At 43.1% G+C, this 68,149-nt stretch overlaps 8 protein-coding genes and 2 pseudogenes across 8 annotated transcripts; all 10 read right to left on the bottom strand.

Moving 5' to 3' along the window:
* Positions 1–2,720: 2,720 nt before the first annotated feature.
* LOC144466828 (trace amine-associated receptor 13c-like) lies at positions 2,721–4,009 on the bottom strand. Its single transcript, XM_078174237.1, has 2 exons — positions 3,757–4,009; positions 2,721–3,537 (listed from the first exon to the last, which is right to left on the bottom strand). The coding sequence occupies exons 1-2, from the start codon at positions 3,927–3,929 to the stop codon at positions 2,721–2,723; spliced, it is 990 nt and encodes a 329-aa protein (XP_078030363.1). The 5' UTR covers positions 3,930–4,009.
* Positions 4,010–9,479: 5,470 nt separating this feature from the next.
* On the bottom strand, positions 9,480–10,690 carry LOC144466827 (trace amine-associated receptor 1-like). Its single transcript, XM_078174236.1, has 2 exons — positions 10,515–10,690; positions 9,480–10,296 (listed from the first exon to the last, which is right to left on the bottom strand). Exons 1-2 carry the CDS (start codon positions 10,688–10,690, stop codon positions 9,480–9,482), a joined length of 993 nt encoding a protein of 330 aa, XP_078030362.1.
* Positions 10,691–15,700: 5,010 nt separating this feature from the next.
* On the bottom strand, positions 15,701–16,907 carry LOC117249622 (trace amine-associated receptor 13c-like). Its single transcript, XM_033615369.2, has 2 exons — positions 16,732–16,907; positions 15,701–16,526 (listed from the first exon to the last, which is right to left on the bottom strand). Exons 1-2 carry the CDS (start codon positions 16,905–16,907, stop codon positions 15,701–15,703), a joined length of 1,002 nt encoding a protein of 333 aa, XP_033471260.2.
* Positions 16,908–21,667: 4,760 nt separating this feature from the next.
* Positions 21,668–22,956, bottom strand: LOC144466826 (trace amine-associated receptor 8a-like). The gene is made up of 2 exons (XM_078174235.1): positions 22,704–22,956; positions 21,668–22,484 (listed from the first exon to the last, which is right to left on the bottom strand). The coding sequence occupies exons 1-2, from the start codon at positions 22,874–22,876 to the stop codon at positions 21,668–21,670; spliced, it is 990 nt and encodes a 329-aa protein (XP_078030361.1). The 5' UTR covers positions 22,877–22,956.
* A 5,446-nt stretch (positions 22,957–28,402) lies between these two features.
* LOC144466791 (trace amine-associated receptor 13c-like) lies at positions 28,403–30,498 on the bottom strand (annotated as a pseudogene).
* A 3,556-nt stretch (positions 30,499–34,054) lies between these two features.
* On the bottom strand, positions 34,055–35,343 carry LOC144466825 (trace amine-associated receptor 8c-like). The gene is made up of 2 exons (XM_078174234.1): positions 35,091–35,343; positions 34,055–34,871 (listed from the first exon to the last, which is right to left on the bottom strand). The coding sequence occupies exons 1-2, from the start codon at positions 35,261–35,263 to the stop codon at positions 34,055–34,057; spliced, it is 990 nt and encodes a 329-aa protein (XP_078030360.1). The 5' UTR covers positions 35,264–35,343.
* A 5,518-nt stretch (positions 35,344–40,861) lies between these two features.
* LOC144466790 (trace amine-associated receptor 8a-like) lies at positions 40,862–42,033 on the bottom strand. Its single transcript, XM_078174207.1, has 2 exons — positions 41,882–42,033; positions 40,862–41,678 (listed from the first exon to the last, which is right to left on the bottom strand). The coding sequence occupies exons 1-2, from the start codon at positions 42,031–42,033 to the stop codon at positions 40,862–40,864; spliced, it is 969 nt and encodes a 322-aa protein (XP_078030333.1).
* A 4,480-nt stretch (positions 42,034–46,513) lies between these two features.
* LOC144466824 (trace amine-associated receptor 8c-like) lies at positions 46,514–47,802 on the bottom strand. Its single transcript, XM_078174233.1, has 2 exons — positions 47,550–47,802; positions 46,514–47,330 (listed from the first exon to the last, which is right to left on the bottom strand). The coding sequence occupies exons 1-2, from the start codon at positions 47,720–47,722 to the stop codon at positions 46,514–46,516; spliced, it is 990 nt and encodes a 329-aa protein (XP_078030359.1). The 5' UTR covers positions 47,723–47,802.
* Positions 47,803–53,319: 5,517 nt separating this feature from the next.
* On the bottom strand, positions 53,320–55,550 carry LOC144466789 (trace amine-associated receptor 13c-like; annotated as a pseudogene).
* Positions 55,551–59,051: 3,501 nt separating this feature from the next.
* Positions 59,052–60,319, bottom strand: LOC144466823 (trace amine-associated receptor 13c-like). Its single transcript, XM_078174232.1, has 2 exons — positions 60,088–60,319; positions 59,052–59,868 (listed from the first exon to the last, which is right to left on the bottom strand). Exons 1-2 carry the CDS (start codon positions 60,258–60,260, stop codon positions 59,052–59,054), a joined length of 990 nt encoding a protein of 329 aa, XP_078030358.1. The 5' UTR covers positions 60,261–60,319.
* Between the last annotated feature and the right edge of the window lie 7,830 nt (positions 60,320–68,149).

Raw genomic sequence — 68,149 nt, 5'->3', positions numbered from 1 at the left:
TGAGCCATTGGGATCCTGCCCTCATGGGGACTCCACAGTACCTTGTGAAGATTACAAGGTGAGTTCCTTCAGAAAGTGCCATTGAAATTTCAGGGTGGCTCCTCAACATATCCATAGAAAGTTCAGAGAATGCAGGATGCAGGGGATAGAGGCCAGAGTGAAGGCTGGAGGCTAGCAAGCTGGAGTGCAGACTCAAGGCTACCAGTCAGAGAGCACTCTGGAAGCTAGGTGATTGGGATGCAGAGACTGGAGGGACAGGCTCACAAGCAACAGGATAAGGAGCAAAGCTGGCATGGAACTTCCACCTGTAGAGCGCTACTGTGTGGGCTACTGATGTTTCCACAGCTCCGCTCCCTCCACCCCTCTCCTTCTCCACATACACACAGGTGACGGTCAGCCAATGAGACTTTTCACATTGAAATTGTGCGATTAATGGAGGTTCTTTAACTATTTCGCTAACAAGTGGGCGAAATATGGAAAGAACACAATAAAGATATGCAGAAAGAGAGAGATTAAAAGATTCAACTTCAAGAGGGGGACAATTCAAAGGCTGTGTGCAGATTCAGATTCTGTGTGAAATATGTACTCATCATTCAGATCTTGTTCAGCATACCACCACTGTCAGTGAAAGTAAAATGGCTTGTTATATGCAACTTCTTTCATTCATTCATTTATTCTTTCTACGTTTTTGGTCGGCGAGTTGGTTTGGTAGAGTTACAGTTGACTTTCATCACATACAGTTCCATTAAGGGGGGGTGTCCAGGCAATTTGACATATTTGAGCATTTTATTTTTAAAAAAGTAATGCTATCGTAACTTTTCCAGGTAATTAGTTACTTTTATAGTGCAGTAACTCAGTTACTAACTCAGTTACTTTTTGGGGAAAGTAACGAGTAACTATAACTAATTACTTTTTTAAAGTAACGTCCCCAACACGGTTAATTACGTAACTGTACGTTAAGGACATAACGTCATTACTGGAGTGCATAGTCATCGGATATCATAAGAACCATGAGGATACATTGGCACGACACCTGGGTGAGACGCCTGCCAAGCTGCAGACTGTTTGAGACCAACATACAGCAAAACTGGTTGTGATCCAGCAAGTCATTGCTGTGTTTCCAGTGGCTGTTTAGGCACCAATGTGGGTGTTTTGAACTTCCAAACTGTGGACTGCTACCACATGGGCAAATTCAAGGTTCTGCTTCCAAAAGATGGTGAAGGAAGCAGAGCTGGTGACTATCTACAGAGTCCATTATGGTCAGACTGTACTGCAAAGAACTACATGGTCTCCATTCCCTGTGTGCACTCCCCTGGTGGGCTGAGTTACTGATCAGGTGTGTTCCGAGCACAAAGGCACTCCGAGTATTCTGCCTTTCTGTACTGTCATAATGAGTGTTGTTCTTGGGGTGAAACTTTGTCATTAGTCGACATGACACTGGAGAAGGTTTTACCCTCCACGCTGAGCAACAAGATAGATCTGAAATGCTACAGGTTTATCAAGTTTTACTCCTTGAGACTTTAGATACCCTCAGGTTGCCCCCACTGGTCTGCAACTGCTCCCTTGTGCCAGGTGACTGACAAGAAAGATGTTCCAGAGTGTTCAGAGGAGCTCCTTGCAGTGTAGACGTGTTCTGAAAACTACTGCTGTTGGACAATATATTGTCCAATTGTAAGAATTAAAATAAACAATATTATTGTCATTACGAAACCATTTTATGCCACTGATATAATGATACTTTAAGTATACACTTTCAAAGCACTTTGACCTCAAAAGAAAAAAAAAATTGAACAATAAATCTTGTCCAGATATCGCATGATAAGTCGATAAAGTAATTTTTGTGACAGGCCTTTTTTTGAGCACCATTTTTGCAATATAGTGATATATGGAACCTCTGATGATTCATTACAGCACTATTCCACAAACGTGCTGTTCAGCACATTTCAAACTAAGGGTTATACAGCATCAAAGGAGGTTATTGTGACTACAAGCAAAAGAACTGGTCTGTGATACTGTTTAGCACCATTTGTCAAAGGTGTCATAAAGCACCTTTAAAGATGGGTGCCAGGTAGCTCCCAAACAAGTTGATTGGCTGCTAAAGAACTGATTTTGGCTACTATTTTGTACCAGTTTTACACCACTACATTATATTTTACGTTAGGCAATTTAATATATTTGGATACAGCTTTTAAATATTAAATAAGGAAGCTTAAAGCAAAGTTTTATATACAGAAGTTAATTTCAGGCTAACTTGCAACTCTTCACAATTTATTGCAATACATATGTGATGTTGAAGTATTCTCAACTGCCAACAAAAACAGAAACAAACTTATTATAAATGTGTGAAACAATTTCTGTAATAAAATGTTATTTGAATCATGTAAGCAAAAATGTTATTTAACCACATCATGATACAGAAATATGTATAAGCTATAGAGGTAATCAATATGAATTTTATAATTGCAGACTAACATATTTAAGTTGTGCAGTGCAATGCCAAATATATCGGCTATAGCTATAAGAGTACAACTGTTCCATAGGCAAGAGCTGCAGTGATCACTGTGTTGTGGTTGTCACTTGGACATTTCCACAGAAACAATGAAACAAACTTCAGGCCTGTCTTTCAGCAGCTTTTACAGCCTTGAAGTCTTGCGCCCTCGCTGACTTGACATGATGACAAGTCTAGTGGGGAGACACTTGGATTCAGCCACAGTCTCCCACTATAATATGTTGGCATCACAGGAGTCAGGCTGACATATTCTAAATGTTACAATGAGCTTCATGGATTTTAAAAACCACGGGTAGCAAAAAGCATAGATCATTGGGTTGAGACTAGAATTTAAATAGAACAGCCAGGTTTCTATGGGTACAGAGGTCACGCCAAACAAGCTGTCCTGGCCTGCAAGAGAAGAAGAGAAATATGGGCAAAGGCATATCAGAAACACAACTACAACCACACCGAGAGTCTTGGCTGCTTTCATCTCAGATTTCTTAGCAGTTATTTTCACTGAACGCTGAAGTGTGACTGCTGCAATATGAGACTGCATGGCACGAGCCTGAGACACAGCCACCACAAATACTCTCATATACAAAACTATGATGACAGTGACAGGACCAATAAAGGTTAAAATCAGGTCAACAACTCCTGCAATGTAGTTAATGACAACCACACACTCTCCTGAGCAGGAATTATACCTGCCTGGTTGTTTTAAGTTATCCATCATTATCAGACTGTTGTGTAGAACAGAACCAATCCAACAAAGGCAAATACAGATTTTAACTCTTGTCACAGTGACCTTGATGGAGTAATGCAGAGGGTCACAAATGGCTACATAACGATCAATTGATATGAGCACCATGGTTCCTACTGAGGAAGACGTAATAATAAATGATAGATACAGATGCAGGACACACATGATGTCACCGAATAACCAGCAGCTGACTGTGAGGAAAATCTCAAAGAACATGTGGAGGCCCACAATGAAATCTGAGACAGCCAGAGAGAGGAGGAGGAAGTTGGTGGTGGTGTGGAGCTGCCTGGATTGAAAGAAGAGCATAATGCATTACTGTTTGTGGTTGTAGAATGAATTACAATTTCATTGTAATATATAGCAAATATAATCCACACGTTTAATGTAACATCAGTATAAAAAAGCATAAACACATAGCAAGACCTGTCTATTTTTCTTTTCTTTTCAATGAACCATTCATTTCTGTATGACTGTCATTTTAATAAATGAATTAGTATTTTGTTACTTGAAGTGTGAGATGGAGATGATGACCAGCAGGTTGAGAATCACAGTGAGCAGAGAGATGAAGGACAGAAGACTGTAAAGAAGCACAGTCTCAGTGAGTGAACGCTTTGGCTTCCTGCAAGAGGAGTTGAGGAGTTGTGGAAAGCAGAGTTCACTTTCTTCCAGAGTCTCCATCAGAGAAAAAGGATGAGAAGCTGCTGAGCTCTGGCACCGTTGTGACCAAACCTCTCTCACATACAGTTGATTTATCACTTTTCTCCATTCATCCCATCGTCCCTTCTGCCCTACAACAGGTGGGGCCAGTTGAGGCCAGCCAGTCACAAACTGAGCTTCAAACAATCGTACCACAACAAGCGCAGTTCAATTTAAATAATGTATTCAGCCAGCAAACAAAAAAGCAATCTTGCTACTGATGTAGTGCTTTTATTTTGAACAAGACTGCATGCAAACTCTACATACAGTAATAAACTGTATTTTGAAAACAGACAATGCATGTAACAGGGGAAGATGCGGCAGGACAAGGACAAAAGTTAAGGCGGCGGAAGTCCGAGTGGGGCGGGCGGGAGTGTTGCTTAATGGGTCCAACAAACACCCGACTTTCAACCCAGGAAACGGTGGTTGCGTCCAATAAGATTCTAAAGCCAAAGCCTGTTTTGCGGTGAGTTTGCGGTGTTGTACCGATGTAGTGCTTTTATTTTGAAAGAGACTGTATGTAAATGTGAAATTTCCTACGAAAACACAAGTGTATCTTGAAAGAAGAGAACTTGAAATGGTGTCCCAGAACGTAAACAGCCAACACACCCAGGGTACCATGTTCATTGTATCTCGACATGGAAAAGTTGATATGTGACAAGGTCGGATCAAGAATGTCTTCCTTTTCTTAAAGGTAGTGAAGGAAGCAGAGCTTGTGACTGTCTGCAGAGTCCATTATGGTCAGACTGCACTAGCAAAGAACTACCAGGTCTCCATTCCCCGCGTGCACTTCCCTGATGGGCTGAGTTACTGCTCAGGTGTGTTCCGGGCACAAAGGCACTCCAAGGATTCTGCCTTTCTCTACTGTCATAGTGATTGTTGTTCTTGGGGCAAAACTTTGTCATTAGTCGAGACATGACACTGGAGAAGGTTTTACCCTCCACGCTGAGCAACAAGATAGATCTGAACTGCTACAGGTTTATCAAGTTTTACTCCTGGAAAATTTAGGATGTTTTCACGTAGTCCTTTTTTAACAGATCGAACTTAGTCCTCTTAAAGTGCACCAACAGAAAAGGGACTTAGCTCTTTCCGTGTTCACACTGTCAGTTCATTTGAAAGAGGACTCAGTTTCTCTTTTTGGTCAACTTCAGCTCTGATGGGGCCTCAGTCCTCTTTCTGTTCACGCTATATATAATATATATTGACATAGTTTTGTTTTTACTTTGACGTGGCACTGCAATGAAGTTATGAAGCCCCTTGCTTTCAGTTGAACTTAAAATTGGAGAAAAACCTTAGTGTCTCTGTGTGCTGTAGACTGTTACATTCTACATTCCACATTTGGAGATGTGCAGTATCTTCCATGGAGCAAACTACTCCCTGTCCTGCATTCTTGCAAGCATTACAGGCCAACGTGGTTTCGTCTGTTTTTTTTCAAGCATCCCAGGTCAAAAGCATGTGATCTAGAGGGCTGGATACAATGGCAAAGAGCAAAGTGAACCTGGAGCGCTTTGTCTTCACAATACACAGGTTAAGTGAACCACACCACGGACACTGCTTGATGATGTCCCCTGGTGGGTCAGCAAATCTCCTTCTCTGCTGAGCACAGCCTGAGACAAGCCTTGTTTTCCCTACCTGAGGCATCTAACAGGCCGAATGTCCTGGACACTTGGCCGCAGATCTGATGACACAACCACCATGTCAATCATCAGTCTTTGGCCTGGTGTTCTGGTACCAGGTCCAGCAACCTGCTGAGGTATCTGCTAATCTTCCTCTCCAGCATCTCCACTGTCACTCGGAGTACCTCATAAATCCACAAAGGCCAGAGGTAGGATGCTGTGTTGGTATATCCTAGTATTGAATTGTCTAGTAAACCTGACTTGTCCACAGTGGTGAGCTGTGGCTCAAATTCCCTGCTGGTTGTTTGGATAACAGCTGCATCCCTGATACTACAGTTGCAGATTTTGCCAACGACCTTGACTCCTTTCTCAGTGAAATAGTATTTGTTCAACACTTTGCCCCTCTTTCACACCAGAGACATGGATTTAGCTACTCTGAGTCTCTGTGGCATTGGTTAGCTAAGTCTCTGAGGCTCTAGGTAGCTGAATATCTGGGGTGCTGGGCAGGGGAGTCTCTGAAATGCTGGATAGTTGAGAGGTATGGTGAGCCATTGGGATCCTGCCCTCATGGGGACTCCACAGTACCTTGTGAAGATTACAAGGTGAGTTCCTTCAGAAAGTGCCATTGAAATTTCAGGGTGGCTCTTCAACATATCCATAGGAAGTCCAGAGAATGCAGGAGATAGAGGCCAGAGTGAAGGCTGGAGGCTAGCAAGCTGGAGTGCAGACTCAAGGCTACCAGTCAGAGAGCACTCTGGAAGCTAGGTGATTGGGATGCAGAGAAGACTGGAGGGACAGGCTCACAAGCAACAGGATAAGGAGCAAAGCTGGCATGGAACTTCCACCTGTAGAGCGCTACTGTGTGGGCAAAATTCAGGGTTCTGCTTCCCAAAGATGGTGAGAGATGCCAGGAATCCTACCCAAAAGTCATGCTGGGAGAAAAAGGAGGCAGGACTGGTGAATATCTGCTGAGTCTATTATGGTCTGACCGTATTAGCAAAGAACTACATTTGCTCCATTCCCTGTGTGCACTTCCCTGAGCTGAGTTACCACTCAGGTGTGTTCAAGGCACTCCAGGGATTCTGCCTCTCTGTACTGTCGTGGCAATTGTTGTTCCTCAGGAGAAACTGTCATTAGTTGAGACAGGACACTGAAAAGGGGTTTTACCCTCCATGCTGAGCAACAAGATAGATCTGAGCTCCTACAGGTTTATCAAGTTTTACTCCTTGGGACTTAAGATATTCTTAGCATGCCCCCACTGGTCGGCAACTGTTCCATTGTGCCAGATGACTTGTAAGCAAGGTGCTCCAGAGTATCTGGAGGAGCTTCTGGCAGTGTTTGTACACCCTGTAGGTAGGCCTGTCAGGATAACTACTTTTTGAAACCATTTTATGCCACTGACATAATGATACTACAAGTACACCCTCTCAAAGAATGATGGATAGCTCATTCTTAAGAATATTTAGACATTATAATATGAAAAAAACAAAACATCTTTGACATACTTTTATAAAGTAATTAAACACCTGTTATAAAATTATAGTGCATTTTATAGTAGTATGCTAATATTTATAATTTTGAGATCAAAACTTGGCCAACAAAAACAAAACCAAGTAATTCCTGTTGCAACTAATAGACAGTGTTGGCACAGTTATGGTACATGTACACAGGATCCATCATTTCCAAGCTTCCCAATCACTGTCTATGTAAGCAGCCGTACAATGTATTCTGGTAGTGCAGTGTTGCATTTCAAGAATGGGGTATCCGCTCCTTAACTGCATAAAGTTACATCTAGGCTACTATATGCAAATCAAGGGTATCCAGTGTGACTTGTCACCTCTGGAAATTCTTGAAACAATTAAACTTACTATTGTTATCTAACATGAAACAGAATCATCAATCGTCAACTGCAGGGCTCATTTCTCATCTCAAATGTTCCAGAAACACATCTCAATGTTACTTTAAATGTGTAAAACAATTTCTTAAGTAAAACATTATTTGAACCATGCAGGCTAGAAATATTTAAGAACATCATGATACAGAAATATGTATATGTATAAGCTATAGGGGTAATCAGTGTGAATTTTATTATTGCAGACTATTATATAAAAGCTGTGCAGTGCAATGCCAAATATATCTCTCAGTGAAATTGTCACTCAACTCAAAACCTCATCCTGCTCCACTGACGCTATCCCCACTCACCTCTTTAAAGAGGTCTGGGAGACTGTTGGGCCTAGTGTCCAAAAAATCATAAACAACAATTTTGTGTCAGGTGTTGTTCCCGCACACTTTAAAAAAGCAGTTGTGACACCATTGATTAAATTACAGACCCATTTCAAAGCTTCCATTCATCTCTAAAATTTTAGAGAAAACTGTTCTCACACAATTACAGTCTTTTCTACATGACCACATTTTTTGACACTTTTTCATCATGGGTTTAAAGCATTTCACAGTACTGAGTCTGCAATGTTGAGGGTTTACAATGATTTACTCTTCACTACAGATACTGGGGATTGTGCAATCCTTATGCTATTAGACCTTACGGCAGCTTTCGACACTGTAGACCATACTATTCTCATTTCCCGTTTAGAGCACTGTGTTGGTATCAGGGGTACCGCTTTGGATTGGTTTAAATCCTATTTATCTGAGAGATGCTTTTCAATTAGCCTTGGTGACTATGTTTTGTCCTTTGCCCCCCTGTCTTGTGGGGTCCCCCAAGGCTCCATTCTTGGGCCCATTCTCTTTCCCCTTTACCTTCTCCCCCTAGGACTCATTTTTAAAAAAAACATGGCATCTCCTACCATCTGTACGCAGATGATTCCCAAATTTACATGTGAGAGGCAACCCTCTGTCAAACCTATGGTGTCAAACCTTGGTGTCAAAATGGACAATGCTTTTCAATTTGACAAGCAGATAAACGTAGTTAGTTCCAATTTTTATCATCTGAGGCTTCTTGCTCAAATTAAATCTGTGTGTGTCTTTTAATGATTTTGAACAAGTGATACATGCTTTTATTTCCACACGATTAGACTAATGCAGCACACTTTATGCTGGCTTAAACCAGGCCTCTGTTGCACATTTGCAGTTGGTTCAGAATGCTGCGGCACGGCTACTAACCGGAACCCGCAAGTATGACCATATCACTCTGATTCTGGCCTCTTTCCGCTGGCTCCCTGTTTGCTTCAGAATTGAATTCAAAATCTTATTGTTCGCTTTCAAATAGATACATGGTCTGGCGCCTCAGTACCTCTGTGACATTATTCATGCCAAGACTCCCCTAAGGTCACTGTGCTCCTGTGACCAGCTTCAAATTGAGGTCCCTATGACACAATTGAAACCAGAGGTGACAGTGCTTTTTCAGTTGCAGCACCTAAATTATGGAATGCACTTCCATCCCATGTCAGATTGGCTCCAACCCTCGACTCTTTAAAACTCATCTAAAAACCCACCTTCACACCTTGGCTTTTAATTCAAACAGAGTTTTGTGGTCTTTTGCCCATTCTTTTCTGGCTGTTGACTAGACGCTTGTGTTTCTTTGTTTCTGTGTTTATGTTTTTAGCAATTTTTGTGCACTTAATTTGTTCTGTTCAGCACTTTGGTAATCCCTGTGATTTGTAAAATGTGCTGTACAGATAAAGTGAATTGGATTGGATATCAGCTATAGCTATAAGATTACAACTGTTCCATAGGCAAGAGCTGCAGTGATCACTGTGTTGTGGTTGTCACTTGAACATTTCCACAGAAACAATGAAACAAACTTGAGGCCTGTCTTTCAGCAGCTTTTACAGCCTTGAAGTCTTGCGCCCTCGCTGACTTGACGTGATGACAATAGACATGTTGCAGTACAACTGAAGTCCATGAGAGCTCAATCTGCAAATCTAGTGGGGAGACACTTGGATTCAGCCACAGTCTCCCACTATAATATGTTGGCATCGCAGGAGTCAGGCTGACATATTTTAAATGTTACAATGAGCTTAATAGATTTTAAAAACCAGGGGTAGCAAAAAGCATAGATCATCGGGTTGAAACTAGAATTTAAATAGAACAGCCAGATTTGTATGGGCACAGAGGTCACGCCAAACAAGCTGTCCTGGCCTGCAAGAGAAGAAGAGAAATATGGGCAAAGGCATGTCAGAAACACAACTACAACCACACCGAGAGTCTTGGCTGCTTTCATCTCAGATTTCTTTGCATTTACTTTCACTGAACGCTGAAGTGTGACTGCTGCAATATGAGACTGCATGGCACGAGCCTGAGACACAGCCACCACAAATACTCTCATATACAAAACTATGATGACAGTGACAGGACCAATAAAGGTTAAAATGAGGTCAGCAACTCCTGCAATGTTGTTAATGACAACCACACACTCTCCTGAGCAGGAATTATACCTGCCTGGTTGTTTTAAGTTATCCATCATTATCAGACTGTTGTGTAGAACAGAACCAATCCAACAAAGGCAAATACAGATTTTAACTCTTGTCACAGTGACCTTGATGGAGTAATGCAGAGGGTCACAAATGGCTACATAACGATCAACTGATATGAGCACCACGTTTCCTACTGAGGCAGCAGTAATAATATAAGATAGATACAGATGCAGGACACACATGATGTCACCGAAGAACCAGCAGCTGACTGTGAGGAAAATCTCAAAGAACATGAAAAGGCCCGCGAAGAAATCTGAGACAGCCAGAGAGAGGAGGAGGAAGTTGGTGGTGGTGTGGAGCTGCCTGGATTGAAAGAGGGGCATTGTGTATCATTATTAGTTGTTGTACAATGAATTGCAATTCCACTGTGATATATAGCAGATATAATCCACAAGTAAAATGTAACAGCATTAGAAAACATCATGAACACGTCACTGTTCTGACAATGTCTATTTTCTTTTCAATGCACAATTAATTCCTGTATGTCTGTCGTTTTAATAAATGAATTAGTATTTTGCTACTTGAAGTGTGAGATAGAGATGATGACCAGCAGGTTGAGAATCACAGTGAGCAGAGAGATGAAGGAAAGGAGACTGAATATAAGCACAGTCTCAGTGAGTGAACGCTTTGGCTTCCTGCAGGAGGAGTTGAGGAGTTGTGGAAAGCAGAGTTCACTTTCTTCCAGAGTCTCCATCATCACAGATTATGGATCAGACAAGAGGCTGCTGAGCTCTGACCAAACCTCTCTCACATACAGCTGATTTATCACTTTTCTCCACTCCATCTCATCGTCCCTTCTGCCCTACAACAGGCGTGGCCAGTTGTGTCCAGCCAGTTACAAACTGAGCACCAAACACAGTTGTACCACTTTGGAAAGTTACATCACACACACTCATGAACTCCAAATTCTAGTAAGATGTAACAACTGTGAACAGCTTTCATGGGCATTTAACTCCCTTGACTCAGAGAAACTGACATTCCTTGTTTTTCTTAATCCCTTTGAAATCAGGTTTCACATGCAAGGCAGGAGGGAAAGATCAATTAATCTTTGTATTTCACATATTTCAGAATGTATATTCAGAGAAAAGAGATTTAACCTAAACACTCACAATTGACTGAGTTCCGCTTGTTTTGGGTTGGGATACTTCTATGCACTATCCTTTCCTCAGAGAGGATTTCAGTCTGTCCTAAGACAGCTTAATCATCTCCTTTTGAAATGCTGATTCATCAACTACCACTGGGACTTTCAAACAGTGAAAGGGTCGAAGACAAATGTTATTTGCAGTCTTATCCACATGGATAAGCATGCATATATCAAATTTCCTTAAGTAAGATATATGTACATATGACGTAAAAAAAAAAAAAAAAGCACATACATGAACACTCTTAGAATTAATGGTTCTCTATATAACTTTTAAGGGGTCTATACAGCAGTGGTTCCCAACTGGTCCAACCATGAGTCCAGATTTCTCCTTAGTTATTAGTTCAAGGTCAACACCATTTTATATATTCAGCATCATACTTGCATTTGGCCATGTCGTCAAGCTAGTTTTATGTCTCTGTCAAGTCATTGTCCATTAATCATTCAATGTACAGCAGGAAATGGCTCTTCAAAATAAAAGCTATATGCACCAGAAATTCACTGGACTTCAAATTACAGTGTGTATTTTACAAACTTTACACATTGGCGACTCACTTGCAGTTAATTTAGATTGGATCCGCAACCAACTTTTGGACCATGACCCACCAGTTAGGAACCACTGCTATATAGGTTTCTGCAGATATAAAAGGTTGGTACTCATTTAACATCCTCAAAAGGTTCTATATAGAACCGATTCAAGGGTTCATTAAAAAAATCCCTTGGGGTTCTTTTGTTGCCAAATAAAATGGTTCTATATAGAACCTTTTGAAGGTTTCATCAATATGCCAAACCTTTTATTGCTTTTTTGCCTTGGTTGGCCACATATTTTAATAATTCTGCAGAATTACCAGGATATGAAATTAATTCAATAATGCAATGCGCATACCAACCTAATGTAAATTGAAGAAAAAGAAAAGAGGGGTGGTTTCAACTTGACTGTATTGGTAATCAAGTAATAGTTGCACCATATTAAAACATCACTATAAACAATATGATTGATATTCTACATTACACTATATAAATCAAATATTACATTAAAACAAAACACTCCATGCACCCACAATAATTATAATATATCAGCATTACATATGAAATACAAATACCTCTGGACTATCCTCACCATTTGAAATGACCAATACATATAAGTAAATAGAGTGACAGATTAAAATGAACCATCAGAAACAGCACTGGAATAAACACTTTTCTTACCATTACCTAGTTTGAAAAAGCTAGAGTGAAAAAAAGGGTGGTGTGTTTTCCTCAAGCTCAGGTCCTCTACCAGAGACCTAGGAGTTTGCGGGTTCTGAGCAGTATCTTAGCTGTTCCTAGGACTGTGCTCTTTTGGACAGAGACCTCAGATGTTGGACCTGGAATCTGCTGGAGCAACTCTCACAGTTTGTGGGTGCTCAAAATAACACTGGCACCACTGTTGCCTTTGGTTCCCACATCGTCCTTGTCAGCGTAGATGTTGGGTTTCGAAGCATCCATATATTCCACAACCTCTGCATGTAGCCCCTCTCGCTGGGGTTACTTGAATAGTAGCATTCCAATAGGTCCATATTCTCTGCTCTAGTCCATCTAGTCCATCTATGTCTTGTTCCAGTAGCCCATTTCTCATAAGGTTGCCCTGGTTCCTCAATAACGGACACAGACCTTGCTGACCACGAGCGATGTCTGAACCAATGTGCACATACCTAGATCGGAAGTTGTTGAAATCCGCTGCCCGGGCAATGCCTTGCGGTGTCAGAATCCAACAAAAACCTGACTTTCACCCAGGAGAGATTCTAAAGCAAAACCCTGTTCTTTTTTCCGCAACCCAACCACGTGTTTATGTCGCTAAACCTAAAAACATGTTTTTATTGCCTAAACCCAACCATGTGTTTTTGTAGTTGAAGGGAAAAAAAACGTCAAGTCACATTGTTGTACCAACTTAGTGCATTTATATTGAAAGAGACTCAGTACGTTTACATGGACAGTTTAATTCCACTTTCATTCGGAATGAAAGGCCATTCCGATTAAAAGTGGTAATGTAAACGGTCATTCCAATTGAAAATTAAATCTGATTAAAGGGGGTGGTTTATTCTGTTTGTCATTCCGAATGAAAGAATTTTGTGTGCATGTTTACAGTCATTCCTCTTTAAGTTCATTCCGGTCTTTCCGCTCATGCTCGTTTCCTTGCCCTTCTGGTGCCATGACGTATATAGCGTGCATAGCAACGGGCTGAGATAGAGCAGTCAGACTCGTTGCACTCACCGGTTTCCATTCGCCACAGCACGGTCTTCTATCTCCCTTCTTCAACCTTCTACCTCCCTTCTCCTCCTCAACAGACGAAGCATTAGCAGAACAAGGTTGTTGTCGTACTGCTGCTTCAAGAATATCAGCAAAACAAGCCTGAAAAAGGCACTAAGAACGGCGTCGTCAAGCATCTTGTTATTCGGAGCGAAGACTACAGTGTTTTCTTCCGGTAAACGTAAACACGTAATATCCGCCCCGCCCCCTATCCAATCAGAAACCTTCCCTGCCCCAAACCTTGCGTGGACCCGAATAAAGGCGATTAAACTGATCTCCGTGTAAACCCTCATTGGGAATGAATATTTCTCATGTAAACTACCTGGAAAGACTTTAATTCCGAATGATTTCATTCAGATTTATTTCATTCTGAATGAGAAGCCATCATGTAACCGTACCCAGTGTATGTAAACATTAAATTTCCTGTGAAAATGAAAGTGTATCTTGAAAGAAGAGAACTTGACATGGTGTCCTAGAACGTCAACAACCAACACACCCAGGGTACCCTGCACGTCAGATGTGGACATGAAAAGTCCATGACCAAAGGTTGATATGTGATGAGGTCAGAGTGAGAATGTGTTGCTGTGCTCTACATACTGCATGTTTCCTATTCTTACTCACTTACCTACTTACTCTTAAGGCCTTTGCACACCAAATCCATATTTTTTTGCCAAAAATTGTGGCACATTTAAAAGATAAATACAATCTCATGTTGTGTCAATCATGTTTTCACAGCAACTCAGAAACTTTCATCTGTCAGGGTTTTTGGAATAGCATCAACTGAAAACCCAGAGATTTGTTCAACGCGCAAATGTGTTACAACCTGTGATCAGTGAGGGAGAATCAGACATGAGTGTATCATAGGTATTTTCCAAAAGGTTTTTTTATGTGGCTAAATAATTTAGAGTAAAATGATTGGACTCTTTGTCTATAACCAACTCTTTACGGAGTCTACAAGGAAGTTAACAGTACAAAATTGTGAATTAAATTATGCTAGATTATGTTATACTGTCATATAACTATAAATATCAGGGTCAGGTATAAATGGATCACATGTAACAGATTACTGCCATTATCACCATCACCCCAACTTCAAAAATATGGATGCTGTACAATACAGACACTATTTTGTGCCAGTACTGTTTTGGTAGGAGTACTTTAATTTGACCAACTACCGACAAAAATGTCCATGTAGTTTCTTTTCAGTAACCGACTACATTTCAAATAATCTCACCCAACCCTGTTACCTTTTAATAGTTTTCTATATCTATTACTTGCTTAACTCATTGTCATATACTAGATTTACTGACCGCTGCCATTAATCATATCACAGCACTTTTTTTTCTTGTCATTTTTTCTGCACTTTTGTCTGTAATTGTTTCTATGATTACTACTACTCCAATTTTGTTTTATGCAACACATACTATTTATTTATTACTTTCTCTCTCTGGACTTATTTCTGTCCTTGTGCTGCTGCAACAACCAAGCCCCTCTGGACCTTACGAAAGGCTTATCTTACCTTATTATCTTCTTAAAAGAAGTGCACCTGTAAGTTCACAGTGACATAAAGCTTATTTTGTTCAGATCTGATTTTTAGGCCACCATGAAAACCAGATCTAAGTGTTTACTCCTTTTGTGGACAACAATAAATGGAGGCTGGTGTATCAACAGAAAATGAATGACAATATTAATATGAATGTATTAAACTAAAATATGTCTTCATGGGAGAATTGTTGACAAATACGCTACATAAATGGACACTTAAAATGTCTTGGTAGCCATGTAGAATCAAATTATAGTCTGCTGTAAATTATTACATATTTGTTTACAGTTTAAACATAGTAAATAAGGGTGCAAAGTGTTACTTGTAAAGATTAATTCAGCCTAAAAGTTGTTCATGGTGGTGATGGCAAGACTAGAAGACATTATTACAGTTAGCCTAACTCCACTGAGTAAATGTGGAAGCTATTTCTTCAGTATCTGACACTGACCAAGCTCTCTGACTGTCAAATAACTTAAGGCAGTCATATAACAGACTAATACCCAATAACAGGGCAACAGTCCAAGGAGAAGACAAAAAAGAGGTAGCATATTATTTGGTATTTACTGTGTATGACACCACATTAAGAGATTGAAGAGACGAGGAAACATGATCACAATTTCTGCAGATTTCTGTGACACACACTTTATAAAATGCAGACTGCTTATTTTACATTTGTCCTGATTTTAAGATTCATTAATGTCAAAAAATATTTCATTCCTTCTCCAAAGAAAAAGTTAAATGTCAGTGACTACGTTGGCATCACAGGAGTCAGGCTGAAGTATCTTAAATGTTACAATGAGTTTAATAGATTTTAGAAACCAGGGGTAGCAAAAAGCATAGATCATTGGGTTGAGACTAGAATTTAAGTAAAACAGCCAGGCCTCTAAGGGCACAGAGGTAAAACCAAACAAGCTGTCCTGAATTACAAGAGAAGAACAGAAATATGGGCAAGAGCATGTCAAAAACACAACTACAACCACACCAAGAGTCCTGGCTGCTTTCAGCTCAGACTTATTAGCAGTTCCTTTCACTGAACCCTGACGCGTGACTGCTGCAATATGGGACCTCATAGCACGAGCCTGAGACACAGCCACCACAAATACTCTTACATACAGAGTTATGATGACAGTTATGGGACAAATAAAGGTCAAAATAAGGTCAACAACTCCTGCGATGTAGTTAAGGGCAAACACACACTCTCCAGAGCAGGAATTATAGCTGCCTGGTTGTTTCAAGTTATCTTTCAATATGAGACTGTCGTATAGAACAGAACAGCCCCAACAAAGGCAAACACAGATTCTAACTCTTCTCACAGTGACTTTGGTAGAGTAAAGAAGAGGATCACAAATGGCTACGTAGCGGTCGACTGATATGAGCACCATGGTTCCTACTGTGGAAGATGTAACAATGAAATTTAAAACATAATATATAACACACATGAGGTCACCAAGGAACCAGCAGCCGTCTGTGAGCATGATTTGAAAGAACATGAGAAGGCCCACGAAGAAATCTGAGACAGCCAGAGAGAGGAGGAGGAAGTTGGTGGGGGTGTGGAGCTGCCTGGATTGAAAAAGGAGCATCATGTATTATTGTTTGTAGTAACAAATTAAAGTCCATTATAATATTTAGCAGATGTAATCCATGGGTAAAATATGAAAGCAGTGTTTAAGTTATTTATCAACGCATAACAAGATCTGACATTTTCTATGAACCATTCATTTCTGTACATCTATCACCATAATAAATAGAATTGATAATTTACTACTTGAAGTGTGAGATGGAGATGATGACCAGCAGGTTGAGAGTCACAGTGAGCAGAGCGATGAAATAGAGAAGACTGAAAAGAAGCACAGCCTCAGTGAGAGAACGCTTTGGCCTCCTGCAGGAGGAATTGAGGAGTTGTGGAAAGCAGAGTTCACTTTCTTCCAGAGTCTCCATCATCAGAGATAAAGGATCAGATGAGAGGCTGCTGGGCTCTGCTTTTTGACCAAACCTCTCACAGGTGATTTATCACTTTTCTCCACTCAGCCACTCACCCCATCAGCCCTTTTGCTGTACTGCAGGTGTGGCCAGCCAGTCACAAACTGAGCTGAATGAATTACATCACTTCATGACAGCACACACAAACACACATGAACTCCCACGCTTCATCCACCCATCCATCTATTTTCATCCGCTTATCTGAGGCTGGGTCGCATGGGCAGCAGGCCAAGCAAAGCATCCCAAAAATCCAGAGCTCATGGCCATAGGTGAGGGTTGATACGTAGATGGACTAGTAAATCGAAAGCTTCGCCTTCAGGCTCAGCTCTCTCTTGGTCCATCTCATACTCCATTCTACCCTCACTCGTGAACAAAACCCTGAGACACTTGAACTTCCTCACTTGAGGCAGTAACTCCCCCAACCCGAAGAGGGCAATCCACCGTTTTCCAGCAGAGAACCATGGCCTCAGATTTGGAGGTGCTGGCTCTCATCTCAACCACTTCACACTCGGCTGCAAACCACCCCAGTGCATGCTGGAGGTCACAGTTTGATACGATAAGATAAACTTTATTGTCTCACGTGGGAAATTTGTTTTGGGCACATACAAACAAGACACACAGTAGACAACCATGTAGTACGCAAGGCACAGATTTGAATAAAATAATAGTGCAATTAGGACCACTGGATGAAATAAATACAACTATATCAAATATCAACTTTATCATATCAGGTAAGGCTAAAAGAATAAATGCTCCTTAAGGTTGCACTACCCCAGGAGGTAATCATAAAAAGTGCAGTAAAAAAACAACAAAAAAAACCCTTCCACCTCCTGGCTGCGCCTCAAGATCCTGTCCATAAAAATCACAAACAGGACTGGTGACAAGGGACAACCCTGGCGGAGGCCAACACCCACCGAAAGCGTGTTTGACTTTACCCCAAGTATGCGGACACAGCTCTCACTTTCAAGACCTCCCGAGGGACGCGGTTGTAAGCTTTCTTCAAGTCCACAAAGCACATGTAGACTGGATGGGCAAACTCCCACAACCCTTCCAGCAGCCTTGCAAAAGTGAAGAGCTGGTTCATTGTTCCACGGCCAGGACAGAATCTGCATTGCTCCTCCTGAATTAGAGGTTTGACAGTCAGTCAGAGCCTCCTTTCTAGCACCCTGGAGTAAACTTCACCCAGGAAGCCCAGCAGTGTGATACCCCAGTAGTTCATCCCGGTTCATCCCGGTCTGCCGCTCTGCAGGTACCGTACCCGACCTCCAGGCGACACTAAAAAAGCTGTCAGCATACACAACACAACAGTGTCCAGAGCCTTCAGCATCTCAGGGCGAATCTCATCCACTCCCGGCGCCTTGCCGCTGGGGAGCTTTTTGACTACCTCAGCAACCTCTGACAGGGATATGGGCAAGAGTTCCCCCAAGTCTTCAGGCTCTGCCTCCTCCACGGTGGAACCGGTACTTGTCTGCTGCTTCCGGAGACCCCTGGGCCGGCCAGACCTGAAAGGCCTCCTTTTTCAGCCTGACGGCCTCCCTCACTGCAGGTGTCCACCAGAGGGTTCTCAAGTTGCTGCCAGGACAGGCACCGACAACCTTCCAACCACAGCTCCTAGCAGCCGCTTCCATAATGGAGGACCTATCGGATTAAATGTCCCCCAACCATGAGAAATTCTTCTGGAGGTGGGAGTTGAAGACCCACAAACAGGGGCCTCAGCCAGATGTTCCCAATTCACCCTCGCTACATGTTTGGGTTTACCAGGTCTATCCGGCAGCTTCCCCCGCCATCTGATCCAACTCTCCACCAGGTGGTGATCAGTTGACGGCTCTGCTCCTCTCTGACACAAGGCAGCAGATCTGATGACATGACCACAGAGTCCATCATTGATCTTTGGCCTATAGGGCGCTCTGGTACCAGGTACACTTATGAACCTCCCTGTGCTTGAACATTGTGTTTGTTATGGCCAGTCCATGGCTCGCACAGAAGTCCAATAACAAAACGCCACTTGGGTTCAGGTCAGGCAGGCCATTCCTCCCAATCACCCCCCACCAGGTTTCTCTGTCATTGCCCACATGAGCGCTGAAGTCCCCAAGAAGAACTATGGAGTCCCCAGGTGGCGCCCCATCCAGGACACTACCAAGAGACTCCAAGAAGGCCGGGTACTCCGTACTGCTGTTAGGTGCGTACGTACAAACAACAGTCAGAGACCTTCTCTTTGCGACTCGCAGCGGCATCGAGATGACCTTCTTGTTTTCCAGGTAGAACCCCCATACGGTGGCGCTCAGCCAGGAACTTGTGAGTATCCCCACACCCGCCCAGCACCTTTGAGTGAGGTGCTCAAGTTCCAAAAAGTCAGTTTCATCAGGGTCTTCTTGAATTGCCGCTTTGCCTTGAGAGACCATACCAGGGGCTATTAACCCCGGACAACACAGCTCCCAGGTTCACAGGGACACACAAACCCCTCCACCATGTCAAGGTGGTGATTCTCTTGGAGTGTTCACATATGCGCAAAGAAATGCTGAGTCACCACTCTGAGTCTGTTTAGAGGGCTGAAAAGGACTGAGTGTGAAAACACCCTCAGATACCCTCAGGTTGCCCCCATTCATCTACAACTGTTCCCTTGTGCCAAGTGACTGGTAAGAAAGTTGTTCCAGAGTATTTAGAGGAGCTTCTGGCGGTGCTTTTACACCTTATGGGTAGATCTGTTCAGAAAACTACTGTTGTTGAACAATATATTGTCACAGAAAAATTTGCAATAAACATATTATCATTATATCAGTGACATAAAACAGTTTCAGAGAGACAATAATATTAGGTACACCCTTTCAAAGAGATTTTTTTTTTAATTTTGAAAAAAATCTTTATTGACTTATGCAATATCTGGTCCTTGATCATTTTGCTAAAGTAATATTTTTTGACAGGCCTTTTTTGTTAAGGCAATATAGTGACATATGAAACTTCTGATGGTTCATTATAGCACTATTCCACTAAAGTGCCATATGGCATATTTTAAGATAAGGGCTATACAGCGGTAAAGGAGGTTCTTTACCTTGCACTACCAGACTTGCACTTTTGGATGTGTATTATTGTATATTACTGTGTATTCTTTTTATTTAACTCCTTTATTACTATGCTATTCTTTTATACTATTTAATTTTGTACAGATTTTAACTATTTTTTTACTTGATTATGCACTGTACTGTGGAAGCTGCTGCAATTTCGTCATGCACCAAGTATGATGACAAAGAAATTCTGATTCTGAATTCTGATTCTTGTGACTGCAAGCTAAAGAACCCTTTGTGGTACTGTTTAGCACCATATTTGTTAGAGCAATATTGTGTGAAATGACAGCTCAAATGGTTCTGTATAGCACCATTTGTCAAAGGTGTCATAAAGCACCTTTTTAAAGGTGGGTGCCAAGTAGTAGTGGCAAAACAGGTTGATTTGGAGCTAAAGAACTGATTTTGGCTTCTATTTTAGTACCAGTTTTGTACCTCTACATTATATTTTACCTTAGGCAATTTAATATATTTGGATACAGCTTTTGAATATTAAATAAGGAAGCTTAAAGCAAATTGTTACATACTAAAGTTTATTGCAGCCAAAGATGCAACTGTCGACCTGATTTGAATTGAGATGGGATTTTTTTTTTTTGGTTCATGGTTGTGATGAAGAGACTGGGGAAGAAATTTACAGTTAGCCCCACTTCAAAGTAAATGTGAAGGCTGTTTCCTCGGGTTTTTGATGCTGACTGAGTTTTCGGACTGTCCAACAACATATGTTGGTCAGATCACACAGAGGCTCTGCCTCAGTTCCAAAAATGGGCTCCAGTCCAAGGCAGAAAAAGGAAAACTAAACATGTTGTTTTGAAGCTACTGTATATAACACCAAATTAAGAAAATAAAGACAAGAGAAAATATAATCACACTTTGTGTAGATTTCTGTGACAAACTTTATAGAAGAAATAACAGGTAGCATATTTTTACATTTGTTCAGACTTTTGGACTTTGTGAAGTCAGTTACATCAATAAGTATTTCATCCCTTCTTCACACAAAAGTATTATCTTATTCCAAATGGCTTCACTGCACACGTGGACTTGTGGACTTTGTGGGCATATTCTGAGTGCGGTCCAAATCCACAATTCACACAACCAACAAGTGGCCTCAAGTGGACTTTTTTGCAGACTCCCAAAAATTCCACTAAGGATGAGGACTTCTCACAACTTCACACAAATGTGATGTTGTGGTATTCTCATCTGCCAACATAAAAAGGAAATACATGTATAATCAATGTGTGAAACAATTTCTGTAATAAAATGTTACTTGAATCATGTAAGCAAAAATGTTATTTAACCACATCATGATACAGAAATATGTATAAGCTATAGAGGTAATCAATATGAATTTTATAATTGCAGACTAACATATTTAAGTTGTGCAGTGCAATGCCAAATATATCGGCTATAGCTATAAGAGTACAACTGTTCCATAGGCAAGAGCTGCAGTGATCACTGTGTTGTGGTTGTCACTTGAACATTTCCACAGAAACAATGAAACAAACTTGAGGCCTGTCTTTCAGCAGCTTTTACAGCCTTGAAGTCTTGCGCCCTCGCTGACTTGACATGATGACAATAGACATGTCACAGTACAACTGAAGTCCACGAAAACTCAATCTGCAAATCTGCAATGGGGAGACACTTGGATTCAGCCACAGTCTCCCACTATAATATGTTGGCATCGCAGGAGTCAGGCTGACATATTTTAAATGTTACAATGAGCTTCATGGATTTCAGAAACCAGGGGTAGCAAAAAGCATAGATCATTGGGTTGAGACTAGAATTTAAATAGAACAGCCAGATTTGTATGGGCACAGAGGTCACGCCAAACAAGCTGTCCTGGCCTGCAAGAGAAGAAGAGGAATATGGGCAAAGGCATGTCAGAAACACAACTACAACCACACCGAGAGTCCTGGCTGCTTTCATCTCAGATTTCTTTGCATTTACTTTCACTGAACGCTGAAGTGTGACTGCTGCAATATGAGACTGCATGGCACGAGCCTGAGACACAGCCACCACAAATACTCTCATATACAAAACTATGATGACAGTGACAGGACCAATAAAGGTTAAAATCAGGTCAACAACTCCTGCAATATAGTTAATGACAACCACACACTCTCCAGAGCAGGAATGATACCTGCCTGGTTGTTTTAAGTTATCCATCATTATCAGACTGTTGTACAGAAGAGAACAGACCCAACAAAGGCAAATACAGATTTTAACTCTTGTCACAGTGACCTTGATGGAGTAATGCAGAGGGTCACAAATGGCTACATAACGATCAACTGATATGAGCACCATGGTTCCTATTGAGGCAGCAGTAATAATATATGATAGATACAGATGCAGGACACACATGATGTCACCAAATAACCAGCAGCTGACTGTGAGGAAAATCTCAAAGAACATGTGGAGGCCCACAATGAAATCTGAGACAGCCAGAGAGAGGAGGAGGAAGTTGGTGGTGGTGTGGAGCTGCCTGGATTGAAAGAAGAGCATAATGCATTACTGTTTGTAGTTGTAGAATGAATTACAATTCCATTGTGATATATAGCAAATATAATCCACACATTTAATGTAACATCAGTATAAAAAAACATAAACACATAGCAAGACCTGTCTATTTTTCTTTTCTTTTCAATGAACCATTCATTTCTGAATGACTATCATTTTAATAAATGAATTAGTATTTTGCTACTTGAAGTGTGAGATGGAGATGATGACCAGCAGGTTGAGAATCACAGTGAGCAGAGAGATGAAGGACAGAAGACTGTAAAGAAGCACAGCCTCAGTGAGTGAACGCTTTGGCTTCCTGCAAGAGGAGTTGAGGAGTTGTGGAAAGCAGAGTTCACTTTCTTCCAGAGTCTCCATCAGAGAAAAAGGATGAGAGGCTGCTGAGCTCTGGCACCGTTGTGACCAAACCTCTCTCACATACAGCTGATTTATCACTTTTCTCCATTCATCCCATCGTCCCTTCTGCCCTACAACAGGTGGGGCCAGTTGAGGCCAGCCAGTCACAAACTGAGCTTCAAACAATCGTACCACAACAAGCGCAGTTCAATTTAAATAATGTATTCAGCCAGCAAACAAAAAAGCAATCTTGCTACTGATGTAGTGCTTTTATTTTGAACAAGACTGCATGCAAACTCTACATACAGTAATAAACTGTATTTTGAAAACAGACAATGCATGTAACAGGGGAAGATGCGGCAGGACAAGGACAAAAGTTAAGGCGGCGGAAGTCCGAGTGGGGCGGGCGGGAGTGTTGCTTAATGGGTCCAACAAACACCCGACTTTCAACCCAGGAAACGGTGGTTGCGTCCAATAAGATTCTAAAGCCAAAGCCTGTTTTGCGGTGAGTTTGCGGTGTTGTACCGATGTAGTGCTTTTATTTTGAAAGAGACTGTATGTAAATGTGAAATTTCCTACGAAAACACAAGTGTATCTTGAAAGAAGAGAACTTGAAATGGTGTCCCAGAACGTAAACAACCAACACACCCAGGGTACCATGTTCATTGTATCTCGACATGGAAAAGTTGATATGTGACAAGGTCGGATCAAGAATTGTCTTCCTTTTCTTAAAGGTAGTGAAGGAAGCAGAGCTTGTGACTGTCTGCAGAGTCCATTATGGTCAGACTGCACTAGGAAAGAACTACCAGGTCTCCATTCCCCGCGTGCACTTCCTTGATGGGCTGAGTTACTGCTCAGGTGTGTTCCAAGCACAAAGGCACTCCAAGGATTCTGCCTTTCTCTACTGTCATAGTGATTGTTGTTCTTGGGGCAAAACTTTGTCATTAGTCGAGACATGACACTGGAGAAGGTTTTACCCTCCACGCTGAGCAACAAGATAGATCTGAACTGCTACAGGTTTATCAAGTTTTACTCCTGGAAAATTTAGGATGTTTTCACGTAGTCCTTTTTTAACAGATCGAACTTAGTCCTCTTAAAGTGCACCAACAGAAAAGGGACTTAGCTCTTTCCGTGTTCACACTGTCAGTTCATTTGAAAGAGGACTCAGTTTCTCTTTTTGGTCAACTTCAGCTCTGATGGGGCCTCAGTCCTCTTTCTGTTCACGCTATATATAATATATATTGACATAGTTTTGTTTTTACTTTGACGTGGCACTGCAATGAAGTTATGAAGCCCCTTGCTTTCAGTTGAACCTAAAATTGGAGGAAAACCTTAGTGTCTCTGTGTGCTGTAGACTGTTACATTCTACATTCCACATTTGGAGATGTGCAGTATCTTCCATGGAGCAAACTACTCCCTGTCCTGCATTCTTGCAAGCATTACAGGCCAACGTGGTTTCGTCTGTTTTTTTTCAAGCATCCCAGGTCAAAAGCATGTGATCTAGAGGGCTGGATACAATGGCAAAGAGCAAAGTGAACCTGGAGCGCTTTGTCTTCACAATACACAGGTTAAGTGAACCACACCACGGACACTGCTTGATGATGTCCCCTGGTGGGTCAGCAAATCTCCTTCTCTGCTGAGCACAGCCTGAGACAAGCCTTGTTTTCCCTACCTGAGGCATCTAACAGGCCGAATGTCCTGGACACTTGGCCGCAGATCTGATGACACAACCACCATGTCAATCATCAGTCTTTGGCCTGGTGTTCTGGTACCAGGTCCAGCAACCTGCTGAGGTATCTGCTAATCTTCCTCTCCAGCATCTCCACTGTCACTCGGAGTACCTCATAAATCCACAAAGGCCAGAGGTAGGATGCTGTGTTGGTATATCCTAGTATTGAATTGTCTAGTAAACCTGACTTGTCCACAGTGGTGAGCTGTGGCTCAAATTCCCTGCTGGTTGTTTGGATAACAGCTGCATCCCTGATACTATAGCTGAAGATTTTGCCAACGATCTTGACTCCTTTCTCAGTGAAATAGTACTTGTTCAACACTTTGCCCCTCTTTCACACCAGAGACATGGATTTAGCTACTTTGAAGCTCATCTAAGCCCAGGCAATGAACCTTACCAGGTCCTGGAGGATCTGCCCACTGCTAGATGCCGATGTGGTGGTGACAGTCAGGTCATTCATGTGAGCACTGATGGGAGGCTGCCACACACCAAACTTGGTCAGTGGGCTGTTGCAATCGACCTATGGCTGCCTTGAAATGCAGAGCGTCAATGAGACAGCAGGATTATTTCAGTGATTTTATGTAGACAAAGCTTACATGTGGCATGGCCAACTGTGGTTCCATGGCACTGGGCAGCTGAGTCTCTGTGGCATTGGTTAGCTAAGTCTCTGAGGTTCTAGGTAGCTGAATATCTGGGGTGCTGGGCAGGGGAGTCTCTGAAATGCTGGATAGTTGAGAGGTATGGTGAGCCATTGGGATCCTGCCCTCATGGGGACTCCACAGTACCTTGTGAAGATTACAAGGTGAGTTCCTTCAGAAAGTGCCATTGAAATTTCAAGGTGGCTCCTCAACATATCCATAGGAAGTCCAGAGAATGCAGGGGATAGAGGCCAGAGTGAAGGCTGGAGGCTAGCAAGCTGGAGTGCAGACTCAAGGCTACCAGTCAGAGAGCACTCTGGAAGCTAGGTGATTGGGATGCAGAGAAGACTGGAGGGACAGGCTCACAAGCAACAGGATAAGGAGCAAAGCTGGCATGGAACTTCCACCTGTAGAGCGCTACTGTGTGGGCAAAATTCAGGGTTCTGCTTCCCAAAGATGGTGAGAGATGCCAGGAATCTTACCCAAAAGTCATGCTGGGAGAAAAAGGAGGCAGGACTGGTGAATATCTGCTGAGTCTATTATGGTCTGACCGTATTAGCAAAGAACTACATTTGCTCCATTCCCTGTGTGCACTTCCCTGAGCTGAGTTACCACTCAGGTGTGTTCAAGGCACTCCAGGGATTCTGCCTCTCTGTACTGTCGTGGCAATTGTTGTTCCTCGGGAGAAACTGTCATTAGTTGAGACAGGACACTGAAAAGGGGTTTTACCCTCCATGCTGAGCAACAAGATAGATCTGAGCTCCTACAGGTTTATCAAGTTTTACTCCTTGGGACTTAAGATATTCTTAGCATGCCCCCACTGGTCGGCAACTGTTCCATTGTGCCAGATGACTTATAAGCAAGATGCTCCAGAGTATCTGGAGGAGCTTCTGGCAGTGTTTGTACACCCTGTAGGTAGGCCTGTCAGGATAACTACTTTTTGAAACCATTTTATGCCACTGACATAATGATACTATACGTACACCCTCTCAAAGAATGATGGATAGCTCATTCTTAAGAATATTTAGACATTATAATATGAAAAAAACAAAACATCTTTGACATACTTTTATAAAGTAATTAAACACCTGTTATAAAATTATAGTGCATTTTATAGTAGTATGCTAATATTTATAATTTTGAGATCAAAACTTGGCCAACAAAAACAAAACCAAGTAATTCCTGTTGCAACTAATAGACAGTGTTGGCACAGTTATGGTACATGTACACAGGATCCATCATTTCCAAGCTTCCCAATCACTGTCTATGTAAGCAGCCGTACAATGTATTCTGGTAGTGCAGTGTTGCATTTCAAGAATGGGGTATCCGCTCCTTAACTGCATAAAGTTACATCTAGGCTACTATATGCAAATCAAGGGTATCCAGTGTGACTTGTCACCTCTGGAAATTCTTGAAACAATTAAACTTACTATTGTTATCTAACATGAAACAGAATCATCAATCGTCAACTGCAGGGCTCATTTCTCATCTCAAATGTTCCAGAAACACATCTCAATGTTACTTTAAATGTGTAAAACAATTTCTTAAGTAAAACATTATTTGAACCATGCAGGCTAGAAATATTTAACCACATCATGATACAGAATGTATAAGCTATTTTTAGCTATTTTAGAGAAAACTGTTCTCACACAATTACAGTCTTTTCTACATGATCACAACATTTTTGACACTTTTTCATCATGGGTTTAAAGCATTTCACAGTACTGAGTCTGCAATGTTGAGGGTTTACAATGATTTACTCTTCACTACAGATACTGGGGATTCTGCAATCCTTATGCTATTAGACCTTACGGCAGCTTTCGACACTGTAGACCATACTATTCTCATTTCCCGTTTAGAGCACTGTGTTGGTATCAGGGGTACCGCTTTGGATTGGTTTAAATCCTATTTATCTGAGAGATGCTTTTCAATTAGCCTTGGTGACTATGTTTTGTCCTTTGCCCCCGTCTTGTGGGGTCCCCCAAGGCTCCATTCTTGGGCCCATTCTCTTTCCCCTTTACCTTCTCCCCCTAGGACTCATTTTTTAAAAAAACATGGCATCTCCTACCATCTGTACGCAGATGATTCCCAAATTTACATGTGAGAGGCAACCCTATGTCAAACCCATGGTGTCAAACCTTGGTGTCAAAATGGACAATGCTTTTCAATTTGACAAGCAGATAAACGTAGTTAGTTCCAATTTTTATCATCTGAGGCTTCTTGCTCAAATTAAATCTGTGTTGTCTTTTAATGATTTTGAACAAGTGATACACACTTTTATTTCCACACGATTAGACTAATGCAGCACACTTTATGCTGGCTTAAACCAGGCCTCTGTTGCACGTTTGCAGTTGGTTCAGAATGCTGCGGCACGGCTACTAACCGGAACCCGCAAGTATGACCATATCACTCTGATTCTGGCCTCTCTCCACTGGCTCCCTGTTTGCTTCAGAATTGAATTCAAAATCGTATTGTTCGCTTTCAAATAGATACATGGTCTGGCGCCTCAGTACCTCTGTGACATTATTCATGCCAAGACTCCCCTAAGGTCACTGTGCTCCTGTGACCAGCTGCAACTTGAGGTCCCTATGACACAATTGAAAACCAGAGGTGACAGTGCTTTTTCAGTTGCAGCACCTAAATTATGGAATGCACTTCCATCCCATGTCAGATTGGCTCCAACCCTCGACTCTTTAAAACTCATCTAAAAACCCACCTTCACACCTTGGCTTTTAATTCAAACAGAGTTTTGTGGTCTTTTGCCCATTCTTTTCTGGCTGTTGACTAGACGCTTGTGTTTCTTTGTTTGTGTTTTTAGCTATTTTTGTGCACTTAATTTCTTGTGTACAGCACTTTGGTAATCCCTGTGATTTGTAAAATGTGCTGTACAAATAAAGTGGAGTGTATTGGATTGGATATCAGCTATGGCTTTAAGATTACAATGCTTATTTAGGCAAGAGCTGCAGTGATCACTGTGTTGTGGTTGTCACTTGAACATTTCCACAGAAACAATGAAACAAACTTGAGGCCTGTCTTTCAGCAGCTTTTACAGCCTTGAAGTCTTGCGCCCTCGCTGACTTGACGTGATGACAATAGACATGTTGCAGTACAACTGAAGTCCATGAGAGCTCAATCTGCAAATCTAGTGGGGAGACACTTGGATTCAGCCACAGTCTCCCACTATAATATGTTGGCATCACAGGAGTCAGGCTGACATATTTTAAATGTTACAATGAGCTTAATAGATTTTAAAAACCAAGGGTAGCAAAAAGCATAGATCATCGGGTTGAGACTTGAATTTAAATAGAACAGCCAGGTTTCTATGGGCACAGAGGTCACGCCAAACAAGCTGTCCTGGCCTGCAAGAGAAGAAGAGAAATATGGGCAAAGGCATGTCAGAAACACAACTACAACCACACCAAGAGTCTTGGCTGCTTTCATCTCAGATTTCTTTGCATTTACTTTCACTGAACCCTGACGCCTGACTGCTGCAATATGAGACTGCATGGCACGAGCCTGAGACACAGCCACCACAAATACTCTCATATACAAAACTATGATGACAGTGACAGGACCAATAAAGGTTAAAATGAGGTCAGCAACTCCTGCAATGTTGTTAATGACAACCACACACTCTCCTGAGCAGGAATTATACCTGCCTGGTTGTTTTAAGTTATCCATCATTATCAGACTGTTGTGTAGAACAGAACTAATCCAATAAAGGCAAATACAGATTCTAACTCTTCTCACAGTGATTTTGGTGGAGTAATGCAGAGGATCACAAATGGCTACGTAACGGTCGACTGATATGAGCACCATGGTTCCTACTGTGGAAGATGTAACAATGGAATTTAAAACATAATATATAACACACATGAGGTCACCGAGGAACCAGCAGCCGTCTGTGAGCATGATTTGGAAGAACATGAGAAGGCCCACGAAGAAATCTGAGACAGCCAGAGAGAGGAGGAGGAAGTTGGTGGGGGTGTGGAGCTGCCTGGATTGAAAAAGGAGCATCATGTATTATTGTTTGTAGTAACAAATGAAAGTCCATTATAATATGTAGCAGATGTAATCCATGGGTAAAATATAAAAGCAGTGTTTAAGTTATTTATCAACACAACGAGATCCAACATTTTCCAGTAACCATATATTTCTGTACATCTATCACCATAATAAATAGAATTGATAATTTACTACTTGAAGTGTGAGATGGAGATGATGACCAGCAGGTTGAGAGTCACAGTGAACAGAGCGATGAAATAGAGAAGACTGAAAAGAAGCACAGCCTCAGTGAGAGAACGCTTTGGCCTCCTGCAGGAGGCTTCATCCACCCATCCATCTATTTTCATCCGCTTATCTGAGGCTGGGTCGCATGGGCAGCAGGCCAAGCAAAGCATCCCAAAAATCCAGAGCTCATGGCCATAGGTGAGGGTTGATACGTAGATGGACTAGTAAATCGAAAGCTTCGCCTTCAGGCTCAGCTCTCTCTTGGTCCATCTCATACTCCATTCTACCCTCACTCGTGAACAAACCCCTGAGATACTTGAACTTCCTCACTTGAGGCAGTAACTCCCCCAACCCGAAGAGGGCAATCCACCGTTTTCCGGCAGAGAACCATGGCCTCAGATTTGGAGGTGCTGACTCTCATCCCAACCACTTCACACTCGGCTGCAAACCACCCCAGTGCATGCTGGAGGTCACAGTTTGATACGATAAGATAAACTTTATTGTCTCACGTGGGAAATTTGTTTTGGGCACATAGTGCGACATAGCTGCATAGCAGATACAACCATCAGCCATCAGACACACAGTAGACAACCATGTAGTACGCAAGGCGCAGATTTGAATAAAATAATAGTGCAATTAGGACCACTGGATGAAATAAATACAACTATATCAAATATCAACTTTATCATATCAGGTAAGGCTAAAAGAATAAATGCTCCTTAAGGTTGCACTACCCCAGGAGGTAATCATAAAAAGTGCAGTAAAAAAACAACAAAAAAACCCTTCCACCTCCTGGCTGCGACTCAAGATCCTGTCCATAAAAATCACAAACAGGATTGGTGACAAGGGACAACCCTGGCGGAGGCCAACACCCACCGAAAGCGTGTTTGACTTTACCCCAAGTATGCGGACACAGCTCTCACTTTCAAGACCTCCCGATGGACGCGGTTGTAAGCTTTCTTCAAGTCCACAAAGCACATGTAGACTGGATGGGCAAACTCCCACAATCCTTCCAGCAGCCTTGCAAAAGTGAAGAGCTGGTTCATTGTTCCACGGCCAGGACAGAATCTGCATTGCTCCTCCTGAATTAGAGGTTTGACAGTCAGTCAGAGCCTCCTTTCTAGCACCCTGGAGTAAACTTCACCCAGGAAGCTGAGCAGTGTGATACCCCAATAGTTCATCCCGGTTCATCCCGGTCTGCCGCTCTGCAGGCACTGTACCCGACCTCCAGGCGACACTAAAAAAGCTGTCAGCATACACAACACAACAGTGTCCAGAGCCTTCAGCATCTCAGGGTGAATCTCATCCACTCTCGGCGCCTTGCCGCTGGGGAGCTTTTTGACTACCTCAGCAACCTCTGACAGGGATATGGGCAAGAGTTCCCCCAAGTCTTCAGGCTCTGCCTCCTCCACGGTGGAAGTGACCGCCGGGTACCGGCCAACCGGTACCTGTCTGCTGCTTCCGGAGACCCCTGGGCCGGCCAGACCCGAAAGGCCTCCTTTTTCAGCCTGACGGCCTCCCTCACTGCAGGTGTCCACCAGAGGGTTCTCAAGTTGCTGCCAGGACAGGCACCGACAACCTTCCAACCACAGCTCCTAGCAGCCGCTTCCATAATGGAGGACCTATCGGATTAAATGTCCCCCAACCATGAGAAATTCTTCTGGAGGTGGGAGTTGAAGACCCACAAACAGGGGCCTCAGCCAGATGTTCCCAATTCACCCTCGCTACACGTTTGGGTTTACCAGGTCTATCCGGCAGCTTCCCCCACCATCTGATCCAACTCTCCACCAGGTGGTGATCAGTTGACGGCTCTGCTCCTCTCTGACACAAGGCAGCAGATCTGATGACACGACCACAGAGTCCATCATTGATCTTTGGCCTATAGGGCGCTCTGGTACCAGGTACACTTATGAACCTCCCTGTGCTTGAACATTGTGTTTGTTATGGCCAGCCCATGGCTCACACAGAAGTCCAATAACAAAACGTCACTTGGGTTCAGGTCAGGCAGGCCATTCCTCCCAATCACCCCCCACCAGGTTTCTCTGTCATTGCCCACATGAGCGCTGAAGTCCCCAAGAAGAACTATGGAGTCCCCAGGTGGCACCCCATCCAGGACACTACCAAGAGACTCCAAGAAGGCCGGGAATCCCAACACGGTGGCGCTCAGCCAGGAACTTGTGAGTATCCCCACACCTGCCCAGCACCTCTGAGTGAGGTGCTCAAGTTCCGAAAAGCCAGTTTCATCAGGGTCTTCTTGAATTGCCACTTTGCCTTGAGAGACCGTACCAGGGGCTATTAGCCCCGGACAACACAGCTCCCAGGTTCACAGGGACACGCAAACCCTTCCACCATGTCAAGGTGGTGATTCTCTTGGAGTGTTCACATATGCGCAAAGAAATGCTGAGTCACCACTCTGAGTCTGTTTAGAGGGCTGAAAAGGACTGAGTGTGAAAACACCCTCAGATACCCTCAGGTTGCCCCCATTCATCTACAACTATTCCCTTGTGCCAAGTGACTGGTAAGAAAGTTGTTCCAGAGTATTTAGAGGAGCTTCTGGCGGTGCTTTTACACCTTATGGGTAGATCTGTTCAGAAAACTACTGTTGTTGAACAATATATTGTCACAGAAAAATTTGCAATAAACATATTATCATTATATCAGTGACATAAAACAGTTTCAGAGAGACAATAATATTAGGTACACCCTTTCAAAGAGATTTTTTTTTTAATTTTGAAAAAAATCTTTATTGACTTATGCAATATCTGGTCCTTGATCATTTTGCTAAAGTAATATTTTTTGACAGGCCTTTTTTGTTAAGGCAATATAGTGACATATGAAACTTCTGATGGTTCATTATAGCACTATTCCACTAAAGTGCCATATGGCATATTTTAAGATAAGGGCTATACAGCGGTAAAGGAGGTTCTTTACCTTGCACTACCAGACTTGCACTTTTGGATGTGTATTATTGTATATTACTGTGTATTCTTTTTATTTAACTCCTTTATTACTATGCTATTCTTTTATACTATTTAATTTTGTACAGATTTTAACTATTTTTTTACTTGATTATGCACTGTACTGTGGAAGCTGCTGCAATTTCGTCATGCACCAAGTATGATGACAAAGAAATTCTGATTCTGAATTCTGATTCTTGTGACTGCAAGCTAAAGAACCCTTTGTGGTACTGTTTAGCACCATATTTGTTAGAGCAATATTGTGTGAAATGACAGCTCAAATGGTTCTGTATAGCACCATTTGTCAAAGGTGTCATAAAGCACCTTTTTAAAGGTGGGTGCCAAGTAGTAGTGGCAAAACAGGTTGATTTGGAGCTAAAGAACTGATTTTGGCTTCTATTTTAGTACCAGTTTTGTACCTCTACATTATATTTTACCTTAGGCAATTTAATATATTTGGATACAGCTTTTGAATATTAAATAAGGAAGCTTAAAGCAAATTGTTACATACTAAAGTTTATTGCAGCCAAAGATGCAACTGTCGACCTGATTTGAATTGAGATGGGATTTTTTTTTTTTGGTTCATGGTTGTGATGAAGAGACTGGGGAAGAAATTTACAGTTAGCCCCACTTCAAAGTAAATGTGAAGGCTGTTTCCTCAGTTTTTGATGCTGACTGAGTTTTCGGACTGTCCAACAACATATGTTGGTCAGATCACACAGAGGCTCTGCCTCAGTTCCAAAAATGGGCTCCAGTCCAAGGCAGAAAAAGGAAAACTAAACATGTTGTTTTGAAGCTACTGTATATAACACCAAATTAAGAAAATAAAGACAAGAGAAAATATAATCACACTTTGTGTAGATTTCTGTGACAAACTTTATAGAAGAAATAACAGGTAGCATATTTTTACATTTGTTCAGACTTTTGGACTTTGTGAAGTCAGTTACATCAATAAGTATTTCATCCCTTCTTCACACAAAAGTATTATCTTATTCCAAATGGCTTCACTGCACACGTGGACTTGTGGACTTTGTGGGCATATTCTGAGTGCGGTCCAAATCCACAATTCACACAACCAACAAGTGGCCTCAAGTGGACTTTTTTGCAGACTCCCAAAAATTCCACTAAGGATGAGGACTTCTCACAACTTCACACAAATGTGATGTTGTGGTATTCTCATCTGCCAACATAAAAAGGAAATACATGTATAATCAATGTGTGAAACAATTTCTGTAATAAAATGTTACTTGAATCATGTAAGCAAAAATGTTATTTAACCACATCATGATACAGAAATATGTATAAGCTATAGAGGTAATCAATATGAATTTTATAATTGCAGACTAACATATTTAAGTTGTGCAGTGCAATGCCAAATATATCGGCTATAGCTATAAGAGTACAACTGTTCCATAGGCAAGAGCTGCAGTGATCACTGTGTTGTGGTTGTCACTTGAACATTTCCACAGAAACAATGAAACAAACTTGAGGCCTGTCTTTCAGCAGCTTTTACAGCCTTGAAGTCTTGCGCCCTCGCTGACTTGACATGATGACAATAGACATGTCACAGTACAACTGAAGTCCACGAAAACTCAATCTGCAAATCTGCAATGGGGAGACACTTGGATTCAGCCACAGTCTCCCACTATAATATGTTGGCATCGCAGGAGTCAGGCTGACATATTTTAAATGTTACAATGAGCTTCATGGATTTCAGAAACCAGGGGTAGCAAAAAGCATAGATCATTGGGTTGAGACTAGAATTTAAATAGAACAGCCAGATTTGTATGGGCACAGAGGTCACGCCAAACAAGCTGTCCTGGCCTGCAAGAGAAGAAGAGGAATATGGGCAAAGGCATGTCAGAAACACAACTACAACCACACCGAGAGTCCTGGCTGCTTTCATCTCAGATTTCTTTGCATTTACTTTCACTGAACCCTGACGCCTGACTGCTGCAATATGAGACTGCATGGCACGAGCCTGAGACACAGCCACCACAAATACTCTCATATACAAAACTATGATGACAGTGACAGGACCAATAAAGGTTAAAATCAGGTCAACAACTCCTGCAATATAGTTAATGACAACCACACACTCTCCAGAGCAGGAATGATACCTGCCTGGTTGTTTTAAGTTATCCATCATTATCAGACTGTTGTACAGAAGAGAACAGACCCAACAAAGGCAAATACAGATTTTAACTCTTGTCACAGTGACCTTGATGGAGTAATGCAGAGGGTCACAAATGGCTACATAACGATCAACTGATATGAGCACCATGGTTCCTACTGAGGCAGCAGTAATAATATATGATAGATACAGATGCAGGACACACATGATGTCACCAAATAACCAGCAGCTGACTGTGAGGAAAATCTCAAAGAACATGTGGAGGCCCACAATGAAATCTGAGACAGCCAGAGAGAGGAGGAGGAAGTTGGTGGTGGTGTGGAGCTGCCTGGATTGAAAGAAGAGCATAATGCATTACTGTTTGTGGTTGTAGAATGAATTACAATTCCATTGTGATATATAGCAAATATAATCCACACATTTAATGTAACATCAGTATAAAAAAACATAAACACATAGCAAGACCTGTCTATTTTTCTTTTCTTTTCAATGAACCATTCATTTCTGAATGACTATCATTTTAATAAATGAATTAGTATTTTGTTACTTGAAGTGTGAGATGGAGATGATGACCAGCAGGTTGAGAATCACAGTGAGCAGAGAGATGAAGGACAGAAGACTGTAAAGAAGCACAGCCTCAGTGAGTGAACGCTTTGGCTTCCTGCAAGAGGAGTTGAGGAGTTGTGGAAAGCAGAGTTCACTTTCTTCCAGAGTCTCCATCAGAGAAAAAGGATGAGAGGCTGCTGAGCTCTGGCACCGTTGTGACCAAACCTCTCTCACATACAGCTGATTTATCACTTTTCTCCATTCATCCCATCGTCCCTTCTGCCCTACAACAGGTGTGGCCAGTTGAGGCCAGCCAGTCACAAACTGAGCTTCAAACAATTGTACCACAAGAGCAGTTCAATTTAAAGAATGTATTCAGCCAGCAAACAAAAAAGCAATCTTGCTACTGATGTAGTGCTTTTATTTTGAACAAGACTGCATGCAAACTCTACATACAGTAATAAACTGTATTTTGAAAACAGACAATGCATGTAACAGGGGAAGACGCGGCAGGACAAGGACAAAATTTAAGGCGGCGGAAGTCCAAGTGGGGCGGGCGGGAGTGTTGCTTAATGGGTCCAACAAACACCCGACTTTCAACCCAGAGAATGGTGGTTGTGTCCGATAAGATTCTAAAGCCAAAGCCTGTTCTTTTTTCCTAAACCCAACCACGTGTTTTTGTTGCCTAAACCCAACAATGTGTGATTGTTGTGGAAGGAAAAAATTTTGCGGTGAATTTGCGGTGTTGTACCGATGTAGTGCTTTTATTTTGAAAAAGACTGTATGTAAATGTGAAATTTCCTATGAAAACAAAAGTGTATCTTGAAAGAAGTGAACTTGAAATGGTGTCCCAGAACATAAACAACCAACACACCCAGGGTACCATGTTCATTGTATCTCGACATGGAAAAGTTGATATGTGACAAGGTCGGATCAAGAATGTCTTCCTTTTCTTAAAGGGAGTGAAGGAAGCAGAGCTTGTGACTGTCTGCAGAGTCCATTATGGTCAGACTGCACTAGCAAAGAACTACCAGGTCTCCATTCCCCGCGTGCACTTCCCTGATGGGCTGAGTTACTGCTCAGGTGTGTTCCGAGCACAAAGGCACTCCAAGGATTCTGCCTTTCTCTACTGTCATAGTGGTTGTTGTTCTTGGGGCGAAACTCTGTCATTAGTCGAGACATGACACTGGAGAAGGTTTTACCCTCCACGCTGAGCAACAAGATAGATCTGAACTGCTACAGGTTTATCAAGTTTTACTCCTTGAAAATTTAGGATGTTTTCACGTAGTCCCTTTTTAACAGACCGAACTTAGTCCTCTTAAAGTGCACCAACAGAAAAGGGACTTAGCTCTTTCCGTGTTCACACTGTCAGTTCATTTGAAAGAGGACTCAGTTTCTCTTTTTGGTCAACTTCAGCTCTGATGGGGCCTCAGTCCTCTTTCTGTTCACGCTATATATAATATATATTGACATAGTTTTGTTTTTACTTTGACGTGGCACTGCAATGAAGTTATGAAGCCCCTTGCTTTCAGTTGAACTTAAAATTGGAGGAAAACCTTAGTGTCTCTGTGTGCTGTAGACTGTTACATTCTACATTCCACATTTGGAGATGTGCAGTATCTTCCATGGAGCAAACTACTCCCTGTCCTGCATTCTTGCAAGCATTACAGGCCAACGTGGTTTCGTCTGTTTTTTTTCAAGCATCCCAGGTCAAAAGCATGTGATCTAGAGGGCTGGATACAATGGCAAAGAGCAAAGTGAACCTGGAGCGCTTTGTGTTCACAATACACAGGTAAAGTGAACCACACCACAGACACTGCTTGATGATGTCCCCTGGTGGGTCAGCAAATCTCCTTCTCTGCTGAGCACAGCCTGAGACAAGCCTTGTTTTCCCTACTTGAGGCATCTAACAGGCCGAGTGTCCTGGACACTTGGCCACAGATCTGATGACACAACCACCATGTCAATCATCAGTCGTTGGCCTGGTGTTGTGGTACCAGGTCCAGGAACCTGCTGAGGTATCTGCTAATCTTCCTCTCCAGCATCTCCACTGTCACTCGGAGTACCTCATAAATCCACAAAGGCCAGAGGTAGGATGCTGTGTTGGTATATCCTAGTATTGAATTGTCTAGTAAATCTGACTTGTCCACAGTGGTGAGCTGTGGCTCAAATTCCCTGCTGGTTGTTTGGATAACAGCTGCATCCCTGATTCTATAGCTGAAGATTTTGCCAATGATCTTGACTCCTTTCTCAGTGAAATAGTACTTGTTCAACACTTTGCCCCTCTTTCACACCAGAGACATGGATTTAGCTACTTTGAAGCTCATCTAAGCCCAGGCAATGAACCTTACCAGGTCCTGGAGGATCTGCCCACTGCTAGATGCCGATGTGGTGGTGACACTCAGGTCATTCATGTGAGCACTGATGGGAGGCTGCCACACACCAAACTTGGTCAGTGGGCTGTTGCAATCGACCTATGGCTGCCTTGAAATGCAGAGCGTCAATGAGACAGCAGGATTATTTCAGTGATTTTATGTAGACAAAGCTTACATGTGGCATGGCCAACTGTGGTTCCATGGCACTGGGCAGCTGAGTCTCTGTGGCATTGGTTAGCTAAGTCTCTGAGGTTCTAGGTAGCTGAATATCTGGGGTGCTGGGCAGGGGAGTCTCTGAAATGCTGGATAGTTGAGAGGTATGGTGAGCCATTGGGATCCTGCCCCCATGGGGACTCCACAGTACCTTGTGAAGATTACAAGGTGAGTTCCTTCAGAAAGTGCCATTGAAATTTCAAGGTGGCTCCTCAACATATCCATAGGAAGTCCAGAGAATGCAGGGGATAGAGGCCAGAGTGAAGGCTGGAGGCTAGCAAGCTGGAGTGCAGACTCAAGGCTACCAGTCAGAGAGCACTCTGGAAGCTAGGTGATTGGGATGCAGAGAAGACTGGAGGGACAGGCTCACAAGCAACAGGATAAGGAGCAAAGCTGGCATGGAACTTCCACCTGTAGAGCGCTACTGTGTGGGCAAAATTCAGGGTTCTGCTTCCCAAAGATGGTGAGAGATGCCAGGAATCTTACCCAAAAGTCATGCTGGGAGAAAAAGGAGGCAGGACTGGTGAATATCTGCTGAGTCTATTATGGTCTGACCGTATTAGCAAAGAACTACATTTGCTCCATTCCCTGTGTGCACTTCCCTGAGCTGAGTTACCACTCAGGTGTGTTCAAGGCACTCCAGGGATTCTGCCTCTCTGTACTGTCGTGGCAATTGTTGTTCCTCGGGAGAAACTGTCATTAGTTGAGACAGGACACTGAAAAGGGGTTTTACCCTCCATGCTGAGCAACAAGATAGATCTGAGCTCCTACAGGTTTATCAAGTTTTACTCCTTGGGACTTAAGATATTCTTAGCATGCCCCCACTGGTCGGCAACTGTTCCATTGTGCCAGATGACTTATAAGCAAGATGCTCCAGAGTATCTGGAGGAGCTTCTGGCAGTGTTTGTACACCCTGTAGGTAGGCCTGTCAGGATAACTACTTTTTGAAACCATTTTATGCCACTGACATAATGATACTATACGTACACCCTCTCAAAGAATGATGGATAGCTCATTCTTAAGAATATTTAGACATTATAATATGAAAAAAACAAAACATCTTTGACATACTTTTATAAAGTAATTAAACACCTGTTATAAAATTATAGTGCATTTTATAGTAGTATGCTAATATTTATAATTTTGAGATCAAAACTTGGCCAACAAAAACAAAACCAAGTAATTCCTGTTGCAACTAATAGACAGTGTTGGCACAGTTATGGTACATGTACACAGGATCCATCATTTCCAAGCTTCCCAATCACTGTCTATGTAAGCAGCCGTACAATGTATTCTGGTAGTGCAGTGTTGCATTTCAAGAATGGGGTATCCGCTCCTTAACTGCATAAAGTTACATCTAGGCTACTATATGCAAATCAAGGGTATCCAGTGTGACTTGTCACCTCTGGAAATTCTTGAAACAATTAAACTTACTATTGTTATCTAACATGAAACAGAATCATCAATCGTCAACTGCAGGGCTCATTTCTCATCTCAAATGTTCCAGAAACACATCTCAATGTTACTTTAAATGTGTAAAACAATTTCTTAAGTAAAACATTATTTGAACCATGCAGGCTAGAAATATTTAACCACATCATGATACAGAATGTATAAGCTATTTTTAGCTATTTTAGAGAAAACTGTTCTCACACAATTACAGTCTTTTCTACATGATCACAACATTTTTGACACTTTTTCATCATGGGTTTAAAGCATTTCACAGTACTGAGTCTGCAATGTTGAGGGTTTACAATGATTTACTCTTCACTACAGATACTGGGGATTCTGCAATCCTTATGCTATTAGACCTTACGGCAGCTTTCGACACTGTAGACCATACTATTCTCATTTCCCGTTTAGAGCACTGTGTTGGTATCAGGGGTACCGCTTTGGATTGGTTTAAATCCTATTTATCTGAGAGATGCTTTTCAATTAGCCTTGGTGACTATGTTTTGTCCTTTGCCCCCGTCTTGTGGGGTCCCCCAAGGCTCCATTCTTGGGCCCATTCTCTTTCCCCTTTACCTTCTCCCCCTAGGACTCATTTTTTAAAAAAACATGGCATCTCCTACCATCTGTACGCAGATGATTCCCAAATTTACATGTGAGAGGCAACCCTATGTCAAACCCATGGTGTCAAACCTTGGTGTCAAAATGGACAATGCTTTTCAATTTGACAAGCAGATAAACGTAGTTAGTTCCAATTTTTATCATCTGAGGCTTCTTGCTCAAATTAAATCTGTGTTGTCTTTTAATGATTTTGAACAAGTGATACACACTTTTATTTCCACACGATTAGACTAATGCAGCACACTTTATGCTGGCTTAAACCAGGCCTCTGTTGCACGTTTGCAGTTGGTTCAGAATGCTGCGGCACGGCTACTAACCGGAACCCGCAAGTATGACCATATCACTCTGATTCTGGCCTCTCTCCACTGGCTCCCTGTTTGCTTCAGAATTGAATTCAAAATCGTATTGTTCGCTTTCAAATAGATACATGGTCTGGCGCCTCAGTACCTCTGTGACATTATTCATGCCAAGACTCCCCTAAGGTCACTGTGCTCCTGTGACCAGCTGCAACTTGAGGTCCCTATGACACAATTGAAAACCAGAGGTGACAGTGCTTTTTCAGTTGCAGCACCTAAATTATGGAATGCACTTCCATCCCATGTCAGATTGGCTCCAACCCTCGACTCTTTAAAACTCATCTAAAAACCCACCTTCACACCTTGGCTTTTAATTCAAACAGAGTTTTGTGGTCTTTTGCCCATTCTTTTCTGGCTGTTGACTAGACGCTTGTGTTTCTTTGTTTGTGTTTTTAGCTATTTTTGTGCACTTAATTTCTTGTGTACAGCACTTTGGTAATCCCTGTGATTTGTAAAATGTGCTGTACAAATAAAGTGGAGTGTATTGGATTGGATATCAGCTATGGCTTTAAGATTACAATGCTTATTTAGGCAAGAGCTGCAGTGATCACTGTGTTGTGGTTGTCACTTGAACATTTCCACAGAAACAATGAAACAAACTTGAGGCCTGTCTTTCAGCAGCTTTTACAGCCTTGAAGTCTTGCGCCCTCGCTGACTTGACGTGATGACAATAGACATGTTGCAGTACAACTGAAGTCCATGAGAGCTCAATCTGCAAATCTAGTGGGGAGACACTTGGATTCAGCCACAGTCTCCCACTATAATATGTTGGCATCACAGGAGTCAGGCTGACATATTTTAAATGTTACAATGAGCTTAATAGATTTTAAAAACCAAGGGTAGCAAAAAGCATAGATCATCGGGTTGAGACTTGAATTTAAATAGAACAGCCAGGTTTCTATGGGCACAGAGGTCACGCCAAACAAGCTGTCCTGGCCTGCAAGAGAAGAAGAGAAATATGGGCAAAGGCATGTCAGAAACACAACTACAACCACACCAAGAGTCTTGGCTGCTTTCATCTCAGATTTCTTTGCATTTACTTTCACTGAACCCTGACGCCTGACTGCTGCAATATGAGACTGCATGGCACGAGCCTGAGACACAGCCACCACAAATACTCTCATATACAAAACTATGATGACAGTGACAGGACCAATAAAGGTTAAAATGAGGTCAGCAACTCCTGCAATGTTGTTAATGACAACCACACACTCTCCTGAGCAGGAATTATACCTGCCTGGTTGTTTTAAGTTATCCATCATTATCAGACTGTTGTGTAGAACAGAACTAATCCAATAAAGGCAAATACAGATTCTAACTCTTCTCACAGTGATTTTGGTGGAGTAATGCAGAGGATCACAAATGGCTACGTAACGGTCGACTGATATGAGCACCATGGTTCCTACTGTGGAAGATGTAACAATGGAATTTAAAACATAATATATAACACACATGAGGTCACCGAGGAACCAGCAGCCGTCTGTGAGCATGATTTGGAAGAACATGAGAAGGCCCACGAAGAAATCTGAGACAGCCAGAGAGAGGAGGAGGAAGTTGGTGGGGGTGTGGAGCTGCCTGGATTGAAAAAGGAGCATCATGTATTATTGTTTGTAGTAACAAATGAAAGTCCATTATAATATGTAGCAGATGTAATCCATGGGTAAAATATAAAAGCAGTGTTTAAGTTATTTATCAACACAACGAGATCCAACATTTTCCAGTAACCATATATTTCTGTACATCTATCACCATAATAAATAGAATTGATAATTTACTACTTGAAGTGTGAGATGGAGATGATGACCAGCAGGTTGAGAGTCACAGTGAACAGAGCGATGAAATAGAGAAGACTGAAAAGAAGCACAGCCTCAGTGAGAGAACGCTTTGGCCTCCTGCAGGAGGCTTCATCCACCCATCCATCTATTTTCATCCGCTTATCTGAGGCTGGGTCGCATGGGCAGCAGGCCAAGCAAAGCATCCCAAAAATCCAGAGCTCATGGCCATAGGTGAGGGTTGATACGTAGATGGACTAGTAAATCGAAAGCTTCGCCTTCAGGCTCAGCTCTCTCTTGGTCCATCTCATACTCCATTCTACCCTCACTCGTGAACAAACCCCTGAGATACTTGAACTTCCTCACTTGAGGCAGTAACTCCCCCAACCCGAAGAGGGCAATCCACCGTTTTCCGGCAGAGAACCATGGCCTCAGATTTGGAGGTGCTGACTCTCATCCCAACCACTTCACACTCGGCTGCAAACCACCCCAGTGCATGCTGGAGGTCACAGTTTGATACGATAAGATAAACTTTATTGTCTCACGTGGGAAATTTGTTTTGGGCACATAGTGCGACATAGCTGCATAGCAGATACAACCATCAGCCATCAGACACACAGTAGACAACCATGTAGTACGCAAGGCGCAGATTTGAATAAAATAATAGTGCAATTAGGACCACTGGATGAAATAAATACAACTATATCAAATATCAACTTTATCATATCAGGTAAGGCTAAAAGAATAAATGCTCCTTAAGGTTGCACTACCCCAGGAGGTAATCATAAAAAGTGCAGTAAAAAAACAACAAAAAAACCCTTCCACCTCCTGGCTGCGACTCAAGATCCTGTCCATAAAAATCACAAACAGGATTGGTGACAAGGGACAACCCTGGCGGAGGCCAACACCCACCGAAAGCGTGTTTGACTTTACCCCAAGTATGCGGACACAGCTCTCACTTTCAAGACCTCCCGATGGACGCGGTTGTAAGCTTTCTTCAAGTCCACAAAGCACATGTAGACTGGATGGGCAAACTCCCACAATCCTTCCAGCAGCCTTGCAAAAGTGAAGAGCTGGTTCATTGTTCCACGGCCAGGACAGAATCTGCATTGCTCCTCCTGAATTAGAGGTTTGACAGTCAGTCAGAGCCTCCTTTCTAGCACCCTGGAGTAAACTTCACCCAGGAAGCTGAGCAGTGTGATACCCCAATAGTTCATCCCGGTTCATCCCGGTCTGCCGCTCTGCAGGCACTGTACCCGACCTCCAGGCGACACTAAAAAAGCTGTCAGCATACACAACACAACAGTGTCCAGAGCCTTCAGCATCTCAGGGTGAATCTCATCCACTCTCGGCGCCTTGCCGCTGGGGAGCTTTTTGACTACCTCAGCAACCTCTGACAGGGATATGGGCAAGAGTTCCCCCAAGTCTTCAGGCTCTGCCTCCTCCACGGTGGAAGTGACCGCCGGGTACCGGCCAACCGGTACCTGTCTGCTGCTTCCGGAGACCCCTGGGCCGGCCAGACCCGAAAGGCCTCCTTTTTCAGCCTGACGGCCTCCCTCACTGCAGGTGTCCACCAGAGGGTTCTCAAGTTGCTGCCAGGACAGGCACCGACAACCTTCCAACCACAGCTCCTAGCAGCCGCTTCCATAATGGAGGACCTATCGGATTAAATGTCCCCCAACCATGAGAAATTCTTCTGGAGGTGGGAGTTGAAGACCCACAAACAGGGGCCTCAGCCAGATGTTCCCAATTCACCCTCGCTACACGTTTGGGTTTACCAGGTCTATCCGGCAGCTTCCCCCACCATCTGATCCAACTCTCCACCAGGTGGTGATCAGTTGACGGCTCTGCTCCTCTCTGACACAAGGCAGCAGATCTGATGACACGACCACAGAGTCCATCATTGATCTTTGGCCTATAGGGCGCTCTGGTACCAGGTACACTTATGAACCTCCCTGTGCTTGAACATTGTGTTTGTTATGGCCAGCCCATGGCTCACACAGAAGTCCAATAACAAAACGTCACTTGGGTTCAGGTCAGGCAGGCCATTCCTCCCAATCACCCCCCACCAGGTTTCTCTGTCATTGCCCACATGAGCGCTGAAGTCCCCAAGAAGAACTATGGAGTCCCCAGGTGGCACCCCATCCAGGACACTACCAAGAGACTCCAAGAAGGCCGGGAATCCCAACACGGTGGCGCTCAGCCAGGAACTTGTGAGTATCCCCACACCTGCCCAGCACCTCTGAGTGAGGTGCTCAAGTTCCGAAAAGCCAGTTTCATCAGGGTCTTCTTGAATTGCCACTTTGCCTTGAGAGACCGTACCAGGGGCTATTAGCCCCGGACAACACAGCTCCCAGGTTCACAGGGACACGCAAACCCTTCCACCATGTCAAGGTGGTGATTCTCTTGGAGTGTTCACATATGCGCAAAGAAATGCTGAGTCACCACTCTGAGTCTGTTTAGAGGGCTGAAAAGGACTGAGTGTGAAAACACCCTCAGATACCCTCAGGTTGCCCCCATTCATCTACAACTATTCCCTTGTGCCAAGTGACTGGTAAGAAAGTTGTTCCAGAGTATTTAGAGGAGCTTCTGGCGGTGCTTTTACACCTTATGGGTAGATCTGTTCAGAAAACTACTGTTGTTGAACAATATATTGTCACAGAAAAATTTGCAATAAACATATTATCATTATATCAGTGACATAAAACAGTTTCAGAGAGACAATAATATTAGGTACACCCTTTCAAAGAGATTTTTTTTTTAATTTTGAAAAAAATCTTTATTGACTTATGCAATATCTGGTCCTTGATCATTTTGCTAAAGTAATATTTTTTGACAGGCCTTTTTTGTTAAGGCAATATAGTGACATATGAAACTTCTGATGGTTCATTATAGCACTATTCCACTAAAGTGCCATATGGCATATTTTAAGATAAGGGCTATACAGCGGTAAAGGAGGTTCTTTACCTTGCACTACCAGACTTGCACTTTTGGATGTGTATTATTGTATATTACTGTGTATTCTTTTTATTTAACTCCTTTATTACTATGCTATTCTTTTATACTATTTAATTTTGTACAGATTTTAACTATTTTTTTACTTGATTATGCACTGTACTGTGGAAGCTGCTGCAATTTCGTCATGCACCAAGTATGATGACAAAGAAATTCTGATTCTGAATTCTGATTCTTGTGACTGCAAGCTAAAGAACCCTTTGTGGTACTGTTTAGCACCATATTTGTTAGAGCAATATTGTGTGAAATGACAGCTCAAATGGTTCTGTATAGCACCATTTGTCAAAGGTGTCATAAAGCACCTTTTTAAAGGTGGGTGCCAAGTAGTAGTGGCAAAACAGGTTGATTTGGAGCTAAAGAACTGATTTTGGCTTCTATTTTAGTACCAGTTTTGTACCTCTACATTATATTTTACCTTAGGCAATTTAATATATTTGGATACAGCTTTTGAATATTAAATAAGGAAGCTTAAAGCAAATTGTTACATACTAAAGTTTATTGCAGCCAAAGATGCAACTGTCGACCTGATTTGAATTGAGATGGGATTTTTTTTTTTTGGTTCATGGTTGTGATGAAGAGACTGGGGAAGAAATTTACAGTTAGCCCCACTTCAAAGTAAATGTGAAGGCTGTTTCCTCAGTTTTTGATGCTGACTGAGTTTTCGGACTGTCCAACAACATATGTTGGTCAGATCACACAGAGGCTCTGCCTCAGTTCCAAAAATGGGCTCCAGTCCAAGGCAGAAAAAGGAAAACTAAACATGTTGTTTTGAAGCTACTGTATATAACACCAAATTAAGAAAATAAAGACAAGAGAAAATATAATCACACTTTGTGTAGATTTCTGTGACAAACTTTATAGAAGAAATAACAGGTAGCATATTTTTACATTTGTTCAGACTTTTGGACTTTGTGAAGTCAGTTACATCAATAAGTATTTCATCCCTTCTTCACACAAAAGTATTATCTTATTCCAAATGGCTTCACTGCACACGTGGACTTGTGGACTTTGTGGGCATATTCTGAGTGCGGTCCAAATCCACAATTCACACAACCAACAAGTGGCCTCAAGTGGACTTTTTTGCAGACTCCCAAAAATTCCACTAAGGATGAGGACTTCTCACAACTTCACACAAATGTGATGTTGTGGTATTCTCATCTGCCAACATAAAAAGGAAATACATGTATAATCAATGTGTGAAACAATTTCTGTAATAAAATGTTACTTGAATCATGTAAGCAAAAATGTTATTTAACCACATCATGATACAGAAATATGTATAAGCTATAGAGGTAATCAATATGAATTTTATAATTGCAGACTAACATATTTAAGTTGTGCAGTGCAATGCCAAATATATCGGCTATAGCTATAAGAGTACAACTGTTCCATAGGCAAGAGCTGCAGTGATCACTGTGTTGTGGTTGTCACTTGAACATTTCCACAGAAACAATGAAACAAACTTGAGGCCTGTCTTTCAGCAGCTTTTACAGCCTTGAAGTCTTGCGCCCTCGCTGACTTGACATGATGACAATAGACATGTCACAGTACAACTGAAGTCCACGAAAACTCAATCTGCAAATCTGCAATGGGGAGACACTTGGATTCAGCCACAGTCTCCCACTATAATATGTTGGCATCGCAGGAGTCAGGCTGACATATTTTAAATGTTACAATGAGCTTCATGGATTTCAGAAACCAGGGGTAGCAAAAAGCATAGATCATTGGGTTGAGACTAGAATTTAAATAGAACAGCCAGATTTGTATGGGCACAGAGGTCACGCCAAACAAGCTGTCCTGGCCTGCAAGAGAAGAAGAGGAATATGGGCAAAGGCATGTCAGAAACACAACTACAACCACACCGAGAGTCCTGGCTGCTTTCATCTCAGATTTCTTTGCATTTACTTTCACTGAACCCTGACGCCTGACTGCTGCAATATGAGACTGCATGGCACGAGCCTGAGACACAGCCACCACAAATACTCTCATATACAAAACTATGATGACAGTGACAGGACCAATAAAGGTTAAAATCAGGTCAACAACTCCTGCAATATAGTTAATGACAACCACACACTCTCCAGAGCAGGAATGATACCTGCCTGGTTGTTTTAAGTTATCCATCATTATCAGACTGTTGTACAGAAGAGAACAGACCCAACAAAGGCAAATACAGATTTTAACTCTTGTCACAGTGACCTTGATGGAGTAATGCAGAGGGTCACAAATGGCTACATAACGATCAACTGATATGAGCACCATGGTTCCTACTGAGGCAGCAGTAATAATATATGATAGATACAGATGCAGGACACACATGATGTCACCAAATAACCAGCAGCTGACTGTGAGGAAAATCTCAAAGAACATGTGGAGGCCCACAATGAAATCTGAGACAGCCAGAGAGAGGAGGAGGAAGTTGGTGGTGGTGTGGAGCTGCCTGGATTGAAAGAAGAGCATAATGCATTACTGTTTGTGGTTGTAGAATGAATTACAATTCCATTGTGATATATAGCAAATATAATCCACACATTTAATGTAACATCAGTATAAAAAAACATAAACACATAGCAAGACCTGTCTATTTTTCTTTTCTTTTCAATGAACCATTCATTTCTGAATGACTATCATTTTAATAAATGAATTAGTATTTTGTTACTTGAAGTGTGAGATGGAGATGATGACCAGCAGGTTGAGAATCACAGTGAGCAGAGAGATGAAGGACAGAAGACTGTAAAGAAGCACAGCCTCAGTGAGTGAACGCTTTGGCTTCCTGCAAGAGGAGTTGAGGAGTTGTGGAAAGCAGAGTTCACTTTCTTCCAGAGTCTCCATCAGAGAAAAAGGATGAGAGGCTGCTGAGCTCTGGCACCGTTGTGACCAAACCTCTCTCACATACAGCTGATTTATCACTTTTCTCCATTCATCCCATCGTCCCTTCTGCCCTACAACAGGTGTGGCCAGTTGAGGCCAGCCAGTCACAAACTGAGCTTCAAACAATTGTACCACAAGAGCAGTTCAATTTAAAGAATGTATTCAGCCAGCAAACAAAAAAGCAATCTTGCTACTGATGTAGTGCTTTTATTTTGAACAAGACTGCATGCAAACTCTACATACAGTAATAAACTGTATTTTGAAAACAGACAATGCATGTAACAGGGGAAGACGCGGCAGGACAAGGACAAAATTTAAGGCGGCGGAAGTCCAAGTGGGGCGGGCGGGAGTGTTGCTTAATGGGTCCAACAAACACCCGACTTTCAACCCAGAGAATGGTGGTTGTGTCCGATAAGATTCTAAAGCCAAAGCCTGTTCTTTTTTCCTAAACCCAACCACGTGTTTTTGTTGCCTAAACCCAACAATGTGTGATTGTTGTGGAAGGAAAAAATTTTGCGGTGAATTTGCGGTGTTGTACCGATGTAGTGCTTTTATTTTGAAAAAGACTGTATGTAAATGTGAAATTTCCTATGAAAACAAAAGTGTATCTTGAAAGAAGTGAACTTGAAATGGTGTCCCAGAACATAAACAACCAACACACCCAGGGTACCATGTTCATTGTATCTCGACATGGAAAAGTTGATATGTGACAAGGTCGGATCAAGAATGTCTTCCTTTTCTTAAAGGGAGTGAAGGAAGCAGAGCTTGTGACTGTCTGCAGAGTCCATTATGGTCAGACTGCACTAGCAAAGAACTACCAGGTCTCCATTCCCCGCGTGCACTTCCCTGATGGGCTGAGTTACTGCTCAGGTGTGTTCCGAGCACAAAGGCACTCCAAGGATTCTGCCTTTCTCTACTGTCATAGTGGTTGTTGTTCTTGGGGCGAAACTCTGTCATTAGTCGAGACATGACACTGGAGAAGGTTTTACCCTCCACGCTGAGCAACAAGATAGATCTGAACTGCTACAGGTTTATCAAGTTTTACTCCTTGAAAATTTAGGATGTTTTCACGTAGTCCCTTTTTAACAGACCGAACTTAGTCCTCTTAAAGTGCACCAACAGAAAAGGGACTTAGCTCTTTCCGTGTTCACACTGTCAGTTCATTTGAAAGAGGACTCAGTTTCTCTTTTTGGTCAACTTCAGCTCTGATGGGGCCTCAGTCCTCTTTCTGTTCACGCTATATATAATATATATTGACATAGTTTTGTTTTTACTTTGACGTGGCACTGCAATGAAGTTATGAAGCCCCTTGCTTTCAGTTGAACTTAAAATTGGAGGAAAACCTTAGTGTCTCTGTGTGCTGTAGACTGTTACATTCTACATTCCACATTTGGAGATGTGCAGTATCTTCCATGGAGCAAACTACTCCCTGTCCTGCATTCTTGCAAGCATTACAGGCCAACGTGGTTTCGTCTGTTTTTTTTCAAGCATCCCAGGTCAAAAGCATGTGATCTAGAGGGCTGGATACAATGGCAAAGAGCAAAGTGAACCTGGAGCGCTTTGTGTTCACAATACACAGGTAAAGTGAACCACACCACAGACACTGCTTGATGATGTCCCCTGGTGGGTAAGCAAATCTCCTTCTCTGCTGAGCACAGCCTGAGACAAGCCTTGTTTTCCCTACTTGAGGCATCTAACAGGCCGAGTGTCCTGACACTTGGCCACAGATCTGATGACACAACCACCATGTCAATCATCAGTCGTTGGCCTGGTGTTGGGGTACCAGGTCCAGGAACCTGCTGAGGTATCTGCTAATCTTCCTCTCCAGCATCTCCACTGTCACTCGGAGTACCTCATAAATCCACAAAGGCCAGAGGTAGGATGCTGTGTTGGTATATCCTAGTATTGAATTGTCTAGTAAATCTGACTTGTCCACAGTGGTGAGCTGTGGCTCAAATTCCCTGCTGGTTGTTTGGATAACAGCTGCATCCCTGATTCTATAGCTGAAGATTTTGCCAATGATCTTGACTCCTTTCTCAGTGAAATAGTACTTGTTCAACACTTTGCCCCTCTTTCACACCAGAGACATGGATTTAGCTACTTTGAAGCTCATCTAAGCCCAGGCAATGAACCTTACCAGGTCCTGGAGGATCTGCCCACTGCTAGATGCCGATGTGGTGGTGACACTCAGGTCATTCATGTGAGCACTGATGGGAGGCTGCCACACACCAAACTTGGTCAGTGGGCTGTTGCAATCGACCTATGGCTGCCTTGAAATGCAGAGCGTCAATGAGACAGCAGGATTATTTCAGTGATTTTATGTAGACAAAGCTTACATGTGGCATGGCCAACTGTGGTTCCATGGCACTGGGCAGCTGAGTCTCTGTGGCATTGGTTAGCTAAGTCTCTGAGGTTCTAGGTAGCTGAATATCTGGGGTGCTGGGCAGGGGAGTCTCTGAAATGCTGGATAGTTGAGAGGTATGGTGAGCCATTGGGATCCTGCCCCCATGGGGACTCCACAGTACCTTGTGAAGATTACAAGGTGAGTTCCTTCAGAAAGTGCCATTGAAATTTCAAGGTGGCTCCTCAACATATCCATAGGAAGTCCAGAGAATGCAGGGGATAGAGGCCAGAGTGAAGGCTGGAGGCTAGCAAGCTGGAGTGCAGACTCAAGGCTACCAGTCAGAGAGCACTCTGGAAGCTAGGTGATTGGGATGCAGAGAAGACTGGAGGGACAGGCTCACAAGCAACAGGATAAGGAGCAAAGCTGGCATGGAACTTCCACCTGTAGAGCGCTACTGTGTGGGCAAAATTCAGGGTTCTGCTTCCCAAAGATGGTGAGAGATGCCAGGAATCTTACCCAAAAGTCATGCTGGGAGAAAAAGGAGGCAGGACTGGTGAATATCTGCTGAGTCTATTATGGTCTGACCGTATTAGCAAAGAACTACATTTGCTCCATTCCCTGTGTGCACTTCCCTGAGCTGAGTTACCACTCAGGTGTGTTCAAGGCACTCCAGGGATTCTGCCTCTCTGTACTGTCGTGGCAATTGTTGTTCCTCGGGAGAAACTGTCATTAGTTGAGACAGGACACTGAAAAGGGGTTTTACCCTCCATGCTGAGCAACAAGATAGATCTGAGCTCCTACAGGTTTATCAAGTTTTACTCCTTGGGACTTAAGATATTCTTAGCATGCCCCCACTGGTCGGCAACTGTTCCATTGTGCCAGATGACTTATAAGCAAGATGCTCCAGAGTATCTGGAGGAGCTTCTGGCAGTGTTTGTACACCCTGTAGGTAGGCCTGTCAGGATAACTACTTTTTGAAACCATTTTATGCCACTGACATAATGATACTATACGTACACCCTCTCAAAGAATGATGGATAGCTCATTCTTAAGAATATTTAGACATTATAATATGAAAAAAACAAAACATCTTTGACATACTTTTATAAAGTAATTAAACACCTGTTATAAAATTATAGTGCATTTTATAGTAGTATGCTAATATTTATAATTTTGAGATCAAAACTTGGCCAACAAAAACAAAACCAAGTAATTCCTGTTGCAACTAATAGACAGTGTTGGCACAGTTATGGTACATGTACACAGGATCCATCATTTCCAAGCTTCCCAATCACTGTCTATGTAAGCAGCCGTACAATGTATTCTGGTAGTGCAGTGTTGCATTTCAAGAATGGGGTATCCGCTCCTTAACTGCATAAAGTTACATCTAGGCTACTATATGCAAATCAAGGGTATCCAGTGTGACTTGTCACCTCTGGAAATTCTTGAAACAATTAAACTTACTATTGTTATCTAACATGAAACAGAATCATCAATCGTCAACTGCAGGGCTCATTTCTCATCTCAAATGTTCCAGAAACACATCTCAATGTTACTTTAAATGTGTAAAACAATTTCTTAAGTAAAACATTATTTGAACCATGCAGGCTAGAAATATTTAACCACATCATGATACAGAATGTATAAGCTATTTTTAGCTATTTTAGAGAAAACTGTTCTCACACAATTACAGTCTTTTCTACATGATCACAACATTTTTGACACTTTTTCATCATGGGTTTAAAGCATTTCACAGTACTGAGTCTGCAATGTTGAGGGTTTACAATGATTTACTCTTCACTACAGATACTGGGGATTCTGCAATCCTTATGCTATTAGACCTTACGGCAGCTTTCGACACTGTAGACCATACTATTCTCATTTCCCGTTTAGAGCACTGTGTTGGTATCAGGGGTACCGCTTTGGATTGGTTTAAATCCTATTTATCTGAGAGATGCTTTTCAATTAGCCTTGGTGACTATGTTTTGTCCTTTGCCCCCGTCTTGTGGGGTCCCCCAAGGCTCCATTCTTGGGCCCATTCTCTTTCCCCTTTACCTTCTCCCCCTAGGACTCATTTTTAAAAAAAACATGGCATCTCCTACCATCTGTACGCAGATGATTCCCAAATTTACATGTGAGAGGCAACCCTCTGTCAAACCCATGGTGTCAAACCTTGGTGTCAAAATGGACGATGCTTTTCAATTTGACAAGCAGATAAACGTAGTTAGTTCCAATTTTTATCATCTGAGGCTTCTTGCTCAAATTAAATCTGTGTTGTCTTTTAATGATTTTGAACAAGTGATACACACTTTTATTTCCACACGATTAGACTAATGCAGCACACTTTATGCTGGCTTAAACCAGGCCTCTGTTGCACGTTTGCAGTTGGTTCAGAATGCTGCGGCACGGCTACTAACCGGAACCCGCAAGTATGACCATATCACTCTGATTCTGGCCTCTCTCCACTGGCTCCCTGTTTGCTTCAGAATTGAATTCAAAATCGTATTGTTCGCTTTCAAATAGATACATGGTCTGGCGCCTCAGTACCTCTGTGACATTATTCATGCCAAGACTCCCCTAAGGTCACTGTGCTCCTGTGACCAGCTGCAACTTGAGGTCCCTATGACACAATTGAAAACCAGAGGTGACAGTGCTTTTTCAGTTGCAGCACCTAAATTATGGAATGCACTTCCATCCCATGTCAGATTGGCTCCAACCCTCGACTCTTTAAAACTCATCTAAAAACCCACCTTCACACCTTGGCTTTTAATTCAAACAGAGTTTTGTGGTCTTTTGCCCATTCTTTTCTGGCTGGTGACTAGACACTTGTGTTTCTTTGTTTGTGTTTTTAGCTATTTTTGTGCACTTAATTTCTTGTGTACAGCACTTTGGTAATCCCTGTGATTTGTAAAATGTGCTGTACAAATAAAGTGGAGTGGATTGGATTGGATATCAGCTATAGCTTTAAGATTACAATGCTTATTTAGGCAAGGGCTGCAGTGATCACTGTGTTGTGGTTGTCACTTGAACATTTCCACAGAAACAATGAAACAAACTTGAGGCCTGTCTTTCAGCAGCTTTTACAGCCTTGAAGTCTTGCGCCCTCGCTGACTTGACGTGATGACAATAGACATGTTACAGTACAACTGAAGTCCATGAGAGCTCAATCTGCAAATCTAGTGGGGAGACACTTGGATTCAGCCACAGTCTCCCACTATAATATGTTGGCATCACAGGAGTCAGGCTGACATATTTTAAATGTTACAATGAGCTTAATAGATTTTAAAAACCAAGGGTAGCAAAAAGCATAGATCATCGGGTTGAGACTAGAATTTAAATAGAACAGCCAGGTTTCTATGGGCACAGAGGTCACGCCAAACAAGCTGTCCTGGCCTGCAAGAGAAGAAGAGAAATATGGGCAAAGGCATGTCAGAAACACAACTACAACCACACCAAGAGTCTTGGCTGCTTTCATCTCAGATTTCTTTGCATTTACTTTCACTGAACCCTGACGCCTGACTGCTGCAATATGAGACTGCATGGCACGAGCCTGAGACACAGCCACCACAAATACTCTCATATACAAAACTATGATGACAGTGACAGGACCAATAAAGGTTAAAATGAGGTCAGCAACTCCTGCAATGTTGTTAATGACAACCACACACTCTCCTGAGCAGGAATTATACCTGCCTGGTTGTTTTAAGTTATCTATCATTATCAGACTGTTGTGTAGAACAGAACTAATCCAATAAAGGCAAATACAGATTCTAACTCTTCTCACAGTGATTTTGGTGGAGTAATGCAGAGGATCACAAATGGCTACGTAACGGTCGACTGATATGAGCACCATGGTTCCTACTGTGGAAGATGTAACAATGGAATTTAAAACATAATATATAACACACATGAGGTCACCAAGGAACCAGCAGCCGTCTGTGAGCATGATTTGGAAGAACATGAGAAGGCCCACGATGAAATCTGAGACAGCCAGAGAGAGGAGGAGGAAGTTGGTGGGGGTGTGGAGCTGCCTGGATTGAAAAAGGAGCATCATGTATTATTGTTTGTAGTAACAAATTAAAGTCCATTATAATATGTAGCAGATGTAATCCATGGGTAAAATATAAAAGCAGTGTTTAAGTTATTTATCAACACAACGAGATCCAACATTTTCCAGTAACCATACATTTCTGTACATCTATCACCATAATAAATAGAATTGATAATTTACTACTTGAAGTGTGAGATGGAGATGACGACCAGCAGGTTGAGAGTCACAGTGAACAGAGCGATGAAATAGAGAAGACTGAAAAGAAGCACAGCCTCAGTGAGAGAACGCTTTGGCCTCCTGCAGGAGGCTTCATCCACCCATCCATCTATTTTCATCTGCTTATCTGAGGCTGGGTCGCATGGGCAGCAGGCCAAGCAAAGCATCCCAAAAATCCAGAGCTCATGGCCATAGGTGAGGGTTGATACGTAGATGGACTAGTAAATCGAATGCTTCGCCTTCAGGCTCAGCTCTCTCTTGGTCCATCTTATACTCCATTCTACCCTCACTCGTGAACAAACCCCTGAGATACTTGAACTCCCTCACTTGAGGCAGTAACTCCCCCAACCCGAAGAGGGCAATCCACCGTTTTCCAGCAGAGAACCATGGCCTCAGATTTGGAGGTGCTGACTCTCATCCCAAGCACTTCACACTCGGCTGCAAACCACCCCAGTGCATACTGGAGGTCACAGTTTGATACGATAAGATAAACTTTATTGTCTCACGTGGGAAATTTGTTTTGGGCACATAGTGCGACATAGCTGCATAGCAGATACAACCATCAGCCATCAGACACACAGTAGACAACCATGTAGTACGCAAGGCGCAGATTTGAATAAAATAATAGTGCAATTAGGACCACTGGATGAAATAAATACAACTATATCAAATATCATCTTTATCATATCAGGTAAGGCTAAAAGAATAAAAGCTCCTTAAGGTTGCACTACCCCAGGAGGTAATTATAAAAAGTGCAGTAAAAAAACAACAAAAAAACCCTTCCACCTCCTGGCTGCGACTCAAGATCCTGTCCATAAAAATCACAAACAGGATTGGTGACAAGGGACAACCCTGGCGGAGGCCAACACCCACCGAAAGCGTGTTTGACTTTACCCCAAGTATGCGGACACAGCTCTCACTTTCAAGACCTCCCGAGGGACGCGGTTGTAAGCTTTCTTCAAGTCCACAAAGCACATGTAGACTGGATGGGCAAACTCCCACAATCCTTCCAGCAGCCTTGCAAAAGTGAAGAGCTGGTTCATTGTTCCACGGCCAGGACAGAATCTGCATTGCTCCTCCTGAATTAGAGGTTTGACAGTCAGTCTGAGCCTCCTTTCTAGCACCCTGGAGTAAACTTCACCCAGGAAGCCCAGCAGTGTGATACTCCAGTAGTTCATCCCGGTTCATCCCGGTCTGCCGCTCTGCAGGTACCGTACCCGACCTCCAGGCAACACTAAAAAAGCTGTCAGCCTACACAACACAACAGTGTCCAGAGCCTTCAGCATCTCAGGGCGAATCTCATCCACTCCCGGCGCCTTGCTGCTGGGGAGCTTTTTGACTACCTCAGCAACCTCTGACAGGGATATGGGCAAGAGTTCCCCCAAGTCTTCAGGCTCTGCCTCCTCCACGGTGGAACCGGTACTTGTCTGCTGCTTCCGGAGACCCCTGGGCCGGCCAGACCTGAAAGGCCTCCTTTTTCAGCCTGACGGCCTCCCTCACTGCAGGTGTCCACCAGAGGGTTCTCAAGTTGCTGCCAGGACAGGCACCGACAACCTTCCAACCACAGCTCCTAGCAGCCGCTTCCATAATGGAGGACCTATCGGATTAAATGTCCCCCAACCATGAGAAATTCTTCTGGAGGTGGGAGTTGAAGACCCACAAACAGGGGCCTCAGCCAGATGTTCCCAATTCACCCTCGCTACATGTTTGGGTTTACCAGGTCTATCCGGCAGCTTCCCCCGCCATCTGATCCAACTCTCCACCAGGTGGTGATCAGTTGACGGCTCTGCTCCTCTCTGACACAAGGCAGCAGATCTGATGACATGACCACAGAGTCCATCATTGATCTTTGGCCTATAGGGCGCTCTGGTACCAGGTACACTTATGAACCTCCCTGTGCTTGAACATTGTGTTTGTTATGGCCAGTCCATGGCTCGCACAGAAGTCCAATAACAAAACGCCACTTGGGTTCAGGTCAGGCAGGCCATTCCTCCCAATCACCCCCCACCAGGTTTCTCTGTCATTGCCCACATGAGCGCTGAAGTCCCCAAGAAGAACTATGGAGTCCCCAGGTGGCGCCCCATCCAGGACACTACCAAGAGACTCCAAGAAGGCCGGGTACTCCGTACCCCTGTTAGGTGCGTACGTACAAACAACAGTCAGAGACCTTCTCTTTGCGACTCGCAGCGGCATCGAGATGACCTTCTTGTTTTCCAGGTAGAACCCCCATACGGTGGCGCTCAGCCAGGAACTTGTGAGTATCCCCACACCCGCCCAGCACCTTTGAGTGAGGTGCTCAAGTTCCAAAAAGTCAGTTTCATCAGGGTCTTCTTGAATTGCCGCTTTGCCTTGAGAGACCATACCAGGGGCTATTAACCCCGGACAACACAGCTCCCAGGTTCACAGGGACACACAAACCCCTCCACCATGTCAAGGTGGTGATTCTCTTGGAGTGTTCACATATGCGCAAAGAAATGCTGAGTCACCACTCTGAGTCTGTTTAGAGGGCTGAAAAGGACTGAGTGTGAAAACACCCTCAGATACCCTCAGGTTGCCCCCATTCATCTACAACTGTTCCCTTGTGCCAAGTGACTGGTAAGAAAGTTGTTCCAGAGTATTTAGAGGAGCTTCTGGCGGTGCTTTTACACCTTATGGGTAGATCTGTTCAGAAAACTACTGTTGTTGAACAATATATTGTCACAGAAAAATTTGCAATAAACATATTATCATTATATCAGTGACATAAAACAGTTTCAGAGAGACAATAATATTAGGTACACCCTTTCAAAGAGATTTTTTTTTTAATTTTGAAAAAAATCTTTATTGACTTATGCAATATCTGGTCCTTGATCATTTTGCTAAAGTAATATTTTTTGACAGGCCTTTTTTGTTAAGGCAATATAGTGACATATGAAACTTCTGATGGTTCATTATAGCACTATTCCACTAAAGTGCCATATGGCATATTTTAAGATAAGGGCTATACAGCGGTAAAGGAGGTTCTTTACCTTGCACTACCAGACTTGCACTTTTGGATGTGTATTATTGTATATTACTGTGTATTCTTTTTATTTAACTCCTTTATTACTATGCTATTCTTTTATACTATTTAATTTTGTACAGATTTTAACTATTTTTTTACTTGATTATGCACTGTACTGTGGAAGCTGCTGCAATTTCGTCATGCACCAAGTATGATGACAAAGAAATTCTGATTCTGAATTCTGATTCTTGTGACTGCAAGCTAAAGAACCCTTTGTGGTACTGTTTAGCACCATATTTGTTAGAGCAATATTGTGTGAAATGACAGCTCAAATGGTTCTGTATAGCACCATTTGTCAAAGGTGTCATAAAGCACCTTTTTAAAGGTGGGTGCCAAGTAGTAGTGGCAAAACAGGTTGATTTGGAGCTAAAGAACTGATTTCGGCTTCTATTTTAGTACCAGTTTTGTACCTCTACATTATATTTTACCTTAGGCAATTTAATATATTTGGATACAGCTTTTGAATATTAAATAAGGAAGCTTAAAGCAAATTGTTACATACTAAAGTTTATTGCAGCCAAAGATGCAACTGTCGACCTGATTTGAATTGAGATGGGATTTTTTTTTTTTGGTTCATGGTTGTGATGAAGAGACTGGGGAAGAAATTTACAGTTAGCCCCACTTCAAAGTAAATGTGAAGGCTGTTTCCTCAGTTTTTGATGCTGACTGAGTTTTCGGACTGTCCAACAACATATGTTGGTCAGATCACACAGAGGCTCTGCCTCAGTTCCAAAAATGGGCTCCAGTCCAAGGCAGAAAAAGGAAAACTAAACATGTTGTTTTGAAGCTACTGTATATAACACCAAATTAAGAAAATAAAGAGAAGAGAAAATATAATCACACTTTGTGTAGATTTCTGTGACAAACTTTATAGAAGAAATAACAGGTAGCATATTTTTACATTTGTTCAGACTTTTGGACTTTGTGAAGTCAGTTACATCAATAAGTATTTCATCCCTTCTTCACACAAAAGTATTATCTTATTCCAAATGGCTTCACTGCACACGTGGACTTGTGGACTTTGTGGGCATATTCTGAGTGCGGTCCAAATCCACAATTCACACAACCAACAAGTGGCCTCAAGTGGACTTTTTTGCAGACTCCCAAAAATTCCACTAAGGATGAGGACTTCTCACAACTTCACACAAATGTGATGTTGTGGTATTCTCATCTGCCAACATAAAAAGGAAATACATGTATAATCAATGTGTGAAACAATTTCTGTAATAAAATGTTACTTGAATCATGTAAGCAAAAATGTTATTTAACCACATCATGATACAGAAATATGTATAAGCTATAGAGGTAATCAATATGAATTTTATAATTGCAGACTAACATATTTAAGTTGTGCAGTGCAATGCCAAATATATCGGCTATAGCTATAAGAGTACAACTGTTCCATAGGCAAGAGCTGCAGTGATCACTGTGTTGTGGTTGTCACTTGAACATTTCCACAGAAACAATGAAACAAACTTGAGGCCTGTCTTTCAGCAGCTTTTACAGCCTTGAAGTCTTGCGCCCTCGCTGACTTGACATGATGACAATAGACATGTCACAGTACAACTGAAGTCCACGAAAACTCAATCTGCAAATCTGCAATGGGGAGACACTTGGATTCAGCCACAGTCTCCCACTATAATATGTTGGCATCGCAGGAGTCAGGCTGACATATTTTAAATGTTACAATGAGCTTCATGGATTTCAGAAACCAGGGGTAGCAAAAAGCATAGATCATTGGGTTGAGACTAGAATTTAAATAGAACAGCCAGATTTGTATGGGCACAGAGGTCACGCCAAACAAGCTGTCCTGGCCTGCAAGAGAAGAAGAGGAATATGGGCAAAGGCATGTCAGAAACACAACTACAACCACACCGAGAGTCCTGGCTGCTTTCATCTCAGATTTCTTTGCATTTACTTTCACTGAACGCTGAAGTGTGACTGCTGCAATATGAGACTGCATGGCACGAGCCTGAGACACAGCCACCACAAATACTCTCATATACAAAACTATGATGACAGTGACAGGACCAATAAAGGTTAAAATCAGGTCAACAACTCCTGCAATATAGTTAATGACAACCACACACTCTCCTGAGCAGGAATGATACCTGCCTGGTTGTTTTAAGTTATCCATCATTATCAGACTGTTGTACAGAAGAGAACAGACCCAACAAAGGCAAATACAGATTTTAACTCTTGTCACAGTGACCTTGATGGAGTAATGCAGAGGGTCACAAATGGCTACATAACGATCAACTGATATGAGCACCATGGTTCCTACTGAGGCAGCAGTAATAATATATGATAGATACAGATGCAGGACACACATGATGTCACCAAATAACCAGCAGCCGACTGTGAGGAAAATCTCAAAGAACATGTGGAGGCCCACAATGAAATCTGAGACAGCCAGAGAGAGGAGGAGGAAGTTGGTGGTGGTGTGGAGCTGCCTGGATTGAAAGAAGAGCATAATGCATTACTGTTTGTAGTTGTAGAATGAATTACAATTCCATTGTGATATATAGCAAATATAATCCACACATTTAATGTAACATCAGTATAAAAAAACATAAACACATAGCAAGACCTGTCTATTTTTCTTTTCTTTTCAATGAACCATTCATTTCTGAATGACTATCATTTTAATAAATGAATTAGTATTTTGCTACTTGAAGTGTGAGATGGAGATGATGACCAGCAGGTTGAGAATCACAGTGAGCAGAGAGATGAAGGACAGAAGACTGTAAAGAAGCACAGCCTCAGTGAGTGAACGCTTTGGCTTCCTGCAAGAGGAGTTGAGGAGTTGTGGAAAGCAGAGTTCACTTTCTTCCAGAGTCTCCATCAGAGAAAAAGGATGAGAGGCTGCTGAGCTCTGGCACCGTTGTGACCAAACCTCTCTCACATACAGCTGATTTATCACTTTTCTCCATTCATCCCATCGTCCCTTCTGCCCTACAACAGGTGTGGCCAGTTGAGGCCAGCCAGTCACAAACTGAGCTTCAAACAATAGTTTTAGTTCAGTTCAGTTCAGTTCAGTTCAGAAAACTTTATTTATCCTGTGTGGGCAATTCAGTTTACAGCTCCCAGATCAATAATAAAAGCACAGACAAATACAACAATCATCCATAGACATACAACTTTGTCAACTCTCAAGTCTCAATTGTCAGTGGATCAGTTGAACTAATGGTTTCCCAGCAGCGATACCTTGTACATGTGCAAATATGCATAAATAAATATTCGATCAATAAAAGGAATGAATAAATAATAAATAAATAAATAAAGCAACAAGCACGGACCTACTCGTTAAAATTGGCATTCATCAGCCTGATAACTGAAGGGATAAAAGAGTTTGAGTAGCGATTTGTCTTCCTCATGGGTGCATAGTAGCACCACCCTGAGGGCATTAAATTAAATTCACTGGACATGACATGGTCTCCCTGCTTCATAATGTATCTTGCTTTCTGGACCACACGTTTCTTCCAGAGCACATTCAGGTCTGTTAGCTGGACTCCAATAATCTTGGAGCAGACTCTGATTATCTGATTCAGACTGTTCTTGTCCTTTACAGACAGACCATTAAACCAACCGATAAAAGAGAACGTTAGAAGAGTCTCAATAAAAGAATAATAAAAGCAACATAAAATGGTTTTCGAAACATTAAAAGAGTTGAGCTTCCGCATCAGGTGGATTCTTTGTTGTCCCCGTTTGACAAGTGACTCTATGTTCTTGTCGAACTTGAGATGAGAGTCAAATGGTTCCTAAGTATTTATAGGTTTCTACAATGTGGACTGGTTCACCATGTATCAGGCCATGGACTGCGGAACGCATCTGAACAAGGGGGGGTCATAATTTCAAGTCACGCAGAGGGTGTGGGGGGGCATATGCATTGAAACAGACAATATTACTGATGTATTAAATAACGTTGCAGAGCACTTTTTTTATTTCGACGCCAGTCACATCTACAGTACACGCATGAACATGAACACATGCTTGCTCAGATTAACCCCTCTGATCCCACTCTAACATTCACACACAACAGGCCAAGCCTATTTATAAATGCAAAACTCTGAGAATTTATGCCCGCACAATAATAGAGATGCATTGATTTTGTGTCTTCTCCCGTCCCGCAGGAGAAAACACATCATTTTATAGGCTATTAATAAAGAGATTCATGGGGTTGTTTGTTTTGTTTCCCTGGCCTGCATGTCTTTTGACGCACTGGTCAGGAATAGCGCTCCTATTTCGTTGTTTTCATTTAGTTTTTAATGAAATAAAGGCTGTTTCATATTCTATTCTCAGTGATTGAGGTTAAGGCAAGCCTGGCGCCACGATGAAGTTACTGAGGGGGCGGTTAAAAATTATGAGGGGACAAATCTTTATTATGCAACATAGGTTCACACAGTGAGTTATAAAGAGCGCGCAGACGTGCGTAATAGTCGCTCGTAATGACAGCTCGTCGCCAGTGAAACACAATAAACTGCACGTCTTCTTTCATGTTTGTCTCATGACAGATGGAGCTGACAGACAGACAGACAGACAGACAGACAGGTGGAGCAAGCGGCAAATTGGTATGAAAGCTGGTTCAGGGCATATTCGTCCATTTATGAATAAATATGGAGTGGAAACGCTCATGCATGTGCACCAAGTTCCTGTGTTGACATCCTGTCGCTAGGCTACATCTTCTTCTTCTTTTTCTTCTTCTTCTTCTTCAACTGTTTAATGGCGGTTGGCAAACAGCGAATTGGCCCATTACCGCCACCAACTGGTGGAGTGTGGATCAAGATGACTATTACACCTTTTTTAAAAAAAAGAAAAAAAAATCCCAATGCAGCCCTCTATGTCAGAGTACAAAAGTTACCCGGACCATGGCCCCCCTGCCCCCCCCCCGGTTCCGCGGTCTATGTATCAGGCTGTTTTTTGGCTTTGCACTATTATTTCTAAAATCAGTGATCAACTCCTTTGTTTTTGTTACATTAAGATCCAAGAAGTTGTCATCCCACCATTTGATAAAATCATTTAAAACCAAGCCATGATCCGACTGTGGATCCTGAAGAAGAGACAGCAGGGTGGTGTCATCGGAGAATTTAACCAAGTGACTGCCCTCTTGAGAAGCTCTACACCTGTCTGTGTACATGATAAAAAGTAACGGCGAAAGAACACAGCCCTGAGGGGAACCAGTGTTAGAAGTGATGGGGATAGATGTGTGGTCATTAACGAAGACACGCTGCACTCTGTCTGTTAAAAAGTTTAAAAGCACGTCAGTTTTATGTGTTCGGATAATGTTAAAATTGCTTTGTTTAAAGCCTATTGTACTCCACTGTATACTGCCCACTTGTGGTGCAGTTACAGTAAGGCTAAATTTAACAAACTTCGGGTGGCATATAATGATGCACTGTGAATCCTGTTGAAGCTCCCTAGATGGATGAGTGCCAGTCAGTTGCTTGTACACAACAATGTTCCCACCTTGGATGCTCTTCTTAGGAATTTTATGTTTACTTTTATGGCACGGCTGAAGCACTCTACAAATGAAACTGTTATGGCTCTAGTCATGCCTAAAAAGAGCAGTACCTGTTATTTCTCTAGTTTTTGGAGGCACTTGAGAGAGCATTTGTATGTCTTATAGATATGGTTCTAATGCTTTTTGTGTGTTTTTTTTATCCTGGTGTCTGATGATTGTTACTGTTTCTTGTAGTTGTGTGTTTTTTATGGACCGACCTGAGTCTGAAATAAAGATTGATTGAATGAGATCCGATCTGGGAGCATAAAATAAGAGTCTAGCCGTTCCAATAAAAATATGGGGCTGCATCTTATTAAAAGCGGAAGGAAAATCGGCAAATAAAAGTCTCACGTGGAATTTGGGTTTTTCAAGGTGTTTTAGTGCTCTGTCTAAAATGAAAAGTTTTGCGTCATCAACACCTTTACCAGCTTGATAAGCAAACTGCAGTGGATCTAGTCTGCCATCAATTAAGGAGACCAGTTTTTCTTCAGATTTTTTCAAAGTTTTTCATCACAAGAGATGTCAGTGCAACTGGTCTGAAGTCATGAAGATCTCTTGAATGATTTGACTTTGGAACAGGAATAATAGTGGATGTTTTCCATATTTGGGGCAACTAACCACTCTCTGCACACATTTGGAAAAGTACTGTGAACACCTCACTGAGTTGGTCTGCACAGTGACGCAAAGTGCGTCCACAGATGGCGTCAGGACCAGCCGCCTTCCTGATGTTCACCTTTTTAACAAAGAAGCAACTTTTCCTTCTAAGATGACAATTTCATTTTCAGGTTTTAGAGACATTCTCAACGTGGAAATGTTGCATAAACAGTCAGACCTTTCAAAATGGGAAAAAAAGGAATTAAAAGCATTAGGCAGGTCAGTCTCATTTACACCACTAATAGTAATGAGCTGCCTGGTTTCACCAGAGTACTGGTTTATGGATGCCATCTGATTTATCCCTTGCCAGGCTGCTCTACCACAGACCAACCATGCCCTGTAGGCCTCCATCTTCAGCCTGACGACCGCCGCGACTGGCCCCAGCGGCCTTGCGGCCACAGCTCACAACTGCCGCCTCGACAATGGCAGAGCAGAACAAGGCCCATTCGGACTCAATGTCCCCCTCTGCCCTCAGGACGTGGTCAAAGCTCTCCCGGAGGTGGGAGTTGAAGACCACCTTGACCGGTTCTTCCGCCAGGAGTTCCCAGCAGACCCTCACTGCTGGTTTGGGCCTGCCAGGTCTGCGCGACATCCTTCCCTGCCATCTGATCCAACTCACCACCAGGTGGTGATCAGTTGACAGTTCTGCTCCTCTCTTCACCCAAGTGTCCAGAACATATGGCCGCAGGTCAAATGATACGACTACAAAGTCAATCATTGACCTGCAACCTGGGCTGTCCTGGTGCCACATGCACCAATGAACATCCTTATGCTCGAACATGGTGTTAGTTATGGCCAAACTGCGACCCGCACAGAAGTCCAATAACTGAACACCACTTGGGTTCAGATCGGGAAGGCCGTTCCTCCCAATCACGCCCCTCCAGGTCCTGCTGTCATTGCCCACGTGAGCGTCCCCCAGCAGAACAATGGAGTCCCTGGTCGGGGCACTATCCAGCACCCGTCCCAGGGACTCCAAAAAGGAACTGCTGTTCGGCGCATAAGCGCAGACAACAGTCGGGACCCGTTCCCCGACCCGAAGCCGCAGGGAAGCAAACCTTTCGTCTACTTGGGTAAACCCCAACGTACAGGCAGAGAGTCTGGGGGCTATCAGAAAGCCCACCCCGGCCCTCCGCCTCTCACCCGGAGCAACTCCAGCAAAGGAGAGAGTCCAACCCCTCTCAAGGACTTGGGTTCCAGAGCCGGAACGAGGTGAGGCCGACTATATCTAGCCAGTAACACTCAACCTCTTCCACAAGCTCCGGCTCCTTCCCCGCCAGAGAGGTGACATTCCATGTCCCAAGAGCCAACTTCCGTAGCCAAGGATCAGACCACCAAGGCAACTGCCTTGGTCTGCTGCCCGATCCATAATGCACCACTCCCTCCTGGATCCCTCTGTGGGTGGTGCGCCTGCAGGGGGATGAGCCCATGTAGCTGGTTCGGACTGGGCTCGGCTGGACCCCATGGGCAAAGGCCCGACCACCAGGTGCTCGCCCACAGGCCCCAACCCCAGGCCTGGCTCCAGGGCGGGGCCCTGGTAACCCTCCGGGCCGGGTACACGTGTCCTTGTTTGTATCTATCATGAAGGGTCTTTTGAACCGTTCTTTGTCTGACCCTTCTCCCAGAACCGTCTGCCATGGGAGGCCCTACCAGGGGCAAAATGCCCCCGACAGCATAGCTCCTAGAGTCACTAGGGCACTCAAACTCCTCCACCACGATAAGGTGACGGTTCTCGGGTCTGTGGGCCTCCGGAAGCAGCTGATGGGTATGGGCGGGCCAAGCGGAGCGCAGCAGCGACAGTCACGGAGGCAAAAACTCGGGGGTGGGAGGAGTTCGGCGTCCGGCGCCTCAGGAGGGGAAGGCGGCAACTTGCTCACACTGTTTACAGTGGGGGCGGGGAGCTGCTAACGTCAACTGGGAACATTGTCGAGTGGTGGAAGGAATACTTTGAGGAGCTCCTCAATCCCACCAACATGTATTCCAGTGAGGAAACAGAGCCGGGGATCTTGGGGGCAGGTCGTCCAATTTCTGGGGCAGAAGTCGCGAGGTAGTCAATCAATCAATCAATCAATCAATCAAACTTTAGTGAAGCAACTCCGCGGCAGCGGAGCCCCGGGGGTGGATGAGATTTGCCCTGGATATCTCAAGGCTCTGGATGTTGTAGGGCTGTCCTGGCTGACATGTCTCTGCAACATTGCGTGGACATTGGGGGCAGTGTCTCTGCAGTGGCAGACCGGGGTGGTGGTCCCCATCTTCAAGAAAGAGGACCAGAGGGTGTGTTCCAACTACAGGGGGATCACACTCCTCAGCCTACCCGGTAAGGTCTACTCCAGGGTGCTGGAGAAGAGGGTCCGGTCGATAGTTGAACCTCAGATTGAGGAGGAGCAATGTGGTTTTTGTCCCAGACGAAGAACCGTGGACCAGCTCTTTACCCTTGCCAGGGTGCTGGAGGGGGCATGGGAGTTCACCCAACCAGCCCACATGTGTTTTGTGGATTTGGAGAATGACCGTGTCCCCAGGGGCATCCTCTGGGGGGTGCTACGGGAGTATGGGGTTGGTGGCCCCTTGCTAAGGGCCATCCAGTCCCTGTACCGAAGGAGCACGAGTCTGGTTTACGTGACCGGCAGTAAGTCGGACCTGTTCCCGGTAAGAGCTGGACTCCGCCAGGGCTGCCCTTTGTCACCGGTTCTGTTCATAACTTTCATGGACAAAATTTCTAGGCGCAGCTGAGGGGTGGAGGGTGTCAGGTTTGGTGACAGGATGATCTCGTCTCTGCTTTTTGCGGATGACGTGGCCCTCCTAGTCCTCCTAGCCAGTGACCTCCAGCTCTTACTGGGACGGTTCGCAGCCAAGTGTGAAGCGGCTGGGATGAGAATCAGCACCTCCAGAAGGGTGGATTGCCCACTCCAGGTCGGGGGGGAGGTCCTGCCTCAGGTGGAGGAGTTTAATTATCTCGGGATCTTGTTCACGAGTGAGAGTAGGATGGAGCGGGAAATTAACAGGCGGATTGGGGCGGCGTCAACAGTGAGGCAGGCGCTTAACAGGTCCGTTATGGTGAAGAGGGAGCTTAGCCAGAAAGCGAAGCTCTCGATTTACCGGTCGATGTACGTTCCAACCCTCACCTATGGTCACGAGCTCTGGGTAGTGACCGTGTGATGGCCACAGCCACACATGGTAATATGACTCCAAAGCACATTCACTCACCTCATTAGTTTGTAGCCTATATAAGTTGGTTTCTGTTCATTCTTTCGTTTCAGTTTGCTGCACAGGGTAATTTCATTTGCAATCAACTTATTCAAATAATTAACATTACACAGTTAGCTTTTTTGTAATCTTTATTAGGGTGATTGTTTGTTGTATTAATCCTTTGTTTCTTTGTCTCTGAGTTACCGTGGTGGTTGGAGGTCACTTCCTGGGTTGGCAAAAGGCATGGCTGAGGGCTGAGGACACTTATATGCCGGAGCCAGCTAATTGGACAGAACCATGTGCTGCTATGTCGGGGGGGATTTGGGTTTAGTTAGTTTTTGCTTTGTATTTAGTTGCAATTAGCATTCATCTTGTCTACCCCTTGTGTGCTATTTGGTTTTGCCAAGCCTCTATACATATTCTCCTCATGTGTCATTGTCTCAGATCTGTTTGTTCAGTTAACACTTTGTTAATTTGCGATCTTGAGTATAGTTATATTTTGACCTCTTTTATAGGCCTAGTTCTTGGTTTATTTTGTTTCGTTGTTGGATGGGTAAATAAACAAACCTAGGTTTTTTCAACCAAAAACCTCCTGTTTCCTCTTGCCTTACTGCTTGGTCCCTGACAGACCAAAAGAACAAGATCGTGAGTACAAGTGGCCGAAATGAGTTTCCTCCACAAGGTGGCTGGGCTCAGCCTTAGAATCAGAATCAGAATCAGAAATACTTTATGGGCCACCAGTGTCAAATCTGTTAAAAAACAGATTCAATTCATTGGCCCTGTCCATGCTGCCTTTCACTCCTCTGTGGTTGTTGGTCCTGAAGCCAGTGATGGTCCTCATTCCACTCCAGACCTCTCTCATGTTGTTCTGCTGGAGTTTCCTCTCCAGCTTGCTCCTGTACCTCTCCTTAGCCTCCCTGATCTTCATCTTCAGCTCCCCCTGTATTGTCCCTGTTACCAGCTCTGAAGGCCCTCTTCTTTGAGTTGAGGATGACTTTGATGTCCTTTGTTACCCACGGTTTGTTATTTGGACAACAATGGACAGTCCTGGCTGGGACAGTGGAGTCCACACAGAAGCTGATGTAGTCCGTGATGCATTCTGTGAGCCCGTCAATGTCCTCCCCATGTGGCTCACAGAGTGCCTGCCAGTCTGTCACCCCAAAACAGCCCTGCAGTGTCTCATAAGCCTCCTCCGACCATCTCCTCACTGTCTTCATGGTCGCAGGCTGGCTCTTGACTAGTGGTACATAGCAGGGGTTGAGGTGCACCAGGTTGTGGTCTGACCTACCCAGAGGGGGGAGGGGGGAGCAGCTGTATGCATCTTTGGCATTTGCATACAGCAAGTCCAGTGTCCTCTCCTCTCTGGTAGGGCAGCTCACATACTGTGTGAATGTGGG

The sequence above is a fragment of the Epinephelus lanceolatus genome, chromosome 14 (genome assembly GCF_041903045.1).
Source record: "Epinephelus lanceolatus isolate andai-2023 chromosome 14, ASM4190304v1, whole genome shotgun sequence".
Classification (NCBI taxonomy): domain Eukaryota; kingdom Metazoa; phylum Chordata; class Actinopteri; order Perciformes; family Serranidae; genus Epinephelus; species Epinephelus lanceolatus.
Note: the sequence above shows the minus strand (reverse complement) of the source record. Positions and strands in the feature narration are given on the sequence as shown.

Excerpts from the sequence above, each read along its gene's own strand:
- LOC144466790 (XM_078174207.1), bottom strand. The coding sequence starts at position 42,033 with ATGAAAATAGATGGATGGGTGGATGAAGCCTCCTGCAGGAGGCCAAAG. Across the intron at positions 41,679-41,881 it reads ATCTCCATCTCACACTTCAA|GCAGCTCCACACCCCCACCA; the intron begins GTAGTAAATTAT and ends TTTTCAATCCAG.
- LOC117249622 (XM_033615369.2), bottom strand. The coding sequence starts at position 16,907 with ATGATGGAGACTCTGGAAGAAAGTGAACTCTGCTTTCCACAACTCCTC. Across the intron at positions 16,527-16,731 it reads ATCTCCATCTCACACTTCAA|GCAGCTCCACACCCCCACCA; the intron begins GTAGTAAATTAT and ends TTTTCAATCCAG.
- LOC144466827 (XM_078174236.1), bottom strand. The coding sequence starts at position 10,690 with ATGATGGAGACTCTGGAAGAAAGTGAACTCTGCTTTCCACAACTCCTC. Across the intron at positions 10,297-10,514 it reads ATCTCTATCTCACACTTCAA|GCAGCTCCACACCACCACCA; the intron begins GTAGCAAAATAC and ends CTTTCAATCCAG.
- LOC144466824 (XM_078174233.1), bottom strand. The coding sequence starts at position 47,722 with ATGGAGACTCTGGAAGAAAGTGAACTCTGCTTTCCACAACTCCTCAAC. Across the intron at positions 47,331-47,549 it reads ATCTCCATCTCACACTTCAA|GCAGCTCCACACCACCACCA; the intron begins GTAACAAAATAC and ends CTTTCAATCCAG.
- LOC144466828 (XM_078174237.1), bottom strand. The coding sequence starts at position 3,929 with ATGGAGACTCTGGAAGAAAGTGAACTCTGCTTTCCACAACTCCTCAAC. Across the intron at positions 3,538-3,756 it reads ATCTCCATCTCACACTTCAA|GCAGCTCCACACCACCACCA; the intron begins GTAACAAAATAC and ends CTTTCAATCCAG.
- LOC144466823 (XM_078174232.1), bottom strand. The coding sequence starts at position 60,260 with ATGGAGACTCTGGAAGAAAGTGAACTCTGCTTTCCACAACTCCTCAAC. Across the intron at positions 59,869-60,087 it reads ATCTCCATCTCACACTTCAA|GCAGCTCCACACCACCACCA; the intron begins GTAGCAAAATAC and ends CTTTCAATCCAG.
- LOC144466826 (XM_078174235.1), bottom strand. The coding sequence starts at position 22,876 with ATGGAGACTCTGGAAGAAAGTGAACTCTGCTTTCCACAACTCCTCAAC. Across the intron at positions 22,485-22,703 it reads ATCTCCATCTCACACTTCAA|GCAGCTCCACACCACCACCA; the intron begins GTAGCAAAATAC and ends CTTTCAATCCAG.
- LOC144466825 (XM_078174234.1), bottom strand. The coding sequence starts at position 35,263 with ATGGAGACTCTGGAAGAAAGTGAACTCTGCTTTCCACAACTCCTCAAC. Across the intron at positions 34,872-35,090 it reads ATCTCCATCTCACACTTCAA|GCAGCTCCACACCACCACCA; the intron begins GTAACAAAATAC and ends CTTTCAATCCAG.